Source organism: Anoplopoma fimbria, chromosome 24 (assembly GCF_027596085.1).
Source record: "Anoplopoma fimbria isolate UVic2021 breed Golden Eagle Sablefish chromosome 24, Afim_UVic_2022, whole genome shotgun sequence".
Lineage (NCBI taxonomy): Eukaryota > Metazoa > Chordata > Actinopteri > Perciformes > Anoplopomatidae > Anoplopoma > Anoplopoma fimbria.
In genome coordinates, this window is record NC_072472.1 from 4,948,366 (window position 1) to 5,020,454 (window position 72,089).

The 72,089-nt window shown below is 39.2% G+C and overlaps 2 protein-coding genes across 3 annotated transcripts; one reads left to right on the forward strand and one right to left on the reverse strand.

Annotated features, from left to right (window-relative positions):
• Nucleotides 1-35,298: 35,298 nt before the first annotated feature.
• LOC129113737 (heart- and neural crest derivatives-expressed protein 1-like) lies at nt 35,299-40,515 on the forward strand. Of its 2 annotated transcripts, XR_008532402.1 has the most exons (3): nt 35,299-35,842; nt 37,993-38,227; nt 40,494-40,515. XR_008532402.1 is itself a non-coding variant. In XM_054626199.1 (2 exons), exons 1-2 carry the CDS (start codon nt 35,363-35,365, stop codon nt 38,086-38,088), a joined length of 576 nt encoding a protein of 191 aa, XP_054482174.1. In that variant the 5' UTR covers nt 35,299-35,362; the 3' UTR covers nt 38,089-39,520. The 2 variants fall into 2 exon arrangements, 1 of the variants encoding a protein (XP_054482174.1); XM_054626199.1 differs by lacking the exon at nt 40,494-40,515 and having other exon boundaries at nt 37,993-39,520.
• A 26-nt stretch (nt 40,516-40,541) lies between these two features.
• sap30l (sap30-like) lies at nt 40,542-49,196 on the reverse strand. Its single transcript, XM_054626200.1, has 4 exons — nt 48,784-49,196; nt 46,159-46,281; nt 45,664-45,762; nt 40,542-42,954 (listed from the first exon to the last, which is right to left on the reverse strand). The coding sequence occupies exons 1-4, from the start codon at nt 48,967-48,969 to the stop codon at nt 42,823-42,825; spliced, it is 540 nt and encodes a 179-aa protein (XP_054482175.1). The 5' UTR covers nt 48,970-49,196; the 3' UTR covers nt 40,542-42,822.
• Between the last annotated feature and the right edge of the window lie 22,893 nt (nt 49,197-72,089).

The following is a 72,089-nucleotide window of genomic DNA, read 5'->3' on the forward strand; positions in this document are numbered from 1 at the left end:
GGATGGGAAAGACACCAAAAAATGTCGTTAAAATTAACTGATTTCTTTACAAAAATATGATCATATGGTGTGCAGTACCAGGGGCATGGAAAGAGTCTTGCATAAATCCATAAGTGGCAGCTTATATAGTGACTGGGAGCACTGGACCCAAGTGCTCCCAGTCAGCCCGAGTGGACGGCCACACCCACCAATTACATGTAGAGCAGACAGGAGAAGAGCAAACAAGGCACAAACGCACGTCTATGAATCATTGAATACTAATAAGAGTCTATATCCATGCTAGTGGCTCTGTGAGGCAACTCAATGGTAATATTTGCATGCTAACATGCTAACATGCTGATGTTTAGCAGGTATAATGTGTACTATGTTCACCACTATCTAATCATCAATAAACCAGTGCAGCTGAGGCTGATGGCAATGTCACTAGTTTTCTGGTGATTTGGTCCAAAAACAGCAAATTGATGATGCTTAAGGAAAATAAATATTACAAATATTTTGCGCCTCTACATTCACGTCCAATGCCACCATTTAGTACCAAAGCAGGAAGCAGTGTGCAATCTGAAAGCAAGAGTGTGTAGCATGTCTTCCTTTTTTTATTAACGGTAACCACAATGTTTCTCAGAGTGCCTGAAATTACCAAAACGTACCCATACCTTAACCATTCTAAAGTTGACATTTGCCAAGTATTGTAGAAAGTGTGAATTTTTTAAAAACGTTGTAATTGAATTAGAGATAGAATCTGGGTTTTTTGCAGAATCTTCTGATATCGATGCTCTCGTTTGATGATACGGTTTTAGTTTTTCCAAAGACAATCCTGTGTCTTTAACACCATTGACAACACAAAAACCATGCACTGGGCTTCAAGCTTTAATCTGCAAATTCTTGAATGCTTTTTTTTGAGTCGTCATTAGCAAAATGCTAATTTGTGACCTGCATTTTAAAGTGGCAAGAGATGACTTTTCAACTTTTTCCCCCTTGGTGTTTTCAAATGGTATTTTTTGTCGATGCTGCTGTCACAAAGACAACCGGATCACTTTACTTTTTCCTCACAGCTAACAAACCACAGGGGTGATAACATAAAATCTGTCCATTGATTTTCGTATGGACAAGAAGTTCTATCTACTTGTTCATATGTCGTTAGCAAAATGGCTACTGTCCAAAGCAAGAAACAAGCATCAGAATTTTGAACTAGAAACCCTGTTTTCTCAGTGCTGTGATAAATAATAAAACACTTTTTTATTATTATTATTATTATTATATTCCTTTATTGATCCCCATGGGGGAAATTCGGGTGTTGCAGGAGCTCAACTACATAGAAACAGATAATAAATACACATATTATACAATAAAATAAAAATAGAATAAAAATAAGAATAAAAATATAAATGTACAGTATAGTTGACAGACTGTGGTCTCCGCTGTTGTTATACAGTCTGATGGCAGTTTTTTTTTGTATCATTGATAAGTTCTGTAGGCAGGTTTGGTTACTTACTGATCTAACTTTGCCGGGTAGAGTTTCCACAATTGTCGGCCATTTCCGCTACCTGGGCGTAGCTACTGTAGGCTATTTTGTTGAGTTGCCTCTTAGCAAAATGCTCTTTGGTAAGCAGTGATATAAGCCTATGTTTAGGGCTTTTACTGTGAAAGGTAAGAATGGAAGGAGTGAAACTGTAATGCGACCTGGTGGCAAACAGAATTGTGTAGTAAAAGCGAGGCTTATCGGGAACCAATCTAAATCATTAAATAGCCAAAATTGTGCAGTCAACATTTGCCTCGTTATGAAAACTTTAAGCTTAAACCAGTTATTCATCTGATGTCACACAGGAGCAACGGTATGCAGCTGGAGCAGAAGGTAGGAGGAATTAGATATTGTTGTTGTACTTCCTCGCGGTGACCTGTAGAGGCTCACTGAGGTCACAGATGTACAGATCTTTCATCGCTCTTCTTCTTCTTCTTCCGTCACTGCCTCTCATCCCTTTCCCACGACTCTCTTACCTCATCTTCTCTCTCCACCGTGTCCCCCTTCTCTTCCCCCTCACTCCAGCTCTTGTCATCTCTCCGTCTCAAATCACCTCTTCTAACCCTCGACCCATTCAGCCTCTGCACCGCCTCTGCACCGCCTCTGCTTGCTCATTGTCTTCGCTTTAACTACTTTTCCCATGAACAGGAGGAACTTGTGTTGCAAGCCTCTTTTGGATTATTTTGTTAAGTTTATGAGTTGAAAGTCTTCAGATTCATGAAAACATATATGTATATATATATATAGACTTTATTTTAAAAAGTGGGTCACACTAGCGTCACTCATTGGTTTGTTGACTGCCCTTTAGAAGTCTCAAGTTCGGCAGTTTTGCTGTCTCCATCTTAGTTTTTTTGCAACAATAAGTGACACAAAAAAGCTACAATTAACTTTCACAAAGTTAAAACACACTGAAAGAGTTGAAGTTCACAAGGTAGCCCCGCCCTAAAGCATACCCTGCTCTATAGTCTATTTTATTCTAAATAGGCTGTTTTGCAGAAGACTTGACTTGACCTCGTTTGTCTGTTGCTCTTTCTGATGCTGTAGCCTACAGATTGTAAAACACATGCAGGCACATTTGTGAATTTAGACTATATAAATAAAATTGTCTTGGATGTTTAATTTTAACAAAAAATAAATAAAAAATATGTGGCTGCCACAAGGCGCTAGCTTGAGTACTATCAACAGCCATGTTGGTTATTAATGTTCATTATAATAATTTTGTAGGAATGGCTTTTTTGGAGCTAGTGCTGCTATAGCTACTGTCTTGTTGGCAACACTAGACTGTTTGTTTTTTTAAATTTAGGGTTCTCTTGCTAGTTTCTCAACATTACCAATTCAAGCTATAAGACATTTTCTTGACGCCATGAGTCCACATTCTATCAACAATAAAGAGTTGTGTTGACAGTCAGGAGGAGGAAAGTGTCCGGGTATCGGAAGAGGTGAACTAAAGTTGAGAAACACTGCGGCAAGTGTATTTAAAAGAGACCTCACACCTCTACCTCTCTATCTGTCCCTCTCTCCCCCTCCTCCCCCTCATGGTTCTCTAACGTCACTCCTGCAGTGCAGATAAGACCGAGCCGGGCTGTCAGCTGACGCCATGTCTTTCACTATTGACACACACACACACACACACACACACACACACACACACACACACACACACACACACACACACACACACACACACACACACACACACACACACCTTGCACTGACACACAGAAAACCTTGCTCTGACAGTTAAGGGTTTGGAGTAATATATCAGTTCATCAATTACGGGTCCACTATTGTCCTTTTGATTCAAGAGTAATTCGATATATATATCTTAGCAGTCTGGCTGAATATGCCCTCAAGATGCACTTAGAAAGGACTGTGGTCTGATTGTCTTTATAACTCTTAACCACATCAGCTGCAAACCATAAATGTAATGTGTCTCCAGTACATCCAACTGGGAAGCAGAGTCAGAGTACTGCTTTTCCAGCATATTTAACATGATAGTAGATATATGAAGCTGTATATGTTAGAAATTATGATTTAATATGACTAGTTCGTTTGCCAAAAAACTGAGGAATTTATTGCTTCATTTGTCTGAATTCACCATCAAAAACTGACTGGACATCCACTTAAATGATGCAGAATTCTCCCTTTAATGTTTAGATTAAAGATGTCCATTCTTATGCTTTAAGTTGCTTTTGATGTTGATATGGTGACAGATCGATGAAGCCTGATCTCACTAAAAATTCTTGATTGTTCGTATTCATGTTAACATCCTAACAAACACGTTAGAAGCTGTGATCTTGTTAAATGTAACATCGTCATCTTTCCTCAGGCCAGGCTTTTCTTTTTTTGTTTTTGCCTAGTTATGGTAAATATCTAAGTATAGAAAAGTTTTCTCTCCATTGTAGCTGCACTTACCTGCGAGGCCCTGGGGAGGCAACAACACCCGGTCCCCCATTATGAATGGATTACCATTAAAATGTTTAAGAAAATGTTCTTGTTTTCACCATAACTTATACCAATCAAAAACTAACAACAACTTGTATCCATCTTAAAATGTTGCTGTCTTCGTAATGAGTCTTACGGGATGGATCAACACTGTCTGTTTCTTTTAATAAAACATAAAAGTGAAATAAAATAAATAATGAACATGAACAGAAATTTGTAGGAATGATGTAAAAAAGAGCAATTTATTTTCATCGATCATTCAATGTTTTTAAAGATAGGCCTATGTATGAGTTTGTGGTTAGTAAATTGCACACACACGTTCTTGTCCATGTATGCATTCCCCCAGGACACACACACACACACACACACACACACACACACACACACACACACACACACACACACACACACACACACACACACACACACACACACACGCACACACACTGAAGTAGAGGCGTGATTATGCCATTAAGGCGCTCACCAATCATGCTCAACCTTTTTCCTCCACATGTCTTAATGTGTCTCAGTTAAACCCCCATTAGTGGGTCCCCCAACCCCCAAACAAACACACACACAGACACACACACACACACACATGTCCTCACACTCATAACATGAATTAAAATGTGAAACTTATTTGAGGTTTCTCTGACTGAAAATGTATCAAACTGTACTTTTAACTCCATTAAACCAAACCATCTGAATCTCCAAGTGCTTTAAAAGAATCACTCAGACTTAATTACAGTTTTTGACCCTAATCTGGCTCTACTTAAGACCCCATCCCCTCCAGCGACCCCCATGTCCTCATCCTAAATGGGGTCGGAGTAAGCCGGGTGTCCCCTCAAACCCAGAAACACACCTCTGCACTTAATAACCAGCAGCGTCTCTGGAGTAATTTCTCTGAAACTGCAGCCCCTTTAAAGGGCTCAAGGTGTTGCATATTATCAAGGCTTAACACAGGAGGTGGAGGGGAGCCAAAAGGAGAGAGAGAAAAAGGGGGGAGAGACATGTGAGGGTGAGCAAAAACTATTTTAAATGGAGACGAAAGAAGCAATAAAACATCCAAGGAGTGAAGAATCTCCGAAGAAGAACATAAAAAGGTGAGGGTTCAAGGCGTGCGGAGAAATGTTCATTTATTTACTCTCCGCCCTAAAGCATAAACTGATAATAAGTCACTCAGCGTGGGCCTTTGGATCTCCTTCCAGCCATGTTACAGTAAAGGATTATGGGCCATTAAAAACAGGAACTGGATCAAAACAATGTGTTGCGATGAAAAATGAAGCTGCCTCACAGGCGCGATGTAGCAATCACAAAAAACGAGACGCAAAGAACTTCCGTGACAGAATATACACGCACGCCATCGGACGCTTTGACAGCCGAGCGCTGACACGTATCCCATATTTATTTGGATGCTCGTCTTGTAAATGTCAGCTGTGTGGACGGGTGGACGGGGGGGACGGGGGACGGGGAGAGGGACGGTGTTAAATCCTCCAGAGGTTGAACCCCTCGGAGAGAGAGACATTTTTCTTCTCAGCTTCACCTGCTGAAAAGTAAATGTTTAAGCGAGCGAGGGATAAACAGCCCTAAATCATCATCGCGAGCTGCGAGGAGCGAACACCTTATCGGGGAATGGAGGAATTCTGGGAAATAAAAGTTGTCCCCTGGCTGTATCTCTAGGGGGAATCAGAAGTGTGACAGAGAAATTGAAGTCCCGGGATAAAGACTTCATTTTGTTTAAGGTTGCAGTTGCCAACTTCCTGGCCGCCAACCGCTTCGATGTTTCTGATCGAGCAGAGATATGACAGCAGGTTAACGCATCCTTCAACTTGCAGACATTGCACCCTTAATCCTGGCGGCACAGATAATTGGTTGACAAAAGCACTCTGTGGGAAATATTATCATGTCTGATTCATAATGACACCAAATTCCTTTCTTTGCTTGGGATGTAAACACGGATTAGGCTTTTCATTTAACAGTATATTTGCTCGACTTTCCCCCCCTCCGTCTTTTACAGTAAAACCCAAACAAATCATTAACGTAATCGCAGTTTTCCAGCAGGAAGCCACTGTGTGGACGAGAGGTTACAGTAGGAGATAGAGCGCCGCTGCAGTTTCCGCCCAAATGAGGGGATGTGACCTGATGGTGCTTCTGCAGGTCACAGTCAACAAAACAGCATTGCTTTTTACATAGAAATTTAGGGGAAGACATTTCTGTATCGGACAAAAAAAAGTTAAATTATTTAGTCTATTTGCACACGTTGGAGCTCGATTTAATGATTAATGAGAAGAAGTTGTAGTTAGATTGAAACAAAAATATGTAGATGAATGAAAGCAGCAGAAATGTGTAATTTTGAAACTGCATATTAAAATGTACTCCTCATGTGTCCCACTGTGTGGATTTATGATTTGACTAAAGAAGAAAGAAAGACTTTAAGTTATAAGTCTTAATATTCAATTATTCCTATTAAAACAGGGGAGGGAAGATAAGGGTTTCACCAATGGGCCCCTTAATAACTGAGATTTAAAGTATTTAACTGAAAAAGATAAGCGGATGTGTTTTTTTAAACAGATAAGATAAAAGAAGATAAAAGTACCAGTTAATCAGAAAAGGATTAAAGCTTTACTACTTTATTCGAGTACTTTTTCATTATTTCATCCTAAACTGGCAGGTAAGTAAAACAAAAAGAACTTTTACACAGTAGAATATATTGTGGATTGATGTTAAAGCTTTTGGAATTGACTGTTAAAGTAGAAATTCTTATATTTTTACCATGCAGGTATAAAACATGTTTTAGAGAGGTGATGAGAAAATGTGATTAAAAGTGATACATTTTAATACTTATAAAGTCTGCAGGATTGAGAGGAAGAGTTGGCAGTCAGGAAGTAGGAAGAAGATTGAGGACATCATTGTTTAACAAAACCTCAGAGAAATAAATATAAAATCATAATAAAATCATATTTTTAAAAAATATTTATGCATGTTCAATTTATGTGAAGAGCATTACATTTGTTGTGTGAAACCACTTGGGCTTTTTTTTATTTCTGCTGCTTCTAAAAAAAAGATTCCTCTGTGGGTTTGAGACGAATCCTGCCACCCACTGACTCATAAAAACCAGTGGGTTCAAGAAACTGGAAATTAGGTAACTCCTCCTGGTCGCTTTTTTTTATCTCGCCTTCAGCAATGATGTGGAGCAAGTGGAGCGACACGGCCTGTTTAGTATTATTTTATTTGGCATGGTTTAACGGCAGCACAGGGATAGAAACTCTCCCCTCTCCACCAATACCCCCCAACACACCCCGCCGCCCCCTCAGTATCTCTCAGCTCCCAGGAAGCTGCCGGGCTTCACTGGAGCCAGAGTTCTGCCCCATCCATCATCCTTATCAGGGAGAGTCTGGCTGAACCGCGGAGAGGAGAGTAAGAAAAAGAAGAAGAAAATCAGGAAGAAAAGATCCGCTTTGGAATTAAAAGCAAAAAGGCAGTCATTTGGGATTAAATAACAAAGCTAAATAAGTGCAAACCATAAAGTCACACCCCAACCTTTTACTGCGGTTATGAATCACAATGAGTGTGTGTGTGTGTGTGTGTGGTTGTGGTTAAGAATCAGGATGGGGGTAAGGTGGAGGGGAGAGAGGGGGTCGGCAGTGATAAGGCCTGATACAAACAATAACAACAGGCACCATCCAGCCACATCAAAGACCCCCATTTAGATTTCTTTGGCTGGTTGAGGGGGTGCATGGATGGGGTTGGTGGTGCATGGGTGCTCTGCAGCTACAGTGGCTCATCAAAGCCTCAGCAGCGGTCTGACCCCGCACCAGGACGTGGTTTCTTTTTTTTTTGAGGAACAATCTTTTTACAACTCTGTTTCAAATAAACACACACACACACACACACACACACACACACACACACACACACACACACACACACACACACGAGGGCCAACGACACAGAGACAGAAACGAGGAATGTCCAAAGCGGCTCCTGATAAAGAGTTTATGGCCCGAGCTGCTGCTTACTGCCGCGGATAAAGAGGCCGAATGCCGTAACTGTCGGTGTGTCCTCAGATGTCGGAGGCAGCCGTTACACAGACCGGAAACACTTTCACTATCAAAGCAACAGACCGAAGATGAGGATGTGTTGTCTTTATTAGTTATCTCCTGAAAGTAAATGTGAAGTCTAATTGCAGCATGATCTGGTAGTAACAGCACCTAACAAGCATATTTTGGATCATATATGGGGTTGTATTTGATTTCTTATTAGACTTTATGATCTAAAATGTATTTAATTTCACTCGTTTATTAGGACCTCTTATTTGGCTTCTAATGAGAGTATAAATTGGTATAATAGCGTCTAAATAGCCTGTAGTAGCCTCTATATATTCAGGGTTTAATGCTGCATCATATGCGGTTTTTACTGTCTAATAAAGAACATATCATTTCTAGTTTTGGTCTAATTTGATACAAAGACTTCATAACGCAAAATAAAGTGCAACCGAAGTTTTCCAGAGGTACCAAATATGTCAAGTTAAATTAAAAGACATACATATCTTTCCATTTGATGTAATAGTGCAGTCATAGAAAATATGGGTTAGAGGTTGATGTATCACAATTGAGTTTCAAATTAGTCTAAGAAAGTCATAACTCATAGTTAGGAGCTCGGGGTGGTAAATGGGTCAAAAACTTTCACCCAGGAGACCGCTGATTGTGTCTGTGTGAACCAAACAAATTTGTTGCCTTTTTGTTTTGTTTTAATTCCATTTTATTGAAATAATTTTAAGCCAAACCGTGATATTTTTGGACAAAACCGTTTTTTCTTTAGTTTTATTTCAATTTACAACGTTTACCAATTGTTTCAAACTGTTAAAATCTGCAACCGTAATCCGAGAGAAGAAGCGTTTCCCTCGAAAAGTAATTGAGAATGCAGGTGAGTTGAAGGGGAACGTAATATTGTAGGAGACAGGGTTGGAACCAAAAGCTATATTTACCTGATACAAAGTCAGAAACTGGAGCTGAAGCAGCAGCAAAGAAACTTCAACGTCAGAAATGACAAAAAACAAAAAACAGATACAATCAAGCACCCTTTTGGAAAAGGAGAAAAAGCTTTTTTTTTCCTTTTCTTTTAACAAATAGATCTAATATATTCTGTGTTTTGTGATTCTGCTCAGAGATGCATGCAGGCACAATCTACCCCCCAAATCCACCCAGTCCTCCAATGCCAGAGGGAAACATAAACTCATCCATCTTGATGATCACAAAAAACAAGAGCAATCCATCTCGCTGGAGATGAATGAGCTTCTCCGGGGCTGGAAACGTAATAAAGGTGGCTCTCTAATGGTGTATAGTTGTATTAGGGCCCGTTTATAAAAGCCATAAGGCCATTGTCAGGCAGGGAAGGGAAACACAGCATCATTACAGCTCTGCACAGACGTGGATCAGCCTCTGATAACATTAAAGCAAAGCTTCCTTTGTGTGGCGGTGATCTGCTCTCCACCAGCGTAACTGGTTTTGGCGTGAGCCAGACGAGCAGCAGCTTTGAAGCCGCGGCGTGTGTCGCAGGCCTTAGCCGAGGCTCAGCTGATGTCAGAGCCGTGCAGCTGACAGGACGAGTGTGGGCCGTTTGAACTGGAGGCGCTGCTCGCTGCGTGATGCAATTAAAGATACATCTTAGAAACAAGCTCATTGTGGAGTAAAAGGGGCTCTATGAGAGGTGATTAAAAGGGCCACGCCAGAGGTCATGCATGTTTTTTACTGATTTAGTAACAAGACGTTATCAGCCACCAGAAAACTATTGTTGGATGGATGTTAAATTAGGAACTTTACCCCTAGTTGAGAAAATAAATGAATAAATTAGATAAAAAAGGTTTGCCCTACTAGTTGCCCGGAATAGACAGTTTATATTTTGTTGCATGCTAACTTGCTTGTAGCATGCTCACTATGTAGCCGACCATTAAGCATTTTTAGCTTCACTTACTAGCCAACACAATTTGTGTGCAGTTGGCAGGTTTATTCATTCATTTATTGTTTTATTTTTATTATTAATAATAATATTTTTGGTATTTGGGGGAATTTCATGCCTCTGTTTTAGATTTCTATGGGCAACAACATGCACCAATGGTCCCCTGCTGGACTCGAAACGGGGACATTTAGGTTCAAAGTCAGCACTTCAAATCCCTCGGACACAGGAGCGCCCAAGTTACCATGGAAACAAAGTACAGCTGAGGAATTCATTGATTGGTTTCACATGTATTTCTGTCATGAATTGAAGTTCTGAACAGATGGAAATTCTGATCTGCTGGGGCCCTAGCCAAGTTAGGAGGGATCATAAATAGCAGATCTGTAAATTATACAAATGTGTCCAATATTTGTACACATATTAATCCAGACTTATCAACATTACCAAGCCAAGAGCCACACCGCTTGCATGACAACAAATAATGTTAAAATAGCACTTTAACATTGCAGAGAGTGTTTCTACCTTATTTTGTGCAATTAATGGAAAACAATGTCTGCATGTAAGGTGGCAACAAAAATCAACAATCCCTGTGATCTGCTCTAGAGAATAGTTGGAACAAGCTGAAGCTAAATGGTAATAAAACATCAAGGAACCCAACTCATTTCCCTCTAAATACAGACTATGATCAGAGAGTTTGGATGAGGTAGCTCTTACAATTGGATTTCATTTGAGTGGTGTGTGTTCTATCATTTCAAACAAGTTTATGCAACAAACATATCCCTTCTGGATTTAGTCTGGATTGACTTGCTTTACCTCCGATTACTGAAATGCTTCCAATTTGCAGCAGCCGGACATCCCACCACCACCCAACCGGTTCGGTCCGGATCAATAAACACAAGTGTTCCGGTTCCACTGAACTGGAACCACGTGGTCACAACTCCCCCTTATCTATATCCCTATGTTTCCTGTCATGCTCTTCTGTAACCTAAAAAAGCCAGTTAATATTAAAACCAAAACCCATGTAAACAAAATCATATCCATAAAAAACTGAGCTGATACAGTAACGAGAATGTGTCTTTATAGAACAATGTATTGACAAAAAACACCTGCTTCATAAAATGTGCTTGAAATAAAAACAAATGACTTTGATTGGGTTATAAAATATAATTGTGTTCTGCGTGCATTTAAATGCAGTAAATCAAGCCGAATGTTGAAACTAGATTAAAGGACAATTTGAATCTGCAGAACCAAAAACATCCATTTAGTCTAATTGGGGCCTGTTTTCTGTCTGCAGAGACAACAAAGCTTTTCAGAAACATATCTATTTATTGGATATTTAACTGAGGTTGTTTAGTGGGGTTAATTTAGAGCTGTTGTTTAACTTATTTTTTACATTTTTAAATACAAATAACAGATGTATGTAAAATTGAAATGAGACGTAGTGGCTAGGGTCATTTTCTCATTTTGATGTAATTTTTTTGGGCTGGATCTCAGGTCATTGTGTGATTTTTATTCACTGAAGGTCTCTTGATTGATACCCACTTATTGTAAAATGACCATCAGCTGTGTGACTTAGGTGTGGCCTATTCCACAAACTCACTTTATTTTAATTTAAGTTTATATTTTGGCCCCTAAAATTCCTCCTCGGGTCATTAATAGCCCAAAATACAGAGAGACAATATTGAAGACAAGAACTCTGTGTCCTCAACAGTAGATGTGGTACAAATCTTTTTAACAAATCAACTAAGTGTAGGGTCATGCATTAATTATATGAGCACTATCCTGTGTGAATAAGACTTTTGATAACACAGAGACTAAAGCAAACAATGCCATTGGGAAAATGATAATCCTACTGTCGGACCTAAATCACAAATTTAAATTTCAAACATATCCTGCTTCATAAATAGTTCATATTAGCATGTCATTTAAGAAAGAAGAAGCTGAGACACAATGAGCTCCTTGGACGAGCGTGGAAAGCTGGAAACAGCCGAGTGGATCTGTGGCGTCCCGACCGCAGCGGCCTCGCATGCTCTTGTGCCGCTCGTTGTTTTCATAAAGGGCAAAGCCCCCCCCAACAGATACGGAGATGTAATTGGAAGCGTCTGGCATTCTGTGTCAGCCCACAACCTCAGTGCTTCTGTCTTCACGTACAGAGAGATTCCGACCTGTACACACACTTAAAGTCAAGTCACAGTATATCATGACCCCGACGTCACAGGTTTGCTTTTACACTGATCTATTGGCTGTGAGAGACCGTGGGAGAAGGCCGTGGATGCCTGTCTGCCCAGAAGCCTCATCCACATTTGGTTATGAAGTAGAAAAAGATAGAAAGAGATAAAGAAAGAAGGTAACTGAGGCGATTCAGGAGCCAAACAAAGTCAGAGGAAACACAGTCGCTGTGGTTTGTGTAGATTTAACAAAGTTATCTTATTTGTGTGACAAACAATGTGCCGAGAGGGTTTGACAGAATAAGTATTCACTGAAATGTGATGGTTTAACTGGACTATTTACTACTGTGCCTGATAATGCATCATATACATTGTTTGTAATTGCCCTGCAGAACATCACAAAGAAGTGTTTTCTGATTGAAAGCCTTTTACGGCAGGATGACTTTATTTGTCTGCACTTACAAAATCCTTTAAAATCTATTTTATCATGTCAAAACCATAGACTGAATATAAGAAGTGGACGTCACCCATTGGTTTGTGGACTGCAGTTTTGAAAATAAGCCTCTTGGTTTTCTGGCTGTGTAAAATCAAACGCTGAATAAGACATTTTTAGGTGACCCAAAATGTAACAATTAACTTTCATGAACTAAAAAACACACTGTGAAAGAGGTTAAAGTTGAAAAAGACACAGAATTTAGAGACCTGTCAATCACAAAGTAGCCCCGCCCAAAAGCGAACCCTGCTTTCTGGTATATTTTACTCTAAATGGGACGATAATTTACTAAATTAACATCATGCTGTATTGAAAAGGAGGAGGAGGACTGGGTAGATGGACAGGTTGAACACAGGACTCTCACCCAGGAGACCTGTGTTGGTGTCCTGCATAAAACCATAGATAACATACTTATTTTAACCCAATTCATGATCCATTTACTAAACTTAGCCAAGTAGTTTTTCTTGCCTTAACTTAAACGTTATTGAGAGTGCAGTTTAAAAAACGGCAAAAGTGCCACACATGATTAACACACTGTAACGTTTTGTTTTACATGTATGTTGAAATGTACATTGCACATATTTTATTCTGGCGACTTGGTTTGTTGTTTCCAGATGATGTGTGCAAACCAGAAATTATGACCATAAGAATTCTATTATACAAGAACATAACAAGGAATATAAACATTACAAAACTGGAGTTTTATTATTCGGCAGACAATGTGCACAAAATATTATTTTGCATTTGTCTTACGTATATAATGTTGTCTTTAAAGAGAAGTCAAACTCTGCAGAAGACACCATGAATCTCATTTTCTTTTTCTTTTGAGCATTATTCATCCAGGCTGCTTCCTGGTTAGCTAGAGGACAGAATAATCCAAGACAGCAGCAGTTAACACCTTCACAGTAAGCACATTTCACAAGTGACTCAGACTATCTCGATGCAGAGAGCATTACACTCTGGCTAAAGTCCCAAACATCAGACGGGACGGTACCGGCATGAGATCTCTGATAGTGGAAGCAGGACTAAACAACATGTGACACGAGCAGAATGAGCCATAAATCCCATCCGGGGCTCAGCGAGAATGAGCAGCAGTGAGTGGCTGCAGCAAACGGCCAGATGTGGAGCGGTGCTGCTGAGGAGGGAGACAGATTTATGGCCTCTTCTTTAATGAGGTAACATCCTTTTCTCTCATAAGACTTTTAAGAACTTTTTTTTTTCTCCCACATGCAAGAAAAAAGCAATTTCTCTGGAAGCAAGGCGAGGATTCAGAAAGGAAAGAGCAAGGGGAGGGAGAAATGTAAAAATTTGACTTATTTTTCTTCTTACGTCTTTGAAACAGCGGCTGCAGAAGGGAGTACCGGGAGTGAGTGGGAGGATGAAATAACGGTGTAATACTTTAACAGCAACATAAACAGTGCAGTATGATCTACTATGCCTTATAAACATATGTGAATGATTTGCCGTTTGGATCTTTGCAGTCGGTGGGAAAATGACTAAATGACTACATTTGTATATCTTTCTAGCCAAACTTGCACAATATGGGCTGAAAAAAATAATGACGCAAATTCAGAGGAAAAAATGATTATCAATGTTAACATATAGTTCCCTTCTAGATAAAAACAAAAAGGAAGATAAAAGAAAATCGATGAATAATCACATTTGTCGAATAAAATGAAAAAAATAAAACAGGAGACATCTGTTTGTGCCCCGTGAGAAACGAGACCCAAACCATCTTTTCCTAAACCTAACCAAGTATTTTTGTTGCCTAAACCTAAGAAGTTGTTTCATGTGAAGACGATGGTTCATTCTGAAATGACTGTATGCATGTAACAAGCGTAATTTGACGTGTTGCTGGACTTTCATAGGAAAACGCAAACAATGATGATCATATGAGCCGTTGTTTGAGGACACTGATATATACAAAATAATGAATTTAATAAATATATAGCTATAAATTGTCTTATTCTTTGATAACCTTACGTTGTTGTTCAACTTATTCGTCTGTCTAAAGACAATTTGTTGTTAATTTGTTTCCTAATTTACAAGTTAAGATGTTTTCCTGTGTTGCTAATTGTTGCTAGCTTGACAGAAGTCCTGTTTGAGTAACAAATAATGGGTTTCAAGGCTTATCAGGCACCAAAACGGTTTGTAGGAGGCTACTCCAAAAAGTAATATCAACGGCAACTATTTTATGTTTCGTCCTGACGATCCTGAGGTAAACAGGAATCTGCACTTGCATGTATTTGATTGGCAAACTCAACACATTATGGGACGACGTTATGTTGCAGCAAAGTTGAGCAGGTTGAATTTCCTTGCTGGAGGTCTTTGCTGCTTTCTCCCCATGCTTCGACATTAAATAAATAAATCCATGCCCTCAGTATCACCTCTTATCAAATCAAAGCCTCCTCTATTAAAAAATAAATAAAATCCAGAGGGGTGATTAGGGCCTACAGCAGATTGCATACTATAAAACCGAAGGGGCCTCTGCTTGTTTTTGCCGAGTCGGTGGGCGGCCATTTATGAGCTGCTAACATGAATGAAACAAGGTTTTAAAACAGAGTGGGTAACAGAGGATTTGTGTGGCTGCACTCGAGGGCCTCCGCCTGAAACACTAGCGCAGATTGTGCTCGGGGCTCTGAATGGCAGAGTCATCACCCTCTAACTCCTCTGCTCATTATACAGCCTCTCCACCTTCACTCAGCAGTGTTTGAACAGCACTGAAGGACCCTACGAGAATGAGAAAAACACGCCGCCAAAATTCATGAATGGGCACCGGCCCCCCTCGAAAAAACAAATCGGAGAGCGAAAAAAACAAGGTGGGTAAATACCGCCCGTCCCAGCGGTTGACTGAAAGCGAGTCGAAATTGAATTTCCGTGGAAGTGATGTAATCCGCTGGCCCCGGGTCAGACTGAGATGTTATTATCTTAATTTGAGGTTCATTAATCGCCGGTGAAGCGGGCTGATGACAAGGTTTCCACCTTGTCCCAGCTGCACGGAGCTGCCAGCTGATTTAGGACGGCTCCCTGCCTCGGTATGTAAACCATTTGCAGCAGGAATGTATAAGCAAGCTGTAAAAATAGGATTTGGCCCTGAGACGTACAAGACAGATCGTGCCGTAAAACAACGCGCCCCATCTCCACCGCAGCCTGGCGGGGGCGGTCGAGTTGTTTTGGGGAGGGGTCGGATTGTTGGTTAGTTCTCACAAGCTAAGGGAAGCCCGCAGGTTCAGAGTTCGGGCCTTGGCGACAGGCCATAGATTTGGGGAATAGGAGGAGGGAGGGCGTGTTTAAAACCGAGAATGGATTATAGGCTCCAGAATGCCGTAATCCTCCTCACAAATAAACGATATATAACGTACGACTCTCACGAGGGGGTTTAGGGAGGAGACACTTCCACACGCAGGCAGGTAAACATACTCTCGCTTTCACGTCTGCACACACACGCATGCACATATCTCAGAAAGTGCAGGAGAAGAGGCAGGAGAAGAGGACCCTGTATGAAATCTGAGCCAGTAGAAAAAAAACATACTACCTGTTAGCCGAGAGACCAAAACATAATCCGGAGTGAAACAAGGCGCCTGGGAAAGCACGAGCAGAAATATTGACAGCGCGATGCGAGGAGGCAGAGCAGCTTAACGCTTTAAACATCCATCAGCATTCTGATATCACAGTTAATCGCGTCTAAAAGCTTGAGAAATGAAAAAGGGTTGGTTAAGAAGAGAAGAAGAAGAAGAAGACAGCCAGGAAGAAACTAAACCAATAATGAAAAAAAAATGATATCAAAATCTAGAGATAGTCTATGAGAAATGATTTGAAACAAGGAACAGACAGAGGTTGGACAGATGGAAGTGAAATACACGAGCAGAAGTCGCACACAGATCACAGATATGTCTGCACAAGAATGTTTAAGAAACAGTGACTTAACCTTAATCCTAAACCAAACAACCCAATGCAAACGTTGGGCTTGTTCTACATTTGAGGAGTAGAAAACTCTTTGATAATTTTTTTCAACATGCTAACTGATTAAACGTCAGAGTTGGAACATTTTTTTTAAATAAAAAGATGTCTGGAACGTTGGGATATTTGTTTGAAGCAGATCCAGAGATAGAAGCAGTTATGGAGTCACGGAAGAACAACACCCACAACTTTTTATTCAAATAATGACATTTTCCCACTCAAATATGTCGTGACATCTTCCTCCGACATAATTTAATTTAGAGATTCTATGATTGCTTCTTAAAGTTGAATGTTTGATAGCTCTGCGTGTGATAAACCAACTGTAACTGAGCAGCATGTACTCAGGAGTCCCAAATCACCCCCACCCACCTAAGAAATGAATGCAAAACCATTAACCAAACTATCACAACCTGCTTAAAGCTTACTTAATGCTTGCCTTAGTGACGCCTGTGCCAGATGCGCTCACTATAAAATGACGTCATCATGTTATGCACACCCAGCGTAAAAGCTGCAAAAGTTTGACGCAGGGCTACGTTGTAAACCTCAGAATTTTTTTTTTCCTCCTCGGTACGGTGTAGGTTGGTTTATGTTGTTTTACCAGTAAGTCTCGTTAGCATCTTGCTTCTTCACAGTAGGTTTTGTTTGTACGCCACCTGGCATTATGTAGACTACTGCAACAAACAGTGGGTTGAGCATAAACGCCTTTGTGCATGCTCGTGGCGAGCACGCCATCTGTGGAGGCTCACGCCACGGTGCCTGGCGCCAGTATAAACAAAGCTTTATTGTCTAAATATGGTTTCAAAGTATTCTCCACACTGCCAGGTATGGAGTTCTGATGGAGGATACACATATTATTTTTGTTTTGCCTACAAACAGTCCGATTCTAAGATATTGAGTCGAAAAAGATACATGAGATTGTGCTTTAAAAAAATCAAACACTTGTAATCATGGAATGTAAACTCCACGTCGGGTCATTAAACCCCCGAAATTTCGAGAAATATTACATGACAGGAGGACATGACCTCTGTGTCCTTAGCAGCAGCTTAAGAAAAACAACACATATTTCTCTCTCGTTTTGCAGTGATATTATTCCATAGTACAGCGTTTTAAGGCAAAGCTATTAATACAATTAAACAAACAGGTAATTGTCAGTGTATGTGTGAATGAAGACTATTACAACTTGAAAACAGCAACAGCAAAAAAAATTGTATGATCCTAAATGGGAAAATCTCCCCTAAATCAGCGAAACTGACTGAGACCAGGGATGGTTTTAAAAAAAATTGGTTAAACTAGACAAACTGACAAGGGCAAAGTTGAGTTTGGATTTTAAAGTGCGCACCAGGCACATGCATGTTGGAGGTTCAAAAATGTCAACACTTAAGCATTCATCATATCGCTGCGTTTCGTGTGTGCCCTCTGACAGACGACATTATCCAAGATCCACATCATAATCTGCACACTGACATGGGAGGTTATGCTTTTCTTTTCCTTTTTGAGGCCAAACAACAAAGAATATAAAAGTATTTAAGAGGATTCTTTTTTGGTCCCACGTTTTCAGACTTAAGAAATAAAAAGGATAATAAAAACAATGCTGAAGCAGCCAGATTTGCTTCACTTGTCTCAGCAGTGGCATATATACTGCTTTCACGATGCCACCATGACCGACTCCCAGCTTGACTCAACATTCAGTTAGCGGCAGAAGACGCCCACTACCGCTTTTTCATTTAAAACTCACTGCACTGATTGAGTGCCAAATAAACTACCTGTCATATGTTGTGACATGTCCGGACGGAGGAAGGGTTTCATTTCTAGATGTAATCATGCGTGTAGTCCTCTGTCTTTTTTATGCTCAAGGAGGTCTGGAGAAATTCAAGTGCAAAATTTGGTTAGAAACGAGCCGGAGACACTGCGGGCCGTCGTTATAAAATTTCAAACAATAAAATTTCAAACAATAAAATTACCCCTCAGAAAAGTTGTTTGCATCCGATAAAACGACAACCAGAAGTGCTGTTTCCGTTTCTTTTTAAACAAAACTTCTGCCAGACTTCTGTCTTGACTAGAAAAGAGGTGGAACTTCGTAGAAACACTTCATAAACTTAACATGATCTTACTTTTGGACGACATCTTAAACCTTTTAGTTACATCTACTGCATGTCTGTGGGATCCCTCCTCTGTTGCTCTTTCATTGTAATCCTTTATGACCCGAAATACTCTTTATTATTCTGACATTAAAGATTAAGCAAAGGCAGTTTTGATATTTTCCCAGTTTGTAAGATAAATCAAAAGATCATCTGCGAAAAAAATTACTTTGTATTGATGTATTGACACCTGTAACCTTTGGATCTTGTCAGCAAGTGACTCTATTGCTGATATAAAGAAAAGGCATGGAAAGAGGACACACCTTTCTTAAATCCCTCTCCAAAATACATTTATCAGATATTTCATTTGATAAACTTGATGAACAAGTAAGGTTGTACTAAATCAAATTTGGTACAAAGTGTGCTAATCATTACCTGAATATATCTTATAGGAATTGAAGGTCTAAGGATGGAGAGTCTAATTGTGTTGTACAAAGTGGTAAGCCCTTTAAGGCTAATTCGTGATATTGGGTTATGCTATATGAATACAATTTACTAGAAAATCCTGAAGTGTAATGCATCTCTTAAAGGTTTGAAAAGTTTTAAAGATAAAATCCTTTGTCCTCCAAAGTCCTTTTCACAATAGTGTCATCCAGCAGGCTGTTCTACATTGTATGTGATATACATACAAAAAGTTATTCCTGGTAATTCGTTTATATCCCACAAAATCTATTTTGTATGTAATCCACGTAATCGTGGATCAGTAAGTAGTGACAAACTCTGCGTAGGGAGGAGGTAAGGGTGGATGAGTAAGGGGCCAAAAACACAGAACTCTTACGAAATATTACTCCTCAGTTTTTATGCATTTTCCTATGAAAGTCAGCAACACATGTCAATTTCTGCTCATTACACACATACAGTCTTTTCAAAATAAACTTCTGTCTTCACAGGAATCTACTCAGTTAGGTTTAGGGAACAAAAGTACTTTGTTAGGTTAAGGAAAGGTTAGTTGTTTGGATTAAAGTAATACAGGAAGTGCTGTTACTGAAGCACGAAGTTACGTGACAAATAAATCAACATTGACTTCTAGTTTCCGATGGGGAACGAACAGCGGTCTCCTGGCTGAAAGATCGCTGTTTGTTGGATTTCTGTTGGGTTTTTCTGCAGATGATGTTTGAGTTCAAAGGGTACCATCACTACCTTTCGGGACTTCAATCTTTCTCTCAGTTTGGTGGAACTTTTTCTCGTTCAAAGTGGTAATGATGATGGGACTGTTCGGGAGTCAAATTTTGCAGCATCAACATAACACTGATGTCACTCGTCATCAGCAAGTCATGGGCAGAGACAGCTTAACAAAATATAACTTAACAAAAAGCTGCTCTGTTGTAATGAGTGACTCCCTCATTTCCCAGCATCGCCCATAATTTAGCCTCCGTTATTTAGACTGAGAATAACCACCGGTGTAATTCGTTCAGCCCGGTGGCGGGTAGCACAAATGCTTCTCATGCAAATGAAGTAAATGTGTACACCAAATTACAGCTTGTCATCCTTCATAACGCCGCAACGTGGCGGACAATTCGCAGAAGCCATCGGACAGACAAGGCAGCACGAGCGGAATAAGAAAAGAGCTGAATGAAAATCTCCATGAGGCAGAGATGATTTCTTACTCTCAGAGGCTGCTGTATGATTGGATTACAGTACAAATGTGTTTTGCAGGGGATAAATCAAAATGCTGTTATCGCTGCTGAAAACCCGGCAGAGACTGGGATTTGGGGAGCTGGACTCTCCCCATAGAGAGATTTAAGTAACCATATGGATGTTCATATGAAACTCATTCTCATACTAGTCCACATTGTATTTTGTTGTCTATGGATGTGTACATGCCATCTAATGCATGGCAGAGGTCATGTGTTAGAAGCCCCGCCATAAAAAAAAAAAAAAGCCCAAGGGGCAAAGGGGGGGGGAAGAAAGACGGCTAGGCGGAGGAAGGGGGGGGGAGGAGGGGGAGGGCGGCAGCAGAGAGGGCGTCTGTTTTTTCTCAGGAGCGAAGCTGCAGAGCGAAGTAGACGTGGAAAAGCCGGGGAATGGGAAAATGGTGCAGACGGCGGCGTGATCGGGCCTGAGCCGAGCTCCCAAACCCTGCACTCAGTTTTACCAAACTCAGCTCTGTTAAGTTAAGTTATATTCCTATCAGTTGTGTTTGGGTCGCCTTCATCAACTCTAGCTTTGTAAAAAAAAAAAAAAAGAAATGGGGGAAATATCACGAATAGAGTATGAGCTCTCAGTTTTCTCTCAAAACTCTGTCAAGCGGTCGTCACATGAAGTGGATAATGATCCAAAAGAAAGTAAACACACGACTGATTTAAAGTAAATTAAGCTTTATTTAGATAAAGTGATGTAATGTGACTTAATGTAATGTAACTTTGTTCAATTGTCTACCGAAGCAAACTGAAGGATTGAACAGATCAAAGGTCCTTCTGGGAAATGCAGGAAATCACACACTGAAGTAAAAAACTCCCCAAAGAAGACAATGGATTCTGGTCTATTTCTATTTCCTGTGGGTGCACATACTGGTGCAGGGCTACTATTATTTCCTTTATTTATTAATCTCCAAATCCTGATGAATCTTCAAAAACTAGTGGAAAATATACATCACAGTGCCTTCATATTGCTTTTTTAGGTACGATAACAAAATATTTAGTGAGCTGTCACATAAAACAAATATTCTCAAAACTGAGATGCTTTAACCAATGACTGTTTGGCATTTTTGCTGGTAAAAATGTATTTAAATGATTGATCGATTAAAATAGTTATTTTCTGATGATCAGTTAATTAATGGCTTAGAAAATGGCAGCTTTGAAACAACGACGTCCCTCTTTCTGAGTAAACTTGGAGTCTTCGTTTGAGGTTTAAGATCTCTGAAATAATAGTAAGTTCGTTTAAGTTACATCAAACATTTGGCACATTCCACGTGAGATTGAAACGACTCTACTGCTATATATCAAACTTCAAAAATCATTGGTCAATTTGTTTAAAAAGATTAACCAGCTGATATTTTTGAGTGAGGCCCAACAGACCACACTGCCTGTGTATTAGGCATTTTCATTAAGGAAAAAAAATATTTTTTTACTATATTTCTTCTTTTTTCTGACAATAAAATAGGTTGTTTCAGCCCTCTGTGGAGCTCTTGGGTTTTCTTTGCCTCTCAAAAGTTTCACGAATTACTTGAAAGATAATTGAAGAGCTTGCATGATTTGACAACTTACCTGACGTCATTGTCTCTTGTGTCACTCCGAGCAGGCTGAGACAAACAACTTACTTCAAGTGTATTTGACCCGGGTCTGATGTCAACACTGTCTCAGGGTCAGTCAGAGGAACCAGGGGGTCCACTGGCACCAGCAGGGCTTAAACCAGATTGACCCCAAGCCTCTCATCTCTCTTTTCCCACAGGAGGACTGACCTGGGTAGCCACAGAGCACTCATGGTCAGATTTATGTCCCGGCTTCAGAATTAAACCCCACAATTCTCCAGTCATATCTGTCTGAGGTGTAATTTAAAGTAGTAGGTAATATCTTTCAACATTTAGATCAATGGCAATAACATTATAGGAGTAAAACATTCAGTTTAGATGTTGTGGCCAGATTTTGGAAAACTCCTTTTGTTAGAAATAAACTGAAAAGTAGTTGGCAAGAGCAGCTAGAGTTACGCACCATGGCTGAGAGAGAAAAGAGCGCCACACACAAAGGCATAACCATATGTAATTGGTTCATGGAAAACAGGTTCTCTTATATCTGATTATAAAAGCTAGTGTTCATGTGTCTGTAGCTGTAGTTTGTCTAATGGTCACTAGGAAACTCATCAAAGCTTTCATTTTTTTTCAAGTTGAGTTGTCAATTCACAGGTTTTGTCCATTCGTATACAGCCCACATTAAACATTTTTACGTAATCCGCAAAAATGATGAGGCAACTTTCACCCAGGAGACCACTGTGAAAGTGAACTTTGATTTATTTGTCACCTAACTACCGTACTTAAGTAACGTCCCTTCCGTAGTTAATTTATCTCAAACAATGACTATTTCCTAAACCTAACCAAATAGTGTTGTTGCCTTAACACTGCAGGAGCTGGCCATTAGTAGGACAACTCACAAAAAATAACCAAATACGTAAAGATATCATATGAACCTTTGTGTAACGATACGTTGCACACATACACACCGTTTTTTTTCAAATGAAGGCCTTTAAAAGTACTTAAAAGTTATTTGCTTAAGTTACCATAATAACCAAAAATAACTTCATTCTGTTGCAGTTTGACATTTTGTTATTTTACTGTTTGATTTAGAAAAATCATGTCATAGATTAATGCTGCGTTCCAGTTGCAAGATGCCAAAACGAAAATGAAAACATAGCTGACCGCGATCAACTGAGGTTTCTTTGGCATGTGTACACACAATTGCTCCATTTTTTTCAGGCATTTTTAAAGTTTTCCCGAATAACTTTTGTGCAGAAAACAAAATAATTTGACATTGATTTACCTGCAGAACAGGCTTTACTATATGATAATATTGTTTATTTTAATTAGTTACAGGCAACTATACTTAAGGTTACCTCTTAGTGGCTGGTTTACCATTTACAACTTGTTGTGTGACATCAGACATCTGCATCTTAGTGACGTCGGGGTAGCCCCAAGTACTTTTTGTAATTGGAGGTCAGAATCTTTTTCAGAGTTTGAGGGTGTCTGGAACAGAGCATTAGATAATAAGCAGCTTAAATAACCCCTCTGGCATTCACATAGATGCTGAAGTGTGCCACCCATTTGGGGGTCAAAACCAACTTTCAGAAATTACAAATTTGCTGTGACCATGGACATAAAATCTGTGCAGCTCCTGTAGGTGGTTTCTCAAAAAGAAGGCCTTTTTAAACACCCCTAAATCCCTGATATGCCCATGCATTGGTAATCTGGAGATTTAATACTAAAGACCCTAACACCTTAAAACTGAACTGCAACTGATCATTTAATTGCTAATCCACGATCGTATAAAATAACACCCCCATTTTTTATTTTGCCCATTTTTGGCTAAATTTCATGACGTTCCGCTGTCAGCCTCCATGATACGGTGCAGCTGTAAAGCCCTTGTAACTCACTATTAATATCATTTTGGCACGGAGGTTTGAAGTAGGAGCCAAGAGGTGTGAAAAAAGAATCAGGGGAAAGTCCAGCCGCTGCCGCCTCGCCCTGCGATGGCATCCCACGCTGATACTGTAAAGGTCACTCCATCAGCCAGCTACAGGATATGGTTATGATAAGCATCCAATCAGAGCTCACGCTGCTGTGATAAGCATCCAATCTGAGTCTGAGAGCTTGTCGCTGCATTCCTCGAGCTGATCTGACACTATCATGAGGCCTGATGCCGGCTGGGACACGGAGCTGCGAGGCTATTTTAAGGTCTTTGCAGATAGGAGGGAGTTTCAACAAGGCTGAGACAAACTGCTGCAGCACTCGAAACGTGTTACCTTAACTCTCCTTGATTTTCTGCTCAAAACTGACTGTTTAAGACTTTTAAACTTGTTGAAAGTGATGATATTTCTCCACTGTTGGGGAATAATGTGACAATGGTAAGAACTTGAGATGATGCAAACAAAAAAAATATTTTTATTGCATGTTAAGCCTCAAGTTCACATAACTAAACATAAAAAAAAATATCATAAAATATCTTTGACTGCAAATGTAAACTTGAGACATGCTTGGAAATATGTTGTTGCTTCCTCCACTACCCAATTAAGCTCCACTGCACTATTTCAGTGTCTCTTTCAATTTGTTTATTTTCCACAATTGCTTTCTTATAGGACAATAAGTTGCAAAATTAGAGCTTTATGGATGCACTCCTTGATAGTCATTGTTCAATAATCAATAGTTTCCTCCCTGCTCACTGTTGATGCTTTGAAATACAACATTCTTACTTGATCTTACACCATTTTCATACCAGCTGTACGAAGATGAACATGCTTTTACCCAATGATGTGCACTTTGGAGAATGTGGACATAACCATGAGGATTTTTTCACATAAAACTAAATGCAAGTGTGTGATACTTCTTATGTTTTCTGAACGATAAAGCTACATTTATTTACACTGAAACAGGATGCAGAGTGACCACCACATCACAGAGCAACATTAGCATTCATTTTAAGTCATGTTTGTGTCTACCTGATGATTCTAAGTCTAATATTCACGCTCCTTTGCACTCTGGTTTGGTCACCACCCACCACTGAGAAAAATATCTGGCCAAGCAGGACAAAAACAGAACTGTCATCCAGGGTACCAATTTTCGTGTGAGTTAGTTGTTTGTTAGTATCATTAGTCACATGACTAATTGGCTTTGTCGCCTAAACCTCACTTCCTGTAAAGACGAAGTGGAAACGTGTTGGAACCTTACCGCCACATGTGATTGACATAACATGGACATCAATCCATTGCTGTAACAGCCTCCTCTCTTCTGGTTTCATGCTCTCCATCAGATTTGGAGAGTCCAGCTGCAGGGATTGGCTCCCATCCAGCCACAAAATGACTTGATGTCCGAAACTGGGTTGGGTCTTAGGCCTGGCTCGCAGTCTGCGTTTCAGTTCCTCCCAAAGGTGTTGGATGGTGTTTGAGGCCGGAGATCTGTGCGGCCCGGTGAAACTTTCCTTTATGTACCTGTATGTGCACGAGGGCATTGTTATGTTGAAACAGGAAATGTCCAAACACCAGCACACAATTGTCTACAATAAAATTTCATGATGCAGCATGAACTAAGGGGCTCAAACCATAAAACAGCGACCCAGACCAAAGAAGGCATGTGGGCGCAGGACCACCTACCTCCGCCCATATAGTGTAGAAACCTTTAGGACAAAATTACTTTACCATCATTCAACAATTACCATCTCTAAAGATCTGTGGTTCTTCCTGCTAAAACACTGAATACCCTCTGCTGGAGATTAGGAGTGGAGACGATGCTCTACATATTGATCCCGTAAGCAGAACCAGGTGTAGAGGATCTGCTTGTCGGCCAAAGATTGATGCAGGACTTTGGGAACAGAACGAGCAGATCCTCCAGATTATCTCGGCGTGTCGTAAAATACCCCCAAAAGCCTGTCTTTGAGGACGTCTCGAGCTCGCCGTTTCTGAAACCTGCGGCAGGTAACATCTGTCGGTGGACCGGACGCGTCTCCTCACAGCACCGTGGGGTGAACACATTTTTAACCTGGGTGGCCTCCAGTGGGGGGGGGAAACGAAGCCCCTCACTCTGGTGTTTGACTTCGCTTCCTAACTTCACCTCTCCTGAAAGGCTCCTTCCAGGTAAAACTAATGGCTGATCTGCACATCTGTGGCCCATTCACCGTTTTTTAATGAGCGGGAGAGAGAGGTGGAGAGAGCTGAGTATGAATGGACAAGCAGGGACTTTAACTAGCTGCCTCCGCCATTAAGAGCATGTGGGGCAATTATGTTACAGAGCACAATGACCTCAACACCGTTTCAAAGTGTTACTATACAGAACAGCTTCCACACAGCTCCATCTGATGCACTTCTTTATATATGATATATAATTAAAGATAAAACAGGTTTCCAATATACATACTTTATAGAATTAATATCTGCCAAATGTTGACCTCTTGAATTTCCTTTTTGAATTGATTCCATTTAATTCTCTTTATTTCAAATAAGCCAGAAGAGACAATAACAAAAACAACAACAAAAAAGATTAGAAGTTACAGTACCAGTCAAAAGTTTGGACACACCTTCTCATTCAACTACTTTGAAGAATCTAAAATATAAAACATATTCTGCTTTGTTGAGCATTTGTTTGTTTACCACATAATTCCATATGTGTTCCTTCATAGTTTGGATGTCTTCAATATTAATCTACAATGTAGAAAAAAGAAAGAAAGAAAAACCATTGAATGAGAAGGTGTGTCCAAACTTTTTACTGGTACTGTATAAAAAAGAGATTCGAAATGACATGCTTACACGTACCAAAACACCCTAAAATATATTTGCCATGGCATGATAATGAAATTGATTCTTTCTTACCACTTTATATTTTATTCTTTCTTAGATTTTTCAAGTAATTTCTCCACACTGTATGAAAAGGTCACTATATAGCGTGCATGCTATACTGCAATACTGCAATATCTCAAGTCAGGACACCATGTTCATGCACCAATTACATTAAATTATTTTCTAACAGGCTACACATTTCCCGTCTGACATAATCTGGCATTTTAGCAAGCTGTGGGATCTCCACTAGAATCCAAAATAATGCTTTTTAAAATGTAACAGTGTTTGGATGCATTGCAGGAGTTTGAATAAGTGGACCGTCACAGTTGACAAGATGAAAACAGTTGTAAGTTAAACACTATTTCCCCTACAGTTGTATTGTTGTTTTTTGGTAGGAGCGACCAAACAAATTAAAGTTAAAACAACAACAAACAAACCAAAAGTTGTCTTAAAACACAAAGTATTACATGTTGTTAGCGGTTCATTTTTAAACCTTTTCTACAGCAATCACTGCTCCTCTCTGTCTGCTCAGTTTATAGTTTAATGTTGATACAATACATCAACCAGTCAACATTCATAACAGTAAACCACAACTAAACTAGAGCACTGCTATAGTATATTAACATGTAGCTGTAGCTATAAATTAGCAATGCTTATCAAACATGTCACAACACATTTTCATATGATTAATTAAAAACATGTCACTTGAATGACATGTTTATCCAGAAAACCTTACAATACACATAAACATGAAAGATAATAAGATAAGATGAAGTAAGATAAGATAAGATGTTAGAAGTTAACCCTGTCATGTTTTCTGGGATTATCCCTCTGGGTCTCCATTTTGATAAGGTTTCCACTTTGTGTCCTTGATGCAGTTTTTAGGAAGAAAATGTATTTTGATTTTAAAACTTCTACCTTTGGTTATCCAGAAGAGCTTCACTGTGCAATAAGAGCGAAACACTAGTTTGAGGGTGTTAGTGGCATGTAAAAAGACTTTGACCTGACAATGACTTTCAGAAAAGAAAGAACAACCATCAATTAGTGAATTGACTTCAGTTCGCAATATAAACCCAATGGAATAACATTTAAACTAAGAGCAGTAATTGATACCGTTGATGAAAATCGGTCAAAATAATTAACCCATGTGTCAACTTTAAGGCCGTTATGGGCAAATCTTCCAATTTGATAAGTGCAGAATCATTGTATGGTTTGATATAAATATGTGGTTTCTAGTTATGCAAGTGTAAATATTTATGTAGATTGTTTAGTTTATTTAAGAGATGGATACTCCCTGTGTGTCCCTAATTTCTTTCCTTTTTCCATTTATTTTTGCCAAAAAGTGTGTTTTTTGTGTACGGTTGGTTCATTCCACTTTTTTTCTGTGTTTAAAAGAAAAACTAGATAAAAAACAACAAAAGCAAAGATAAGGTAACATAATTTAAGATAAGGTAATAAAAATTAAATGCTCTGGGGAAATTGAAAAACAGAGGTTCGTTAAGGAAGAACTTAAGTGAAAATAGAAAATGAGAACCTGAAATACAAAAATGTAACAAGTCAAATACACCAATAAGATTAAGAAAATGAAATCTGAAGGGAGAACCAGTGTTCATGTGTAACATTAAACATGTGCAATAAGCTGTATTCCTCCCTATGTGGAGGGCAACATCAGGCTTGAATTAAATATTGCTTTCCTAACTCTGTACAACAAAATGTGATGAATGTATTGATAGAAATAAAAATATAAAAAAACATATTGTTATTATTTATCAAAATAACAATATCCGATATTCTAATTTATATATGTATATATTTGAAAAATGAAATCTGAAGGGAGAACCAGTGTTAATTTGTAACATTAAACATGTGCATAAAAGCCTGTATGAGCTCATCAGAACTACTTTACTCACTGACTCATGAATGTTGGCCGGCGTCGTTCCCCCGTAGGTTATAACACTTATTACTCACTCTGTAAAATATTCGGTGGAGTGTTGTGGCCTCTGTGGTGTTAAAATGCTTTTAGAGAAGTCGGTCCCTGAACCGTCTCCACCTCTAGATTTCTCAGGGTCAAACCTTTATGTCCATGTTTTGACTGTCAGCCTCTCCAAACCCTCTGGGGTCGTCTGACACAGAGCAGCCACCCTCTGTTAAAGCTGCTGCTGTGAAATCATTAGAGCCCCGACCTGCCGGTGGTCCACGAGTCCAGAACACAGGACCTGGCTGTGTGTGTGTGTGTGTGTGTGTGTGTGTGTGTGTGTGTGTGTGTGTGTGTGTGTGTGTGTGTGTGTGTGTGTGTGTGTGTGTGTGTGTGTGTGTGTGTGTGTGTGTGTGTGTGGAGGGGGGAGGATGGTTTGATGCTTCTGACCAGTGTAAGTATAAAGAGAGGATCAACGTGGATAAGTGAGGCTTGTGATGCCGAATTACATGCTCTTCTGGTATAACTCTAAACTAATTCATGGTTCTTGGATCTATAACTTACTTTCTCAACTTAAAAAAACATCATTATGTCTGTAAGATGTCTATAAAACACTTTTGTCCAAATGAAACAAAAAATAAATCAAATAAAAACACTCCAAGGATTTGAAACATAAAAACTAGCAAGAAAATCCTCACTTTTGAGACAGAATATCTGGAAAATGTTTGGTGTTTTAACATGAGAAATATCTTAAATTATCAATTGATTGTGTAAAAAAGCATTTAGGAATATTCTTATGATGCCTTGTCTCAGCATTTATGACTTATGTTGACCTAAAAGAAAAGAGGGCGAACTCTGCTTCACAAACAGAAAACAGCCTCATTTCTAGAGATGCAGTGATCTGACTTTTTCAATCTCGATACCAAAACCTAGGTCTATCGGTAACTGACAATACTGAGTATCAATCAAATACCAGTGTTTAATTAATAAGCTGTATTCCTCTCTATGTGGAAGTGACTGGGATCATTTTTCATGTGGATGGCAACATCGGGCTTGAATTAAACATTGCTTTCCTAACTCTGTACAACAAAATGTGATGAATGTATTGATAGAAATAAAAATATAAAAAAAACATATTGTTATTATTTATGAAAATAACAATATCCGATATTCTAATTTATGTATGTATATATTTCCGTACTTATTATAGTTTCATGTGTATTATCTTGACATTGGAACAATCTTTGTATTAATGAAACCAATCAGAAAAATAATTGAATCACATTTTTGGAATTCAATTATTAATTTTATGTCCTTTTATGAAGCAAAAACCTCAAACATTTCTGGTTCCAGTTTCTCAAATTTGCTGACTTGCATCCTTTACTCTGCTGTGAAAACTTTATATCAAACTATCAATACATATATGGACAATTTAAATATTCATTAATTGTAGTTGTCTATGTGATTAGGTTTTTTTTTAAATTATCTGCTGATGACATTTAGGTGTCTAATTATTTTGTTCAGTCCAAACAAATAACTGATGCATGGCAAAGGATATTTGCTTCCTATGAGCTGCAACAAGTGTTAAAAAAACCATCATGATCTGCTTACAGGTTGAGTTAACAAAACTAACATTCATTTATATTAAAAAATCCCCTCTCATCACTGTTGAATATTGTGTCCAAATGACTAAACAAAAAAAGTTAAAAGGCTTTGTGACAGAAAGTGTCTGAGTTTATGTCCGTTTACGTCCCTTCACCCCGTCACTGTCACCTCTCCGCTCCACATTCCAGCCGTCCCGCTCTTATCTTTATTGGCTGAGGACGAGCAGAATTACTGCAGTTAGAGGACAGTTTCTGGAGCTTTCGAGACGCAGATGTCCACGGAGACCAGAGACGGCGACCACTTATCAACGGGCCGCATGACAGCACGGAATGAAATATATATGAGGACAGAAGAAAGCAGCCCCTGATAGGGTGGAGAACTTTACAGATAATGAGACTGGAAAGTGAGAGAATAACTGGGGGGAAAATAGCCGTAGTAAAAGTAAACGGTCTGGTAAAGCTCCCAAACGACAAACAATAAACGGTCTCGTCTTTAGTCTCTACTTGAGCTTTGAGGAGTCGGCTCAGAGCTTTTTAGATTTGTATATTTACACAAAGATAACCTGTCTTTTGATATTCTGTGCATGGGACATTAAACATTAATCCAGCTCCTCCACAGAGTAATTGACATCCCCCTTAATCTATTTATCAAAAATAATGACAAAAGGTTTTGTTCAGTCTTGTTGTTTTGACAAACAGATAAATAGATATGACTGATAACTGGCATCATAGTATGTGTGATACATATGGTCAGGCATACAATACAGTCAATTAAGATGATAATTGGATGTGAGATCATATTTCATCAAAACACAACTGTGAAAAGCAGACAAAGATCAAAGATATAGTTTGATATTCGCTCAGAGACAACGTTGGTGGATTGATTGACGGAATTTGAAAAAACACATTGCTGCAAAACACATTGACATTTTAGAAATTAAGAAAAATACAATAACTAGAAGATTGCATATAAATGATGATGAATGAGAAAGATGTGAATTAAAACTGTCACATTCAGCCGGCAAACTGTGAGTAAAATAATATTCTGAATCTTATTTAATTGTAAGGTACACTTTTACAAAAACTGATTTCCCTATTGAGTCATCTTAAATGGTCTGTTCAACAAAATTACACATTTCTCAATCATTTCTATTGGCATCTTTACCCGGGTTTTGAAATATCTAAATGTACTCAGAGCATTGAGAAAAAAACTGTTTATCTAAAAAACCCACAGAGACCAATTAACCATTTATTTGGTAGAGAAATAGTTCCTAAAGAAAGAGACAGATATCTCAAATCATAAAAGAAAAAATCTATGTTTGCATGCCTAGAAACATCTCGAGGCAAATGTCTGTTTTTGCTTTTATTTGTATGAACAGAGCCTTTAATCCTAAATGTATTACAAAAGGAATACTGCACCGAACATGTGGGAGGTGTACCTCAAAACTCTGAAATCAGAATCTGATGAGAATAAACAGCAGTCGCTTTTTGGAGGATTTGATCTTGTTATCCCAATGTTTGATTCGATTTTCTCACAAACCATGTTCTGTTAGCTTGATGAGATGAGATCTGACCTCAGTGTGACCTTGACCAGAATAGAGCAGGATGTGTATAAATCACATATAAATGCTCATTTTTTTAGCACCTTGTGTACTTTGTCTTACTCTGCTCGAGTTAGCGCCACGGAGGACAATGAGTTTCTTCTCCCAGCAGGCACTGGGGCCTCCGATGGACTCCCAGACCGCCATGGCATGACCCAGTTTGCCCACATTTCCCAGAATGAGGAGGAGCCGCCACGTCTAATTGTACCCACTGGGTTTAATTGTCTTTGCGTGTATACCAGAGGTGGATATATATACTGTACGAGCCCCCATGTGATAAACACTCGCAGGGCCGAGCGTGCTCCGCAGCGTTTTCCGTGCTCGGCTTTGAATCAGGGGAGAATATTTGTTTGGACATGTAGAGTTGAGGGTAAGCACTCTGAAGAGGAGGGAAGCAGTGTCTATTGAAAAATCTACATGATGACACAAACAATTATGAGGAGAATTCATAACACGGCCAAGATGGCTCCCTGTGACCTATTTTGGATGTTTCCCCTGGCAAAGCAGCAAGAGGGGAGAGAGAGTGAGAAAGAGGGGGGAGAGAGAGAGAGAGAGGGATGGCTGGAGTCTATTGGGGTTGAAAGCAAAATATGAAGAGACTATTACCGCTGCCCAGGTCTTTCAGCACCTCCAGCGATAGCAAGGAAAAGGGAGAAAGGAGGAGAAGGAGGAGATCAAAAAAGAGGAAAGGTTCTGGTTAAAGGTTCGGTGGAGAGAGAGAGGCACGAGAGGCAGAAGTGGAGGAGAAAGTGATACAGAGAAAAGAGTAGAGAGGGGGATGGGAGTATGACCAGTGTTGTATTTCATCTCTGCGTAGTGGACGTCTTAATCAACACTGTCAGGTTTTCTTTCAGGAGGCTGCATGGTGTTTTTCATGCTGACAGCAGAGTGGCGAACAGGACGGAGAGGAGGATGTGCCTTCATTCTGCCCATAAGCAACACCAGCTTGCATGGAATATAATAATAATAATAATAATAATGCAATGTCCTCCTTCACGTAAAATAAAAAATGTCAAAAGTCGCAATCATGTTCAAAAGCTTTTGGATTATTTTATGATTTTTGCACACCTGATTTCTGCATATTAAAATGCATTTGAATGCAGCTGTGGGTTTGCAGAGGTTTCAGGTACCAGGCCAGATATTGACATACTATAAAGCTTGATAAACTCAAAAGGTATAAAAGCACCTCCAGGACACTGCACGTCCATTTATGGATGTTTTAGAAATATTGTATTTTGGCCAACACCCTGTCAGATTCTTTGTTATTTATTATTTAGGATTTAGAATTTCAATAATTCAAGGAATAGTTTAAATAAACCTCCGCCATAAACCTGTTTCCTTGACCGAGCATCTCTGTGCCCCGTCTCTTTGTAACTCTTGATTAGTTTGGGTCATCTTTATCGGCCTTTCTTTGTATTTTCCCAATCATTTCTGTCGTGTCACTGTTTAGTTTGTTCCTTTGGTGAAGCACTTTATGTTGAAACTTGCTACACGAATAAAGGTAATTTATTAAAAGGTTAGAATATAAGAAAATACTCTGCTTTAAAAAGATGTTACTGAAGTAGAAGTGAAGCAGTGTACATATGCATATGCTTACTTCAGAGTGTTAAATTAATGATGCATTAAAGTGAGAGCAGCATTTTACTACATCAATGCATTTTATGAGTTAATCACATGTTTTGGCTGCTAATAAAGCTCATAACTCCAAGTGTAAAGTTGAACAACAAATAAATAAATAAAAAACCATTGAGCAAACTTATAGTAAAGTTATATTTATAATATAACGATCATATCAGAGACAGTGTGTTATAGGGATAATGATAGTGATTGCAGGGGATTAAATATATAACATAACTAAAAAGTGGTGAGTGCAACTAATTTCAATGCTTTACAATTAAAAGGGAACATTGATTTAAACGAACTTTAGCATCATATGAAGTCTTATTTGCACCAATCGGAATATTACAGACATATGTTTACGAATATAGAATAATTCGTTAGGAAACAAGGTGTTCGAGGCTATACCTGCGCATTTATGCATATTATCTGCATGTTTCCGTGCAAAATAGGCGACATAACCTTGTGACTGATGGCTCTTTATTATAACACGGGTTATTATATGTTGTATGTAAACAGTGAGCAGGCCAGGAGAGCTTTTATGGAAGACATGTAACCCTGCAGGACGGTGACACCTCCTGATTTATGGCTGTATTTAGATAAGACTCGACCGTAAATGGTTTCCAAATAGAGTCAAGGTCATGCAATGTAATGGGATAATGTTTTTTAGGCGATGGAGACAGGATGATGTGTTTAGTGTGTGAAGGAGCTGTGGGGAATTAATGCCGAGATAAAGCCGCTATTGCTGTCCAAAAACAAAAAAAGTACCAAATAATTCATCAAACTGTTTCATTAACACTTCCCAGAATGATCTGACATACACATGGTGTTATTGATGGGAAAGGAGTGAATGATGCTGACGAGATTCAGCCAATTTACGCACAAAACCTCCATTATTATAAGAAAGATATGTATATTTTAAAAAAAGGAGCTGGAACGGAAAGAGAGAAATAATTTAACATTTTCAGAGTCGTGTTATGACGTGAAGCAGCACTTTGACGTTGCATGTGAGGAAGATTTAATTAGATACATTGTTGTTGTTTTTAATATAAAGAAAATGTTGCCATTATTTTCGAAAAAAGAATTCGTGTTATCAAATAAAAAAAATGTATCCATCGAAAATCTTTTTTATTTAAGGCGTTATTAAGCCTTTATGTCAAGTGTTGTGAGTTAAAAACGAGTTGAATTGCCAGATTAAGCAGGAGATAGTTGAAGGCCTCTTTTTTCTTTCTTTCTTTTAATTGTGCCCAACTTCAAAATCAAATAAAATTCCAAAAAAATTCCCTTTCTGTGTTCAACTCACTGCACAAGTTGACAAATAAAACAACACAAATTAATGATTCCCACCACTGAATGAGCAAAATCACACCCAATAAACATGCCCAGCCAAACACAGTGTGCGTAAATTATTAAACCTCTCCAACCACTCGACCTGACAACAAACTCCTTTTTTTCTCCTTTCCAAAACTTGAAGACAGTTAAACAACTTAGTTTCCTCCTCCTCCTCCTCATATGTGCACGTCTTTGTTCCCAGAAACCGACTCCAACAACACACAGATATTCCTCTGCTGTGTGTATTGCTGTGAGATGATGTTATTGCGTCTCCAGACTCTCCTCCCATCCTGGACGCTTTCTTCCATTGGCTGCCTCCTTTCCACGCTGACATCCAAATCATATAAACCTGGGGGCCTCACACCTTCATCGGGGTCAAATTTCTTGGGCAAATCGAGAGCAACAACCATCACCAGAGAGGAGAAAAGACAAAGTGGAGACCTGCAACATCTGTCCTCCAAGATCTGGAATTATACACTTTTCTTCTCCTCCTCGGCTTTCATAATGCTCTTCTCGGCTTTACTTATTGATGCATTTAAGGGAATACATATCTAAGAATTGAATGAGTTCTGACACCGTTTTGGGGCAGCACCAAAGACACGGATACCCCCACACCGAGCACATTTTTCATCCCTCTCGACATGAACCTCATCGGGGGATACCAGCATCACCACCACCTGATGCATGAACCTTTCCCCTTCGTGCAGAGGTGCCACCAGGATGCTCCTTACTTCCAGAGCTGGGTGGTGAACCATGGAGAGGTTCCTCCAGACTTCCAGATCCAGGCGCCTTACCCGGCCACGGAGCTCGGAGCGGCCGGGGAGACGCACGACGCCCGGATGGAGGGGCTCCAGGCTGGGATGGGGAAGAGGAGGACGTCGGGGCCGAAGAAGGAGCGCAGGAGGACGGAGAGCATCAACACGGCCTTCGCAGAGCTCCGGGAGTGTATCCCCAATGTGCCTGCAGACACCAAGCTGTCCAAAATCAAGACTTTACGCCTCGCGACCAGTTACATCGCATACCTGATGGACGTGCTGGCCAAGGACACCGGGGAGACGGAGGGCTTTAAGGCCGAAATCAAGAAGTTTGAAAACAGGGATATGAAGAGGAAACGGGAGCCGGTAGGTAGAAACCTCCAGAGATTTATTGTTGGTGATGGAAATAAGTTTAGTTATCATTATGGGAAGTATTATATTCCTTTATTGGTCTACATGTAGCTCAACTACACAGAGACAGAGAATAAATACACATATTATACAACTACACAATAAATACACATATTATACAACTACACAATAAATACACATACTATACAACTACACAATAAATACACATATTATACAACTACACATACTATACAACTACACATACTATACAACTACACAGAGAATAAATACACATACTATACAACTACACAGACAATAAATACACATACTATACAACTACACAGACAATAAATACACATACTATACAACTACACAATAAATACACATACTATACAACTACACAGACAATAAATACACATACTATACAACTACACAATAAATACACATACTATACAACTACACAGACAATAAATACACATACTATACAACTACACAGACAATAAATACACATACTATACAACTACACAGACAATAAATACACATACTATACAACTACACAGACAATAAATACACATACTATACAACTACACATAATAAATACACATAATACAATACACAATAAATAACATACTATACAACTACAACTAGACAATAAATACACATACTATACAACTACACAATAAATACACATACTATACAACTACACAGACAATAAATACACATACTATACAACTACACAGACAATAAATACACATACTATACAACAAAATAAAAAATAGCTGGAAAGATAGTTTTTTTTAAGGTGGAATTTAACAAATATTACATTACATTACAGTCATTTAGCAGACGCTTTTATCCAAAGCGACTTACAATAAGTGTATTCAACATAGGTATTCAAGAGAACTACTAGTCACCAGAAGTCATAAGTGCATCTCTTTTCTTAAACAAGCATCTTAAAGCATAAACCAGAGCAAAAGTATAGTGCAGAGGCAAATTACTACGAAATATGTTTGAAGCAACCCGAAAGTTTAACAACAACTTAAATATAAAAGCTGATGTTAAGGTTTACAGTTTTACTTTTCTCAGTCTGATTATTATTATCTCGATTATAAAACCGTTTCCAACTGAAATATTATTTTATTAATATTATATTTCCTTAGCCATCAGATCCTTAATATGAATTTTATATGTAATGTTTTTTCTTTTACATTTATAATGCATTATAGCTAAGCTTGTCTACTGGAGGCTGCTCACAATGGAGTTTTGCCTTAAACAGTCAACACTTAACCTCATTAAAATAAGTTTAGACCCTTTTATCTTCATACAAACTGTAATGTAGCAGTAAAAATATTACCCATACAGTAAATGTATTACTGCTTACGAAATATTTGCAGCTGTTGATTACCATAATGATATTGCCCAACACTTATATCCTCTTAAATATATTTTACACTCCAAACTAACATTTATATCCTCTTAAATATATTTTACACTCCAAACTAACATTTATATCCTCTTAAATATATTTTACACTCCAAACTAACACTTATATCCTCTTAAATATATTTTACACTCCAAACTAACACTTATATCCTCTTAAATATATTTTACACTCCAAACTAACATTTATATCCTCTTAAATATATTTTACACTCCAAACTAACATTTATTCTCAATGTGTGTAGATTAATAACGTTTGTGTTTACTTATATATTTTTTTACAACACTAATATTACCACAAGCCTTATTCAGTTTAAAATATGCATCATTATTTAATATTTGATATAATTAGAAATATAGAGGTTGTTTTTAAAAAAATATTTGTTCTATCATTTGGATTGCAGTCTCGTGGTTTCATGAAGGTTTGACTGACTTTCATTAAACGAAAGCCTGCATGTGATGTCATTACCCTGGTTGCGTCAGGAAAGGCCACACATCATCTTGTGGGTCACATTGTGACGAGAAACAGCATGAAGCATAGTTTATAAGAACTCCAGATGAAACTCTCAGAGGAGAGGAAACTTATGACATGAATAGGTCGTGTAGAAACACAGCAGGACATGCAATATTATATGAATTATATAAATATGTATTATTATATAAAGTGGGGTGCCTGTATCTGAGCCTCTGCTGATGATAGTGTGCTTTGTTTCTCGGTGTCACAGACTGACGGCCTGCAGGAGTCATTAGGAGCCGAGAAGAAGGTGAAGGGCCGGACCGGGTGGCCACAGCAGGTCTGGGCTCTGGAGCTCAACCAGTGACCCTTGACCCAAGAAAAGGAAAAACTCCTCAGACTCTGGATTCAAATACTATAGAAGAAAGAAAACCACTGACTGACTGTGCACGTCCAATGGTCTGCGTAAAGAGAGAGAATGAATGGACACCATGCAGGACAACAAGGTGAAACAGCACGATGGACACGGTGTTGGTCTTTTTCTCTCCTGGTGTGGTTTCTAACTCGACACACACACACACACACACACACACACACACACACACACACACACACACACACACACACACACACACACACACACACACACACACACACTCACACACACACTTGACTGTATGATATTTGTGGTATTTCTGCTTTTTGATGTTTCCACCCTTCCAGTACTGTAGACCAGATGTGGCCACGGTGTCAAAAAAAAAAAAAAAAGAAAAAGAAAAAGAAACATCTGTCTCCCCCTTAAAATGTGTTTCTATCTGAAGAGAAAATAAATACATCATTACAAATGTCATGTGGTGTAAATGCACAATATGTGTCCGTTGCAGAAGTGCAAACATGATTTTAAAATAAATAAATAATAATATTAATATTTAAATATAGATTTCTTAGAGTGAGTTACCAAAGAATGATAGGTGATTTTTGTCCAATCAGAAAAAGCAGTTATGAGATTCAAATATCTACCAAATACTACTTTGATTGTAATTATAACTTTATTTAAAATGTTCTGGCACACTTTACCAGCATGTTGTGAGTTGGCTTAGTGCAACTTCGAAATGAAATTATCATTAAGTTTTTTGTTTTTATTGCATAAATCCTGATATATTTATAGTTTTTAGTATGGCCTGAAAATTGAAAAGGTTTCTAAATCTTTAGCTGCAAATAAAGTACAAACCAGCCGTCACACAGGATTAACCACCTCACATGGCATGAAATCAAAATGGCTATTTAAATGTTAAAATATATTTGAATTAAATCAATCAATCAATACCCAGACAGGCTTCTTTGTAATGTGATGTCATGAATGAAATCAAATAGAAACAACAATAATAGATATATTTCCGAGCTCAGAGGAAACACATTTTTTGGGGGTATAAACTTTTTTTTTGTGTCACTGTTTCATCCCGTTGAATTTGGAGCAGTCAAGAATATTTAAACTATTATTAATCCAGTATTCCCGGTCAGATATGTAACAAAAAAAAAAAGAAAAAAAAATCAAATGGAGTCCTGACTGTTAACTATAGCGGCTGTTGTTGAAGTTTCTTTGTAGAAAATTATTGAATTTACTGAATCTACCTCAAAATTAAATGTCACTGTCCGTTCTGACTGAGACTCAGCTTTCACTCCGACATGTTAGACACAAACTTCAGAGGATTAAAGGTTGATTTCTGTGCGAAATGTTGATGGAAATGTACATTGGATGTGAAGTTATATATAGTTCCGTAAATAAATGAATTATTTTAAGTCACTCCAGCTGTAGTGAAAGTGTTGTTTATTACTCATTTATAACGATATGTTTTATCAAAAATACATTATTCACCTTATTGTCTTGATTTTTCTTTTACCTGTTTTTTGGGGCAAGTAAAAGTTATAATCAAAAGGAAAAAATAAAATAACCTGAAAATATATTCCGAATTAATCAAGAATCCCCACTGTTTTAAAAAGAATTAAACAAATGATAAATAATTTAATTTCGGAGTTCATTATCATTTAATTCTAAGCTCTTCCTCTTTTCCTGAATTTTGAACTTTTATTTACAATTACTCACTGAAAAATGCGGAGTAATTGTGAAAAAACGACCAGTCATAATTCTGATTACTTTCTAGGGATTCCACTTTACATTTCTAACTTTCTTTACACATTTCTGATACTAAAGTAAAACATCAAATGGATGTCAGGACTGTTACAAGTGCCATTTCCCAATGCCACAGCTCTACTGGATAGACCTACAATATCGGAAAATGTATAACTATATATATATATATATATATATATATATATATATATATACACACTTCTAAATAATAAACGTATAGAAGTCAGAATAAAACATCATAATGTTCCACATCTGAAATAAATAAATCTTAATTAATAAAATACCTGATCCTCTAGTAAGTCAATTGTGTAAAATAATCTTCAATGGATGATTGACTAAAACTTTATATAGCTATTTAATTGGCCTAAAGGCAGTGTTTTGCTAGTCTGATAGACTCCTGCACACTTTAGTTACTTAGGTCTTTATCAAGAGTTAGTAATGATGTTTTCTTTTTAAAAGAGGAAAATAAAATAAATTTGGCTCTAAAAAACACAGTTTCCCCTGCTGGGAAAAAGTGACATCTTATTCCTGCACAATGTTTGAACGATGCTGCTGTTTTGTTGTTGACTTACTTTCCTCTAAAAGTCTCCAGGTGTTTTAAAGCCCGCCTCCCTGTACAGCTGCCAATCAATTAATGAGAGGAACTACAGTGACACCTAGTGGCCGATGGCTGTTCCTGAAACTACACAGCATGATGAAACAACATCCAACCTGGAAACATTTTCCTTTGACATTTTCTTGTTTTTTTTATCCTTAATTTCAGAGATTATTTTCATGGCATCTGTGTATGTGTTTATATATAAAGTGTAAAAAAACAGCTGAAAACCATATGTGACAAATTGAGCAATCTGTGAAAGAACAGAGACGAGACTGTTGCTTCTGTCTGTACAATACATTTATTATTAATATCATCATCAGGAGCAATAAGCAGCCATATTTAAATATGTTTTTTCTTCTTCTAATACAACAATTACGTTAATGTGGCGTGGCCTATGAGTTAATAAAGTTGGGTGTTATCTACATGACACTAATAAACCTAGAAAGCAAAACTGAAAATATAACAGACACTTGAAAGAAAAAAAAATGAAGTAAACCCTGTTTAAAGTAGACGACTCTGATTGGTGGACAAACTTAAATACGATGTGTGACAGAGGATGCCGAGAGAAAACCAGAACTTAATGCAGGCACCACAATGAAAAGAAAAGAAAAGAAGGGAATTGGAGTTAAAGAGTTGTAACATGACCATTTCCTGGAGGTTCCAGCAGTGTGTAAAGAATTTAAATAAATGTTCAGGATATCAGCGGTGTTGGTTTCTTAATCTCAAATGTTTCTTGTGAACAAAAGGCTACTTTTCCATCGTGGCTTAAAATCATTGAAACATAAAGACCCAATCCAACAAATAAAGACATTCTTCAGTGCTGTTTTTCTCATTCATTTCACAAACTAATTCAATCCTTTACTTGGATACTTAATCGTTAAGACAATAATCACAGTCACCCGTGCTGCAATGTTAACATGGAAGAAGTCAAGATGGTCACGAACTCCTTTACGACTGGATTATTTCAAAAGGGCATAAAAATTGAAAGCACTTTTTTTTTTAAAGAACTCATCAGCCAACTTCCTCGTGATGACATTGTGACTTTTTGCAGGCTGGTGTGGAAGAAAGGCATCCGTGACTGTTTAAATTTGAATTACCCAAAAGATAAAGAAAAAAAAACATCGACTTCCTTTTCAGCTTTACAGCGTCTTGAAACACATCCAGGTATGAAGAGAATTAAATCAAGACTGGAGACGTTGTCCTCTATAAACACAGCTCTTAAATATTAAAATGATGCTAATAATTACTCTCACACCCCAATCGCTCTCTCTTTCTCTCTCTCTCTCACACACTCACACACATAAGTTCCCCTTCAGGAGAAAATCTAAATCATATTTTCACACAGACACATCTTTAAACAACTTAAGGCTGAACTAAAGTGGAGGGCAGAAAAACTGGCTTACAAAGAAATAAATGAGTTTAGCGACAAAATGTTGCAGTGCAGAGAGAAAATGAACGAGTATGTGTGTGTGTGTTTAAAGTTTAAACATATATTAAACAGCTGGCAAAGAAGGAGAAGAGTGGGTCATAGCTGAATGCTACATCATTCACCATCGGTCTTTGAACGCAACACGTCCAGTAAGGAAAAGGGGCGATTTAAAGATTAAATATCAGGACTGAGATCAGCTCGCATTTCATTCGTTTTAAACATTATTGAGAATGAAACGTTTTTTGTTTTTTTTCCATGTGAACTCTGTGCCACTTTAAAACTGACCTGGGGTCCTGATTGTGCTGAACGTAATGTCAGCGAAGGCAGCGCCCCTTTTCCAACAACTCATTCATTCACAACAACAAAAACTAAATCTCACTCTTCATCATTCAATTCCAAGTTTTTCCTGTTTGGCACAAGCACTCCTCTCTGTGAACGTGTCGACAAAAAACAACAAAAAACAAACTCCAAATTACCGATCTTTTCACTCTTAAGGCCGCTATATCGCACATTGCTTTTAACCAACTATACGTTAGATCCACGCTGTTCTTTTTGTACATATTGACAGTTTACATTACAGCATGGCGACGTGAAACCCTGCGGAGTGAGTCCTGGTCCTCAACAGTCTTTAGAGACCTGGTTTTCAGCAGAGGAGAGGAGGAGGAAATGATCATTGTGACAACATGCGAGGAGGGCAAAATGAGCAAAAAAAGAGAACTCATCCCGACTTGAATTCTCCTCCGTTTGCGGTAAATGTCCTCTAAGGACAACAAGAGTTTGTGTTCTGGTCTTACAGAGGAGTGGGACGGCGGCAGGGCTGCAGGAGGAGCTGGTTTTGGGTCGTTGTTGCTACTGCTAGTGGTGTCCAGGAAGGAAAGATGTGGATTATTCTGGATTTTCCGTTTTTAAGCTGCTGTGGAGTTCAGTCCAGCGGTTTGCCGCCGCCGTCGCCTTTCTGGTCCAAGCGGCTCTTGCTGCTCTTCACCATGTAGATAAAGTAGGTCAGCGTCTCCTTCTCGTTCACCGGGATGTTCCTGAAGTGACGACTCACGGTCTGCAGGAGGAGGAGGAGGAAGAAAAGAGGTTAAAATGTTCATCTAGGTAGAATTTATTCTCTTTAATTGTGTGGTCTTTAGGTTCATGCCTTTACGACGGTTTCTCAAAGCAGTACATTAGAGCACAGATGCATAACATTAAGAACTTCAATGTAGCCACGTACATTTTTTTCACGATATCTTACAAAAAGGTATTCCTCCATTTTTTGGTGCGTTTTCAAGTCCAGCAACAGGGGTCAACTTCCGCTTGTTTCAAAATCAACTTCACAGGAAACAATTTGAGGTTTTGGAAACAAAACTACTTAGTTGGAGTTTGGATTCTGGTTGTGGTTTGGGTTGAAATAACTTTCGGAAGTGACTTTACTGAAGTACGGAAGTTACGTGACAAAGAAATCAACGTTGACTTCGCATTTCCGTTTGCTGGAAAAAAAAGACTTCAATTTATTTGCTTTCCTGGGATATTTACGAATGACAGAGCATTCACTTTTTTTGGATGTATAGCTACAATCGCTGTGTATGATAAAGCCTAACTATTTGGGTATCAGTGCTCAATAGCTTTACAAAAGGTTTTAAGTGAAAACAATCCAGTAACAACTAGTATCGAAAAGTCTCCAGTCACACTATACGTGCATGCGATCCTTTTTGTACCCAGATCATGAAAAGATAATTTGCATGGTTTTGCTCGCAGCCGTTCACTGCGAGTGTTCTATGATTTCATTTGACGTGTGACTGACCTCCTGCCTCAGCAGCAACAACCCGTACAGTCTGTGTTGTGGTGAAGTCAAGGACAGAGTTTGCAGTTCAATGTGACGAAGAGGCCACCGAAGTGTATAAAAGCACGGCTAAACTAGACATTGTGGCGTCTGATGAAATGAATGTATCGATGTTGGCGTTGCTTCCGTTCACATGCTGAGTATCAGGGTTAGCTATCACTTTAAGGTTACCGGTATCAGCATATTTTAATACATTTTATGTGACCAAGTTGCATTTCCTCTGTTGAGTATTGCTGAAAACTATGAATCTTCCTGTAAACGCATTGAAAGTATCCCTCTATCTCATCTCCCGGCCAGTTATCACACGTTTATACCACTGAGGGAACGTCCCATTCATAATACCAGTTTACTGCAACCTCAAAACCATTTTTTTTAATATAATTTGCTGGATTTTGTTTCACTTTGACCACTTTTTTAAACAACTGCTAACCAAAATGATGCACAACTGAGAACTGCTAAAATATTTTAAGACGCTAATGAATATGCTCCAGAGGGAAACATTTAATGAAAACTAACTTCTGGTTGTTTGGATTCATAAAGCAGCCTCAAAGAGAAGAAAACAAACAAGCTCTCTCTCTGCAGCCACTGGTTCCTCTGAACTGGGAACAGCTGTTACTGGTTGTGGGCTGTTGACTGCTGCTTTATTAATGACGTGGGGAGGCTCTGTAATAGGAGGGCCTGAACCCGAGTAAAAGCCTGGGGAAACATTCAACTTACAGCCCACCGAGCCCCGCTTCATTCATTCATTCATTCCCACTGTTAGCGCCGCGGTCGACTCACATCCGACCCCGCCTCCCCCGCCGCCGGCCGACCCGAGAGCGCTACACACAGGAAGTTCTTGTAAAGAGGAGGGCCGAGCCAGCTGCACCAAGTCCACCTGTCCATTTGGCAAAGTGGTCTAACAATCGCCCCGTGACCAATTACTGCGGGATAGGACCCGCAACACCACGTATGTCACAGTGAATGAGTAACATGGAGCCGCGGGCTCCAGAATAAAGAGGCCGTGGCGCCTAACGATGGCGGCTCAATGGCCTTCAGTGCTTCACAACACGAGCTACGTGAGCCGGATTACTCCAAATGACCCTTAAAAAGAGGAGCTTACTACCTGGATACTACTTAAAGTTGTGAAATTTATTTTATTTTAAAAACTGATGCTGACAAGAAGCATTTTTTTGTGCCAAGAAAAGTGTCTATTAGGGCCGTCCTGGACCAAAGAAAGTATTATTGGACTAACATTCATACAATTTTGTTGACTAATCGATTAGTTGATTTAATCGACAGATCAGTAAAACAGATTTTCTCCACAAAACATTGTGCAACGGAACCATTTTAAAATGAATTTAAGTTTGCCAGATATTCTTGAAAAAAAAGCATAAAGAACGACTAACGAGAACTTAGTTGACTAAGACCAATCGGCACCTGCTGATTATGATTTTCCTTCTATGAACTGATTGACAGAAAGGCTCCAGACTAGCTTTGTTCACCACCATCACAGAAAAAATAAATCCTCCCAACCTGACGTCAGCGTAAACTGTCAAAAAAATGTTTAAAACCAGCTGTCCGCCTTTTTAAGAAGAACTTTTCCTCGGGAGTCCTGTGCTACGCGTCTGATTAAGTTGTTTTGGACTTTGGACAAATTACAAGCTTTGTCTTTTTCCATTCACACTTCAGAACGTCCACACTGATGACGTGTATGTGCGTGTGCTGCTGCCTCCGGTGTTAAACTACTGTGTGGCACATGTGTGTAAATGTGACCAGCAAAAAAAGGTCATGGCGGATTAGCTGCAAATGTCCGGTTTGATCGGCAGCCGACCGATCGGTGCATCTCTAATCAACATCAATACAGACAAACAAGTTGTAGCACACGGAGGTTTGTGTTTGACAAATAGGTCCGACAACTTCTCCACATCCACTCAGTTCTTGTTGTGCTGTTACCTCTGCCAGCTGGGCCTTGTTGAGTCCGGGTCTGGTCTGCAGCTTGTAGTGTCGCTTGTAGCGTCTCAACGTGTTCACCTGCAGCTGGAAAAGGTCGACCTGAAAACACAACAGAGACGGGGAGGCAGAGAAGTCAGCGAATTATGAAATATGATAATGTTTCATGCCGCCTTCATCTTGGGACACTTTTTTCCCCCCCGATGATTTCATTAAAACTCCCAGAGGCTTCTGGCTCTTTTTCTGCTTTTAAAGGAGATGAAACTTTAATGGTCTTCATGGAGAAACTGGGTCATTGCGGCAATAAAACACAAAAAAGCCCAACTGAGTGCTGGATGAAAATAAAATGTCTTGAAAAGAGTAATGGTGGTTAAGCAAGCACAAAACAATCTGCCATGACTCGTGTGTTTGTAAGGTTTCCTAGGCTGTGTCGTTGTGTTCTCGCTCTACTGAACTTCAGCTGATGGGTGTTGTGAGTAACATTTCCGTCCACATTACCTCAGGCACTTCCACGTCATGATCCGGGGACTCCCCTCCGTCGTCACTGGTCTTCCTCTTCCTCTTGTTGCGGACGCTCTGGATGAAGTTCTTATGGAAGTCGCAGATATAGAGATGTCTCACCTATGACGACATTGATGAGTATTAAAATGAGTAGTCTGCCACCAACAAAACCTCTTTCATTTGTTTAAGCCCCTATACCAAGACAATACTAAATAAATACCTCTAGAATATATAAAGACTTTAGATCATTCACATGTTCTTTCCTTTTAACAAAACGAAACTGAAATTCAAACACAGCAGTGTTTCAAGTTGTCTCTTCACAAGCAGAAGTGCAAAATCTTTGCCAGGATTAACAAATACAAAACCGGCAAATCTGTGGCTTAAAACAGGAAGTCTCTAATCAAAGACGAACACAAGACCTCTGTCCTCCACCGGATTTGGTAATTGACGCTACGGACACATTCTGGATTCGATCGTCCAGCCCTACCTACACGTTTGGGGGTAAAGTCAATAGCTGAACAACAGAAGGTTGCTCTGATGTGTTATGTGCCGCCTCAGCTGAAAATGCAACATTTTCAGCTGAGGCGCCCCCCCCTGTTAATGAGCATTGATTCAATGTTTCTGTTGTGGTGTGTGGATTTGTCCAAGGACTTGGAAGTCACTTTGGGCTCTAAGAAACTGACAAAATGAGACATCAACCAGCAGACTGATCATCAGTTTGGTGGTGGATCATATTCCCAAACAGCTTTTGCTTTAGCTCAAATGACCACACAGAGAAGCTCAGGACTTGGAGGCCTCTGGAGGGTGTTGGGCCTTTGGACAGCTGCCAGGCGGCTGTGGCGTAGTGGAGAGCAAGGTAGTTCTCCAATCAGAGGGTCGGTGGTTCATTACCCGGCTTCGGCAGTCGATGTGTCCTTGGGCAAGACACTTAACCCCAAGTTGCTCCCTCCTCGTAGCACTTACTGCACTTATCCTATTCGTAGTAGTTTGTAGCACTTATTATATTCGTATTAGTCTGTTGCAATTATTGTTTTCGTAGTAATTTGCCTCTGCACTGTACTTTTGCTCTGGTTTATGCTTTTAGATGCTTGTTTAAGAAAGGAGATGCACTTATGACTTCTGGTGACTAGTAGTTCTCTTGAATACCTATGTTGAATACACTTCCTGTAAGTCGCTTTGGATAAAAGCGTCTGCTAAATGACTGTAATGTAATGTAATGTAATGTAATGAAGGCTTGCCATCGGTGTGGACTGGATGTTGCATGAATGTTAGTTAGAGTCTGATGGTGGCACCTTGCATGGTAGCCTGTCATCAGTGTGTGAATGGGTGAATGATATGTAATATACTACTGATTGTAAGTCGCTTTGGATAAAAGCGTCTGCTAAATGACTGTGTAATGTAATGTAATGTTGATGATGACCCAGCCTTGGTTATGAGTCTTTCCCAATTTGCTTTAAACAAGTTTCCCTCATTGTGTTCCTGCCAAAAAGAACATTTGTTGACACACACAGTCTGCTGTGAAAAAAACAAAAAAACACGTGATAGAAAAGCATGCAAAACACAAACACAACTAGGGGTGGCTGTGGCGTAGTGGAGAGCAAGGTAGTTCTCCAATCAGAGGGTCGGTGGTTCGATGCCCAGTCGATGTGTCCTTGGGCAAGACACTTAACCCCAAGTTGCTCCCGAAGCACCTTGCACCTTCCACCTTGCATGGTAGCCTGTCATCAGTGTGTGAATGGGTGAATGATATGTAATATACTACTGATTGCTAAATGAATGTAATGTAATGTAATGCTTCTCCTGTCCTGTCCACCCCTTCTTAATCAGCATCCAAACAAGGATAAAGGGTCAAGGGAAAGGCTTTCAATGGACTACTGATTGTAAGTCGCTACAGTCTAAATGACTGTAATGTAATGTAATGTGACCCAGCCTTGTTGATGTCTTTAAACAATTTGCTTTAAACAAGTTTGTCATTGTGTTCCTGCCAAAAAGAACATTTGTTGACACACACAGTCTGCTGTGAAAAAAACCACAAAAAAAACCCCACACACAACATGTGACAGAAAAGCCTGCAAAACACAAACACAACTCAGGGGTGGTTGTGCCAAAAAGAACAATTTGTGGTTTGATACAGTCTGATTAAAAAAGCACCTTGCATGGTAGCCTGTCATCAGTGTGTGAACATGATATGTAATATACAAAACACATTGTAAACTAGAAGCACATGGACAAAGCGTGTCACTGTAATGTAATGTAATGTAATGTTGCGATGACCCAGCCTTGGTTGTCTTTCCCAATTTGCTTTAAACAAGTTTCCCCATTGTTTCCTGCCAAAAAGAACATTTGTTGACACACACAGTCTGCTGTGAAAAAACCACACAAAAAACCCCACACACAACATGTGACAGAAAAGCCTGCAAAACACAAAACACAAAAACAACTAGAAGCACATAGACAGAGCGTGTGTCACATCTAAATGCGTCCGTGTTGCTTTCCCTGTCCACAGCCATTTTACGCAGAGGAGGAAGGAGGAAGGGGGGGGGTGGTTGTTGTTGGCGGACGTGTTTGAGGACACACCACTGTCATAAAACAAAAGCACAATAACATGATGATCTCACTCACGCTCTTGTCGATGTCTAGTTTGAGCTTCTTCTGGGAGATGCTCTTCTGGATCCTCTTGCTGAAGGAGGCGTTCCCGGCGGAACGTCCGCAGCGCTCCCCGTCCTCGATCAGACAGCAGCTCTGCCCGTAAAAAGGAGGCGCCGGCGGGCCGTCGTGGCTGTCCTCCTCGGTGCTGAACCCGTTCATTTTACGCACTAAAAAAAACCTGCAAAAAAGCTGAAAAAACCTGCAAAAAAGCTGGAAAAACGTGCAAAAAACTGCAAAATTTGACGTTTTTTTTGTGGTAAAAAACGTCAAAGATGTTTATCTATCCCAGCACAGTTGCGTGGAAATCTGGGGGAGAAACGACGGCTTTAAAGGGCAGAAAACAAGAGATTTAACGCGACAATCGCGGCATGTCTGTCGGATCAGGCTCGTACAATGGGTGAGGGGAGGGGAGAGGAGGGGGCACACACACACACACACACCGTGGCGGAAGTGGGCCAATCCCGAGCGGTGATTGGTCGGTTTTGGAGAGAAGGCGGGGCTTAGCGGGAGGTGTCTGGCGTTCCATTGGCTGCGCGGAACGTCCGTGTTTTTTTCAGCGCTGCTTCCTGTAAGCGTCATGTTTTTGTTAGGAGGTGGTGACGTCACCCGTCGGTTCAAATAAGGGGGCTTTAAAAACCACAATGGACGCAGTTTTTTTTTAAATGTGTGAATTTTTGCGTGATAAACTCATTTGTGTTGTTATTTATAACTTTAAATGCTCGTTTGTAACTTAAATAAACTGGTTTGTGTTGTTGTTTATCAGGACTCTATGTGCGTGTAATTCCACATTCAACCACACGGGGGAGACAAATATCCACAAATGAGGAAGGCTGGCACTGGAATTCCTTCACATGCTGCTGAATAGTGTATAAATACTGTCAGTGTGCTCAGTATTGTAGCTGTGATTTTTAAAGGAGCATTCCTATGATTTTAGAATTGGACTTCCATGAAGTTAGGAGCCTTGCAAGAAACACACAGTTCCTATAATATACTTAAATATAGTCGCTCATTAAACGCCCGCTGACTGGACTTCTTTCAAACTTCACATCCACAGTTTAAAATGCATGTTTTCTGTCAAATATTTCAACCTGTGCAATACAATACACTGTGCAATAATAGTTATAATAGTTTTTCTGTCTGTAAATATAATATTTCAGTTATTGTTGTTTTTCTACTGTTTCTTATTGCTTATTTATAATACTTGTTTTTGTTTCATTTTATTTTTATCTTGTCTTTCTTTTACTATGTCTCTTGTGTGCACTTTACTCTATGCTGCTGTAATCCTGCAAATTTCCCCGCTGCGGGACTAATAAAGGATTATCTTATCTTATCTTATCTTATCTTTTATGTTTAAACCAGTTGAGAACCCCTAATTGTACGTATATCCTGAAATAGCAGTTGGTGCATGTGAACAAAGTTATATTTATACATTTGTTACATAAAAAAACAAACAAACATAAAGGAACACTTAATCCTTCAGTTCATCAGAATCATTCAAAATCAGCACTTCTGGAGATACAGGGTTTTCACTAGAAGACAAGGCAATGAAAAACTAATTAAAAAAGGTAGCTTAAGCTGTCAAAGTGGAGTTTAAAGTACAACATTTACCTCTAAGATGTTGTGGAGTAGAAGTACAAAGTGGCTTGAAATGGAAATACTCAATTACTTTAAATTAGTACTTAAGCAGGCCATAGTACTTGAGTAAATGCACTAAGTTACACTCCACTGGTTCTATTAAAGGTAGCTGTGATTTAAAGGAGCATTCCTATGATTTAGAATTGCACTTCCATGAAGTTAGGAGCCTTGCAAGAAACACACAGTTCCTATAATGTACTTAAATATAGTCGCTCATTAAACGCCCGCTGACTGGTAAATGCCCTCAGCTTTCAAACTTCACACCCCCAGTTTAACATGCACATCTTCTGTCAAATATATTTTAAGTCTCCAGCCTAATTTAAGATAACCACGACAACATCAGGGTTACTGTGTTATACTTTATAGAACTTATACAACTGTTTACACATGCTGAAAAGTACTTTCCATGAGGAGTATTGAGGACATGTATGTGTAAAACCACTTGAGAGCCCCTAATTGTAATTGGAGGAAGAGTTTCAGAGCCTTTACCAAAGTAAAACAATAGCAATAGCATCAGAATTAACTTGAGCACTCAAGTAAAAGTACATAGGTATAAGCAATGAAATGTACTATGAAAAGTAAAATTGCTCATTATGCAGCAGAAGGGACTCTTTCAATGTCATATTGTTATACAATACATAACATTATCGGATTATTATTTATATTTCATCAAATCATGAAACATTGTAATGTTGTAGCTGGTAGGGGAGATAATATGTCTTTCTATACTGTTGGGCAGTTTGACCTATAACATTGTGTTGTGTTTTTTTTAAACACATAGATGTTTTATATAAAACAATCTGCAAAGTAGTAGTTTAGTCATTTAGTTCTAAAATGACTTATGCATTAATGTGTATTGTTCATCTCACTGCTGTAGATGTTTATGATTGTGCTAATTTTAACTATTTTATAAACTCTTGGCTAGTTTAATCCACAGCATTGCATCATATTCTTTAAAATCATCATATGTTTGTAGCGTTGCTGTCCTCTGATAACCATGTATCTCTAAAAAGTCAACAGCCCCATTTTCAGCAACGTGGCGATGCATTTTCCTGCTGATCTAAGAGGCTCTTAAATAGTTTAACAAGTAGTGTTCTGAACACAAAGGAACACTTAATCCTTCAGTTCATTAGCATCATTCAAAATCAGCACAACTGGAGGGTTTTCACTGGAAGACAAGGCAATGAAAAACTGTGATTAAAAAAAGTTGCTTAAGCTGTCAAAGTGGAGTTTAAAGTACAACATTTACCTCTAAGATGTTGTGGAGTAGAAGTACAAAGTGGCTTGAAATGGAAATACTCAATTACTTTAAATTAGTACTTAAGCAGGCCACAGAACTTGAGTAAATGTGCAAAATTACACTCCATCACTGGTTTTATTAAAGGTCAGAGCTCTATCTCGTCACTACATGTTATTTGATATGTTGAGTAAACCCCAGTAAGCTGTAAACTTTCTTTGTTTTCATTCTTTGCATTATGGAAAAACAGTTGACATTAGCTTACATTAGATTACAGTGCAATCGAATGTAATCTTTTAATGAATAACTTTTGTGATGCATATAATGTTTAGTTTTGTTGCAGACTGTGTCACCATGTCAGCGAAGCACAAAAATAAAACAAAATCCATACACTATAACATGATTCTGGATGTGAATAGTGACTTTAGAGCTTGTGTTTTCAAAATAAAGTTGAGTTTATCAATGAGTTGCAAAGCTGTAGCACAGGAATGAGGCCTAATCTGAATTGTAATGCTGCAGCATATAATGGTATTTTAGACATTATGGTGAAGGTCTGTTCTTAATTCAACATGGCGACAATACCCCTGTGCACAAAACCAGGTCCATAAAGAAACAGATTGACCCCCCCATCTGACCCCTTTGGGATGAACCCCAGACCTTTATAATCCAACGCCAGTGTCCAACCTCACTTATGCAAATCCCTGCAGTCTGGTCCCAAAATCTTGTGGAAAGCCTGAAACCAGAAGAGTGGAGGCCGTTACAGCAGAGTGGACGAGCCACATTATGAGTTCATTTGGGGAAGCAGCCAGTCAGCAAATCCAGCGAGCGAGAGAAAAAGCTTTAAAAGCCCACTTAAATGTGAAGCCGTCCGTATTACGCGCTTTTACTAATGATGCTCTTTGTTTGTTGTCATTCGTCTAATGTGATATTTGCTCTCGTGTGCAAACTCTCTGCCTCATCGTGCTCTCCTAATAGCTCAGAGAGGATGAGAAGCGAGGGAGAGAGAGAGAGAGATGGAGAGAGAGGACACCATAAAAAGAAAAAAATAATAAAAGTAGAGTAGAGACAATTAGATTACCTTTTCCGTTGGTAATGGTCCTAGGCTCAATAAAGACTCTTTAATGGGTCTCTTTGACAGGAAACTGTGGAAACGTGAGAGCCGGGTGTCTCTCCTCACCCATGTATGGCTCATGAATGGAGGGGAATACTGATTGTGTGCTGACTGATTGACTTTAAAAGTGGTACAGGATGAAGCGCAGAAACATTAACAGGTTTTTCACTTTGCAATTTAGAGTTTTATATCATCAGGGAAATACCTTTAAGAGGCAATAACATGTAAAGTGGTCTCTCAATGTATTCAAAGTTGTCTCGCACCCCTCTCTTTCTCTCGTTCTCTCTCTCTCTCTGAGCTGGTGTGATAAGTTGAGCGTTATATGACATCCCATGAGACTCAAGGAAATGGGCCACGCTGAAAAGCAATATTACTCCAGCCATGAATAAATCACCGCTGGCTAAAAGCTATCACAGCTTGTGTGTTGTCAGATGAAATGATTATGAGATTAACATTTAGTAAAAGTGTGTTTTAGCACCATCCGTCAGAGGGATGATTAAAGTCATAAAAAAAAGAAAGACAGAAGAAAAAAAACAAAACACAGGAGGTGACAAGAGAGGAAAATCAGAGCGCTGTGGGCCGGGAAAGTTCCCAAATGTCCCTATAATATAGCGTGGGGCCAAACAAAAGGATTGGATAACAGACCTGCAACAGCCACACATTTTTATGCAGTGGGAAGTCTTTTAAAAGCAAAAGTGCACTGTAGATTGTTGCTGCTTCCTCCATAAATGGTCAAGTCATGGATTATTTGAGCCGTTTTGGAAGGTAATAATTGAGCCCACCTTTATGCCGGTTTAATGACACCAGACTATATGAGAGGACGTGGCCAACGGCATCATAGACTGTATGGAAAAAGTGGATGTAGTCACCGTGATGTCCCTTATTGGTTTGTGAACTACGGTTTTGAAGCTGTCTTGGTTCTTAGGCCGTGACCATCTTGTTTTTCTTTTTGCAACCAGAAGTGACATGAGAAAATGGAAGTACAACCAAATGCTGATAAAGACATTTTTAGGCGACCAAAATTGTTACAATCAAGTTTCAAAAAACTGAAAACATACTTTGATAGTGTTAAAGTTGTTGGACGAAAACACAGACAACGCCGTGACAACCATCTGTCAATCACAAGGTAGCCCCGCCCTGAAGCATAACCTGCTTTATGGTCTATTTTACTCTAAATGGGACCATAATTTAGACTTGAAACTAGAGATTGAGACCATAAACTCATGTTCACAATGTTTACTGAGGGAATAAATCAAGAGAGAAGTAGAGTCATTTTCTCATAGACTTCTACACAACCAGAGGAGTCGCCCAGAGGAAATGCAAGTTAAGGCACTTTTGCATCGACTTTACCCTTCAGACACGGAGGTTGTCCTTCCAGTGTAGGATGCCTGGCTTCACCAATCAGATATTTAATATCTGTGACCTTTAAAGATAATTAATTAAAGGTGCTTTCCTGCATGAAATGATCTATTGAAGAAATGACCGTCTTATCTTACTGCCATGGTCGCAGTTTGATCATTTATTCTAATGCAAGGAAGAGTGAAAGGCAAGTGTTGTAATAAAGTTATCTCAGGGAACCAGTTTGTCTACCTGTGTGAACCAGGTGATCTACTTTACACACCAGTCGACACGATGGCCACCAGTTTATTGACTAAAGAAGCCCTCAGTCTTCCACACACATTTTAGCGTCGTCTTCAGCTGATGTGTCCCAGCGCTTTATGAAAACCTCGGCCCCTAAAAAAAACAAAACACCTGCTTCTCCGGCGGAGTAAATGTGACTGAAACCCAATTATCCTGCCTGTCACAGAGGGGAATGGAAAATTTCCACCACTGTCTCATTTTCTGACACTCTGTGGAACGTGAAAGGACAAACAGGTCCGCTTTGTGTGGGGGGGACTATTTCTAGATGGGGATCTGATAAGCTGTCTCAACACCATGACACGGTGTACGGGAAAAAAAAAAAGAAGACTGCAATACAATCTGAATGTGCTTTACCTCTGAGCACAGGGCTGCTAAATCTGACAGATTGCATTCAGACTTGGAAGAGCCACGTTGGCGGAGCTTTTTGATTCATCAAACAACAGACACGGAAAATCTGTTTGATCATCACAAACACATTCACTTTTACATTATTGAAAAGAATAATTCGACAGGATTTTGTCAGAGTCTCTAAGCAGCCTGTTAGTTGATTAGTTAAAGTTAGATTGCAATAATTCTAAAATATTTAGTGACTGATTAAAGACACCATACCGGTCATAAAAAAGGAAAACACAGAGAGAGAGAGGGAGGGAGAGAGAAGGACACCTAGCGAAGACCTTTGGATAATAATATTAATAATAACCATCCTTTGTGCTCTTACTCTGTTGTGAATGTTGCAAAGGTTTTGTAAAAGTACACACACACTAATGCAAGAAGCATGCAGCCAAATATCAGCAGATGGATGAAAGGCGGGGAGAAAAACTGCCTACGGAACAGAAAGTAACAATTTCTTGGCTCTCCAGGTCTAATCCATTACCTCAGCTATTCAACCAACGATAAAGACATCTGCTCTGACGGAGACAGACAGAGACGGAGAGACTGAGAAACAATAAATGTACTCTGAGGTAAGACTGCTCGCAGTGAGGACAGACATTAAGCTGTCAAAAGTCATTTGGAAAACTACACATTTGTAGTTCAAAAGACAGCGCTTCTATTTTCCCAATAGATATAGTAGAACTATATCTCATACTTCTTCAGGTATATCTTCAGTTATATTGCAGATGGATGGAACCAAGCTGGATAGGATTCTGTCAATCGCCATGACAACATCATTAATGAGACAAGCAAACATACTTACTGCACTGTTATCATACAAAACATGCTGCAACTGCTTAAATTGAGAGCAATCTACCAAAACTCATTCATGTCTGATGCAATTCACAGGTATTGCAGCACATTTATAATTCGTTTTAACAATTTCAAGATGTTCAGGAGCAACTATTCATTGGATTTTAACATCTTCCAATATTTGTTTCCTGCAGGCAGGCCTTCAGTTTGAGTTGTAGTGCCTCAACAGGAAGCGATCATGCCTTGCCCTCCGGCTCCATCGCTCACACAGAAAAACACTGGCCCCGGTATTGATTGGAATATAAAAAAATAAAACAGAGAGCATCAATATTTGTCTGAAACCTGCCTGAGCTCCTCCAACCTTTTTTTTTTTTTTTTTGCAGCTCAGAGTGCTGTACATTAAAATCAATCAAACCGGCGACAAGGAAACACCAAATGACTTAATGATTAAAACCCAGATTGATTTCTGTGTTGTGTTTACTGTTTTTCTGCTAAACGCGCCAATGATGCATAAGAAAGTGTGCAAAAATCAGGCACTCTCGCCAAGAACGACGACACTTTGACCTTTCGTGGCATTTTGGAAAAGGGCAGCTGTGCATGCAGACAGATGCCGCATCCACATATGCAAATTGATAATGTTATTGGATGGCAGCGGCGGGCTATATCACTGATTTAAATTGTTTATTGTGCCTCTCCATGACACAAGTGCCACCGATATTTGAGTTATGGGGTCGTTTTCATGCCACTAAAACAAACACTTCACCGTTTTTTTACTGTCAAGTCGATTCAATTTTATTTACATAGACCAATATCACAAATTTGCCTCAAGAAGCTTAACGTTCAAAACTCTATCAGCATGATCTGACTGAAAACAATACACAAACGTCAGACTGAATGTGCCCTTTAAAAAGGAAGACATTTTCTGTGTGACTGAAATCTGAATGGACTTGACCTTGCTGTCATTAGGTATTCATTTCCTGTCAAAGTCAATTTCAGATTCTAAAGCACTGACATTGAACAATTGCTCGTTTCGTCCAGAATGACCCTTGACCTCTATTAACATTAAATTCTTTGGACAAGCAGACATAAGCGCAGTCTGTGCAGGTTTAACCGTATTTAAACCTGATGAATAACCAGATTACAAAAAGGTACTCAAGGTCGGTTTAAGTGTTTACATGCACAACGGCCTATTTCCCCAATGACATTGGGTTATGGTAAACCTTTTGTGTAGAAGGTTAGTGTCTATGAACAGGTGTATGGTGAACATCCTATTAGAACCACAAGAGAAGGAGCATGCTCAAACACTGCCTTTGTCAAAATAAGTTATTCAAGTAATTCAAATGTACAATTTAATGGTTTTTTCCACCACCACTGTTAGCCATGCTGTGTTTAGACACTGTTCTTTGCATGCTTTTCACATTACCTTACTAATAAAAGGTAAACAAGAAGGACACTGGACAGAAACAACCTGTAACATTTACAGTATGATTGAGGAGTCTTCCAGGTTTGATTTTCAATGTGAGAAATGACCAAGACAATCTTGTAAAGGCTGATATTTGGTCATTTATGCATTTATTCATTTAGGTGTCGCTTTTGTCCAAACAAAAAACTGGTTCTTGAAAATATACATCAAGGAGACGAGGTTGCATATCAACAAACTCAGGGGAAAGTAACGATAGGTGCGAAGTAGTTTAACCAAATGCACATTGGTAATAGGTGTGCAAGAGTTTTTTCTGGAAAATGTTGAAATGCCCTCTCATCTGCATTCCAAATGAACTCTTTGGCAGTTTTGATTTATTTTCCCTACCAGCATTTGGAGACTGATGATGGGCTAGTTTATTGCTGATGAAGAAGATTGGTGGAAAGTTGGAAGGGTTAAGGGTTTCTCTGATGAGAGTGCTCTCATATATTAATCCTTTATTTCTATGATGACAATCAGGAAAAAGATGCTGCTTATATGAATGGAATACAAATTCCAGATGAGATTTAAATTTTTAATGTGGTGTCATAGTTAAATGGGCGGCTGTGGCGTAGTGGAGAGCAAGGTAGTTCTCTAATCAGAGGGTCGGTGGTTCGATACCCGGCTTCGGCAGTCGATGTGTCCTTGGGCAAGACACTTAACCCCAAGTTGCTCCTGAAGGCTTGCCATCGGTGTGGACTGGATGTTGCATGAATGTTAGTTAGAGTCTGATGGTGGCACCTTGCATGGTAGCCTGTCATCAGTGTGTGAATGGGTGAATGATATGTAATATACTACTGATTGTAAGTCGCTTTGGATAAAAGCGTCTGCTAAATGACTGTAATGTAATGTAATAATGTAATCATGTTAACCTTAAAGTTAATATGTCACACTGATTAACAAGAAACTTGATAAACTTTGTCTCCTCATAACATAACATAATGAAAGCTGTGTTTGCATAATTGCATTTGCACTGACTGTAAATCACAAGAAACATGGTTGGAATTATTTACATGCAAGTAAGCGTTCACTGTTAAATTTAGTGAATAAAAATGACCAGAACTGGCACTGTAAATATCCATTAAGGCTCAATCTCATTTCATTCGTCCCTCTTCCACGGGGAGGAACACTGGCCTGCAAGCATAAGCAGGCTGAATATTGGCTGACACTGAGACTTGAGGATCTCCGCTGCACCAAACATGATCCGAACACGTATCAGCATCGTTCCCCCTCATTTCTCTGCACAGTCTATTCCTGATCTGGACGCTCCGCCAGAGAGAGAGAACCGCTCATCCCTCTCTCGTTCTGCTCGTCTGTATCAGCCTGAGTTGTGACAATTCAATCTGTTCGCCGTCTTCTCGCATGAATTATGGATGAACCCTGCAACCCCTGAATGTGGAGGGGATTTACGTTGATCAAGCAGACCTGCTCTTCGTAACTCCTCCTGTCACATTCTTAGTGTGGATTTGAAAGCGGCCAAAAAGAAGAAAAAAAAAACCTAGGTAATTTGCAGAGCATCAAAGCAGAGGATATCAGCATCAGCACGTCCTTGGTCCTGTTATTCAGAAAGGAATTTGAAATTGAATATGAATTTCCTTTTTAAATTTTATTCAAGCATCATCTTGTTGATTTTATTTAGTCACAAAGTGATTTTTTCCCTCTGGATACAAGATTAAAGAACAGAATTCAGTTTTGCCCTCTTCACAATTTCAAATTCAACTTTATTTAAAAAAAAAAAAATTACATATTGAATTATTTAAAGTATGTGCCATTCTTATTTGGTTTTACCTGCAGGTATGCAATGCATGCATATATATTGAAAAACATCAAATGAGTTATTTCTCATTCAATTAAATATTTTCACCTTTCTAATTCAAGTATGAAGAAAGCGAACAGTTTTCCAAAGCACGTACACGTTTTTATTTAAAAGTTATTACATTTATATTATAACAATAATGATAATGGATTTTATTTATAAAGCACACTTTAAAATACAATGAAATCTCAAGGTGCTGAATTATGCATTATGGTCAAAAGTATTAACATTATGAAGTACGTTTAGATCGGGGATTTCTGTCATTTTTGGGTTTTCATATTTGTTCAGGTGTCCACAAACTCTTAGCTGTTCTGGTTAAAATACTTCATGAGCAAAATACCTGATTTGCCCAGTTAAAAACCTTTCCAGCTGCAGTCAGAGCCGTGTGACTGTCCTGTCTTAAATAAACATTACTTCAGCTGCTACATGGAAGCCTTTGGCATCGAGAGATCTGCTGTTAAAACAGAGCCTAAATATTCTGGGCAGAAACCTTGCTGAGCTTTGCAGGCTTCCGTGTTTTAACAACTTTAAATCGTTCAGGGAACCACAAAATCAATTATCTTAATCCGGTTCTTTACGAAGACAGAGTTTTTTTTATCCGACATCCGACATGACTTTCAGGGTAGTTATCAGCCATGAAAACAAGTTCTGATTCCTAAATGTCACTCAAATGTCACTCTGAAATTCACCACAAAGTTAGTCTGAGTCTTTCTCAGCACCTCCACTCTCTCTTCTCTCTCTCTCTACTCTCTGTCTTGTTGATATTCATTCATTCTCCAGTCTGAGAAAATCTCATTCCGCCTGGCTAACGCTTATGTGAAAGAGAAGGACTGATGCCTAGGAGGTTTGTGACTTTCAGGGGAGTAAATATTTAGGGAGCTAGAATTGATTGAGCCGTCAAGTCAGTAACTCAACATTGGGGCTCCCTGCTCTGACTTTTCTCCTGACATTCCTGTCGGATGTGGAGACAACTTTGGTATCACATATTCTATGTGAATGAATATCTCTATTTTTTTTATTAAATCTACCTGTTTTTGGATGCACTTTTCTTAACCCCTCTCATGAGAAAGGAGAGTTTCCTCCTTATATTCTATAGGCAACTGCCATACACACACACAGTTTCTTGCCTTCTTAGTTGGTACCAACACAGTAATGTCAATGCTAATGAACCAACTGGCCTCAGTCTGAATAGTGACGCAAATACTAAAGTGTCTTAAACTTGTATTCTCGCTACTGACCAGCAGGGGGCGACTCCTCTGGTTCAAGAAGAAGTCTGATTGTATAGAAGTCTATGAGAAAAAAGGACCCTACTTCTCATTTGATTAATTCCCTCAGTAAACATTGTAAACATGAGTTTATGGTCTCTATCTCTAGTTTCAAGTCTTCTTCAACACAGCATGATGTTCATTTAGTAAAGTATGGTCCATTTAGAGTCAGATAGACCATAAAGCAGGGTATGCTTTAGAGGGGTGCTACATTGGGATTGACAGGTTATTAAACCAACGTTGTCCGGTCTGGGAGTTGTTCTAGTTTTCATCTTACGACTGTGATCCTTTCAAAGTGTGTTTTCAGTTCATGAAAGTTAATAATAACCATTTTGAGAAGAATAGTATCATTGGCATAGCAGGTATAAGAAGCCATGCAAGTGTGTGCCAGCACTTTGCATATAAGGTTTTGAGATATCTGTCTCCATCCCAATACAATGGAGTCGTTTGGTGTGAATTTGTGGCACATAAAAACTTTTTCCGCCCACATGTTTTGTTTCTTTTCTCTAGGTGAAGCACAAATGTCCTAAATGATACCAATTTGGCCCACAAATACAGAACAGAAGAGACTTCTGACAGACTGTTTTTTTCTCTCAGTGGAGCTCCTGGATGAATAAAAAAAGTTAAAGGAAGCCTGTGTGTGTGTGTGTGTGTGTGTGTGTGTGTGTGTGTGTGTGTGTGTGTGTGTGTGTGTGTGTGTGTGTGTGTGTGTGTGTGTGTGTGTGTGTTTGTACACAGCTCTGCCACGTCTGCAGAATAGAAAATTAGATTACCTTTCTTGAGGTTTACTGAGAAAAGTGTGAAAGTCAGTTAGAATAAGAAGCTCAGTCAGTCATTTATAAAAGCCAAATATTGAATTCCATCACCGGAGGGGAAAGCGAGCCTGGGAGAAAATACCTCGGTAGAAAAACAGAAGAGGAACTTATACTTTATTGGAGATGGTTTCCTGCCTGGGTTCCTGACTCAGGCTGTGATGAAGTGTTTGCCTGTTGGGGTCACAAGGGGGACAGACAATGCATGCATGGAACTGTCTGGTCACAAAAAAAATATATTTTTATGTCAGTGTAAATTCAATTTAAATAAATATGTTTTTTAAACAATTGCAAATGAATATACATAAATATGTTTGCATGTAATCCTAAATTAAATTCGAATAAATATCTTCTCTGTATCACTTTAAATTAAAGTAAATCATTTTTTTTATTAAAGTGAAAATACAAAATCTGTTATAAGCCAATGTAATCATAAATGTTTTGTTTTAATTGATAAAATCATTAGATTATTATTATTTACCTTAACATATAATGCCACTGAAAACCTGACAAATCTCAATTGTTTTTCTATAACATTAAATATTCTTAGTTATATAAGCAAAATAAAACTTTAGGGCATTCTTTTATTGAGCGTTTAACACAAAATAAGTCAATAATCTGCTTTGACAGGACTGTTTGGGTGTGATTTGATCACATTTGATGGACAGTGACCAAACAACCCCCATCAACAGATTTAAATGTTTGTTTCAGTGTCTTAAAAGCAAGCCATTGTCATGACGACAACATAGTACACTGAATTTAGACCCCCACCAACCTAAACTCACTGAGTTTAGGTTGGCTGGCTGATCAAATCTCATGAAATGCAGTTGTGCAAACATCAGCCAATCACATGAAAGGACCATTAACAGGCATACGTAAAAGTTAATTAAGAATCAGTCAGTCAAGTAAAAATTCCTCCACATGTCTCCGACTTCCTGTATTGTTTCATTAAAGCTGAATTTCCATCTTCACTTTTGAGATGTTATGAAGCTGGCAGTGATTGCTGCTCTGATGGAAACAAACCCTGGACTCGCTGTGCGATGCCTCTGATGTCCCATCAGTGTGTTTTCGCTGCAACGTGAATATTAACAGAGCAGAAAAGTGCCAGGAGTGGAATGACTTTGCTTCAGCATGGAGTCTTATGATGGCGGTGATTAGGAAAGTAGATGCAGGCGATACAATGCAAAGAAATAAATAAATGGAGACAACCGCAGATGGTCATGTTTGCTGATTAGAGAGAAAGCCTCCCCAATGAGAGTGTAATGTGGTTGATTATACAGCAAAAAAGCCCGTTCTCGAAGTGATGCACGCGGTTATGATGATTGCTAATGTTTGTGAGCAAGTTAAAGTCTGACAACACAATCTCAGTCCCAAAGACATTATTTCTGTTTCACTTTGCCTACAGCAGCAGAAGTAAAGGTAAACCTGGGAGATCTTTTCTGCAATTCAGCCTCCACTTCCTCATAATGCATATCCAAAAGACATGGATTTGAACTTTCTACTGTATATCTATATGTGTACAGAGAGCACTTAAAGTGGCCCTATTATGCTTTTCTACTTTTTCCCTCTTCTCTAGTGTGTTATGTATATTTTTGTACATGTAAAAGGTCTCTAGAGTGTAAAACCTGAAGTCCACGCCTAAAAGGAGTTACCCTCCCCCTCAGAAGCTTCTGAGCTGCCTGAAACGGCTCAATTGAATTCTCTCCTTCACTTCCGTACCTTTATGAGGTCACAATGTTACAGAAGTTACGTAAAACTCCTTCATGCTAGTTTGGCCGTCAAGCAAAAAAGAGAGAGAGACAGAGCTGGAGGAGTTTTTTGAAATGTGAAACGTTGACCAATCACAACAGAGCGGGCTAGCTGACCAATCAGGGCAGACTTTGCTTTCTGGAGGGAGGAGCAAGAGCTACAACGGAGCATTTCAGAGAGAGGGTGAGAAGAGGTGCTGCAGGACAGCCAGGATGAGAAAAACAAGGAGGATTATGAGCATTAACGCATGTAAACAAGTTGTAACTGTAACTTGAGATGAAATAGGGCCTGTTTAAGACATGTTCCTTGTATGTGTACACACGCTTTGCCCATGAAGCCGATTCTGAATCTGATGAATCTAAATCCAAGATTTTACAAACAGAAACCCGAGGGATGACATCTACTTCCATGTTTGTCTTCAGTCTGGGCGACTGCCTGCTGGCACACGTCCTCTGTTTACTAAATGCCAACTTCTGTCTTTTTTGCTGTTGTCTTCATTTGTAATCCCAGTTGACATTCTGACAATGTCACAAGGAATTGAAAATGGCACCAGCCAATCTGTCATGCAAAAGCTTCTAATACTTCTCCTCTTTTGTTGGCAATGCTCTCAACTGCCGGGAAGTTCACAGACTTTTAAAAGTTTTGAAATAAAAAAAGCATAATAGTTGTTTGTTGCAATATTAGGGCTCTACATTTTTGAATTTAGCACCTTTTAATGTTTATCATTTACACTGAACAGTGTTGCCAGTTAATGAGCACAGTGGGAAATCGAAATGCGCCAAAGCCCTAAAATAAATACAAGAATCAACATTTAACAGTGTGCTACACATCTTAAAAGAATATCCAGTTTCCATCCGTTTTATTATTAAAAATAAACACAGACAAAATCCACATTCTAAAAAGTAAAAACAGGATTTTATCAGACCAGACAGGTGTTGATTTGTGATATCGACTCCGCCTCCTGTAGTCGGACAGTTTGAGGGCGGAGCCCGAGCAGAAGCCTCCACAACCATTAGGACTAATGTGGCAATTTGACAGAGAGCAACCGAACGTTCCACTGCAGCGCTGGGTTAATGTGGTGTCCAGTTTCATTTCCTGGTTATTAGCGTTGAGTGATTACGACAGCTTTTCTGGGAGTTAAATTCCCACTGCTGTTTGTTCTCTGCTGCTGTGTGCAAAACTATCCACACACACAGAGAGCAAGAGAGAGAGTTCTTCCTTTTTCCCCTTTATGTTATAGAGCTTTATCCTCATTTCTAAATTTCTATTTTCGAATCTTTCATTTCTAACCCTAAAGTAAATGCACAGGAGAAGAAAGAGAAGAGTAATGACGGGGCAAGTCAGGTGCTCTGAACAATTATGGTAACCATTAGTAAAAGTGTAAAACATATTTCAGCTTTTATGTGAAATATAACCAGTAAACCATGCTAATGGAATAGCTCTATGGATGGCAGACTGTACCGACTTTGGTGATGCAGACTTCCTCTTGCACCACCTTGACAACTTTTATTTTGAATAAAATGTCTCGACAACTACAACTTGAGTGTAGCATTTGCTCCAGATATTCAAAGTCCCAAGAGGATTAATTTAAAAACCTAGCATGCATATAGTTTACTCTTTGTACATTTCAGCTTAGCATCTCAACATCATATTTTGTGGATTCAGGCTGCAGTCTGATAAAGAAATTATTTTGTGCAATCAGTATTGTCATCAAAAAGTATTGCACTAATTGGCTCCTCCTGTTGAGCTAATTCTTTCATTGTGCTGTGATCCTTCAATTCACAACGCTGAGTCACTCAAGCTAAGAGAATGACCAAGTGGAAAGAAATAAAAGCCTCAGCTTTGTGACGCTAACAATGTGTCTACAGAGGAGGCGTAGCTTAAGCATTAAGCATGCTCCATCTGAGTTCACCCTTCGTGAACTGCGTTCAGGCACAATTATTAGCTGTGGGTAGTCTATGATTTGGCAGAGCTCAGAAGCCAAACCACCAGCACTGTAGTTACACATAAAAGGAAGCAAATAGACTGGGAAATGTAATTCTGAGTAAAATGCGAGTGAATATTATGTGGCCTGTTTGTTTAGGTTCAGGTAAAGGAGAACCTCAAGCGACCTTGCCAATTGGGAGCAGAGGAGGATGTTACATTAGCAGAGTACGTTAGCACACTGCTAAATCATCTTGACATCCTGGATGATACTTCAAACCCATATGGAAGACCCTCGTGTCTGCTTCTCTCTGAAATAAATAGATACTATTTATTCAGGGAGTGCAGTTAGTGACAGTGTGGGCACCAGGGTAGCTCTGACAGCTTGTAGAGCAGCACTGGGCTTAGGGAAAGGGCTATTGCCTGAAAAAAATGCTGTATTACAAGCACCAGACAAGAACGGGCATTGAGCTACATGACTGCAGTGAAAGCATGGGTAGTGATAGAGGTAAATGACATTGAAAATTAGAATTTACAACTGTGGAGAGCTGCAGTCAGCCATTTAGCCCAACTAGCTCCCACAATGTCTGCTCTCAAATCCTACTCTACTTATTTCCTGTAATGCCCATTTTTCACTACACCACACGAGTAAATTTTGTTAGGAGAAATCCAGTCTGATTGCATCTCTCCTCCCTCTACAGAATCAGTGGCAAGCCATTTAGAGAGAGATCCACTAGGCTGCAGATTTTCTTTCCTAACAAAAAACTCAACCCACTGATTAGCACTCCTCCAGATAGACGGGAAGCACTCAGAGAAACCACCTGTTGAGGTGATTGGTTTGATTGGAAACCTGGACAGTGGAGACTCCATGACATATGGCTACCCCTACGCCACCTCTGAACATTATCTTTCGTAGTCTTTTTTACAGGGGCCTACGTTGTTTTGATTACTTGGATCACGGCTCCAGGGACACCAGGCTTGTGGGAATATTTCGTGATTTGAGTGAGAGTAGACGTCTAAAAAAAGGACATTTAAAGATAAAGAAAATAGTTGTCATAAACTTGCAGCTCTCTGCAGCAGATTGAATCTTAAACCCATTTTATTTTGCCAACATATGGAGCTTTGAGTGGGGTTCATATCTGCAGGTGGTCCATTCATTTTGTGTATCTCGCAGCAGACATTCCATTTATGCAGTTTACTGCTCGGCTCATATTGCTCTTAAAAGTTAGAGCGAGGGACTAGATTTGAAGCTACTTTTGTAAAGTTCAGCAGATTATACTTACTTGCTCTGAAAAACACTTTTGAAAGGAATACAAATTTAATTTAATGCTGAAAGGTCGACTGTCTGCATAAACGATGTAGTAATGGTGTAGATATCTTTATGTACTTTATTTACCCATTAAAGGTTTCAGAATAAACACTGTATTCTCAGATTTATTTTTGGTATCAAATGTAATTTATATTTTCTTATAAAATCATATAGTTGATAGTCATACCATACTGTATTGAAATAAACCAGAAAACAATCTGATAGTGAAGGCAAGACGGGCCAACAAGTTTAAAGATAAAGTGTGGTTAAATTGGAGAGGATGTGTGCGACTTAATGGATGGATACTTAATGTTCTGCATAAAGTCATCTTGTGTGTTTGTGTGTTTGTGTTTGTGCTTGTGTGTGTTTGTGTTTGTGTGTTGTGTGTGTGTGTGTGTGTGTGTGTGTGTGTGTGTGTGTGTGTGTGTGAGATCCAGTGAGTTGCTCTTTTTTATGTGGAGCTTTGTGAACACAGCTCAGCTCATTTTAATTGATTGCAGTCTGCTGGTGGGCAGAGCAGGTCGTTAGGCATCATGTGTTTGTTAGTCTATATAAAACCTTTCTGTGCTTTTGAGCTGGTTGGTCATTCTGGGGTGTGAAGGGAGACTGTCTCTAATTTCTGTTCTCTCTTGATATTAACATTTGAACATTTTAGTTTTTGGTTGGTTCAACTTTGAAGTAGACGTGAATCCTGAGGGGAGGGCTGTATGTGTGTGTGCGCCACTGCCATCTAGTTTTATATTTTTGTGGTTTAAACAAATGCAGTTTCACAATTAATTGATCCTTTCCAAAAAAAAAAGTCCCATTTTGTTAATTTTGGCCACTTTGTGTCCAGCAACGTTGAAAACATTAGAGCAATATTCCCGTTAAGACGAAGACGAACACATGGGCATGTTGGCTCGTACAATGCCATCCCTTAAAAACAGTTACAATATTCAAAGTTGGATCTAAAAAAACTATATTATTACAAATACACTTATAGTTGGGGTTGGTGTAACCCTAAACCTAACCCTCAGCCCTGTTACTATACCCTTAAAACCAGAACATCCTCCAAAGACTGTGGGATTTGGGGTGTTTGTACTCACAACTATAGCTAAATGAGCCTCCACACACTTTCTTGTAATTTACTTTCCCCTGCTCTCCAACAGTAGTATAAATCAATGCTCTGATTACAGCTGTGTGGTCATAAATAAACACAGCTAATCTGCTGCAATACACATTTATTCAGCTTCTTTTCTCTATTCAGGGAAAATTTGCTTCCTCACAAATCTTTTAAATTAAGGGTTTATCTCTAAAATGAGCCATTAAAGGCAGCTATTTTCCAGAGAAAAGGGAGATCATTTTCCGACTAATGGATCAACACCTTTTATACCGTGTGTGTGTATGGAAACATTAGAGTAGGACCAATATATCAGCCTGCCACATTAGTTTTACTGACCTCTAAAGCCCTTTATGAACGTTATGTCCCATGGTTATACTGGTCCTGTGTGAAAAGGCCTTTTATTTCTTTAAGCACAGTTCATTATAATGTAGCTGTTTTAAAGCAATGCCTTTTAATTTTATGACAAGTAACAGCCAATCCCGGCAGTGAAGGCTGTCATCCTTTCGCCATAGCAGGATTTGTAATAAAGGTACCAGGAGCCAAGCAATCGTCCCATTCCAGACGGCCAAAAGACCACATCAAGAACAGACAATGCAGTAGCATTAAAGCAAAGAGGGAAAGTGCTGTTAATTCAGAGAACTATACAGATTTATTTAGGTGAAAAAATTCTTCCACCTGCTCTTCGTTCTCTCAACAAACACACAAAAATAATGCATTCATAAACTGCCAACAACAAAATAAACCAGTGACTACAAAGAAATCTCTGATGTTTTATATGCAAACAACAACTGGGACATGCTTAGATTAGAGCAACCCTGGAGTATAAATAAATAAAAACACAGATAACAAATCTACCAAACACACAGAAATGATAAAATGAAAATCTGTATGCCCCCCGAAAAAACAAAAAAGCTGTGGTTGCTGGTATTTGAATACCAGATCCTGAGAAATATATCTAGATCCGTCGGCCTTGCAACCTGTTTGTCCCTTCATTGGACAAATATGTTTACTTTGACTCTCCACCATTTGGCGCTGTGTTAAACCCCATTCAGCTCTGAGCTTGTGTGCTGGAAGAAGCTGCCCATGTTTATACTGTATGTCGGCCTCTGAGAGCTGGAATGACTCACTCATGAGGTCTGAACCAAAACAATGATTCACTCTTTCGTGTGCAATGCAAACTACAGTTTCTGCACACAATCAAACGGGCCAATTTCTTCAAATTATTATGAACTGCAGGCGTCTTTGTGTTCTGGGCTGCTTTGTTGGTTGCCACAGTTTGGCATTGACACAGGCTGGATATCGGAACAAACTCAATAAGGGTCGACAGTGGTTGTGTCCGTAAACTGCTGGGCAGTCATGGGGTGCACTTGTTTCATCTCAACACGTTGTTTCTACAAAGCGATGAAGCAATATCACGTAAAACTTTGTGGTAAATCTATTTATTTATAATAATGACAGATCTACTTTAAAGCTGTGAGGATATTTATGTCTGGTCGTGTCCATTATTTCCTTTCATATGCCTGCTGACAGAAGAATCAGTGTGTGGTGGAGCAGACAGAGTTTTTGTGTAAAGCAGTGCTCTGTCTTTTATCCACCTTATTGTTTCTGTGCTGAAATTCGTTCTCAAGAATCTTTGTAAAAACTTTCTTTTTAGTTTATCTTCTGGAGGCTTTTTATGTGCAACAACAACCCTGTCTCCTACAACATTATGTTCCCATACAACTAAAGTGCATTTTCAATTACGTTTTGAGGCTAACCTATTTTCTCCCGGATAACGGTCGCAGTTTTAACCACGTGGTAACCGTTTTTTGAATTTAAACTGAACAAAACAAAATTGCAACAAAACTACTTGGTTGGGTTAAGTTAAAAATTGTCCTAAAGTAAAGTATAAGTACGTCTGTTTTGTCATTTAGGTTAAAGATGTAAATTAAAATAAGTCAACATTGACTTTTTGGTTTCACAAGAGACACAAACAACTCCTGGTGGAAGTTCTAATGGTCATCAGGGGGCGACTCCTCTGGTTGCAAAAAGAAGTCAGTTTGTGTAGAAGTCTATGAGAGAATGACCCTACTTCTCTCTTGGTTTATTACCTCAGTAAACATTGTAAACATGAGTTTATGGTCTCAATCTCTAGTTTCAAGTCTTCTTCAATACAGCATGATGTTCATTTAGTAAAGTATAGTCCCATTTAGAGTAAAATACGCCATAAAGTAGGGTATGCTTTAGGGCGGGGCTACATTGTGATTGAAAGGTTGCTCTTGTGTCACTTCTGATTGCAAAAAACAAGATGGCGATGGTCCAAATGCCAAACTCCAAGCTTTAAAACCTTAGTCTCTATGAGAGAACCAGTATCTGTCTGTTCACATCAAACTGCCAAAGCTAACCCTTAAAATAGGAACAATTACTGCCCATAGATATTAATTATAATAAGTAGTTGGTGTCAAACTTGATAACAATCAAACAAGACGCATAAAAACAATAACAAACATATCTGGTATGCCACAGACACACGTCACACTTGTGCAGCGCCGGAAACTGAATTTTAACCATAGTGGTGTCAGATTAAAATGATATATATATTTTTTCATCCTGTCGATAGGGGCGTCAGATCAGAAACCGCTCACGTGCCATTCTGCCATTTCACCCCGTCTCACCTTCCCACAAACGAACAGCATTAGCAGCTGTCAGTCCTCCTCTCTCTCCTGACCGAAGCCATCCACCTCCTCCTTTGTTTCCTGGCATTAGCTATCAGATTCTCGTACGCCCTCTCTCCTCGTTGCCTTTGATGCCTCTTCCTCTTCGTCTCCTGCCACCTGCGAGCGGCCCATTTAAATTTAAAAGGGCCCAGAGGACTCTCAGCTGGGCCATGAGGAGCTCTCTGCTGCCCTGACCTGGATAATATGTGGCTCTTTTAATAACGGGTAATGAAACTTACCACCTCGGCACTTAACACTGATGTCTCTCTCCCTGCCCTTCTCGGTTATTCATCTCCACTTCATTCATTTTGAATTCTTTTATCTATTTCAATTTATTCATGTCTCTTTCTCTTAATCTCCATCTTTCTCTCTGAGCAGTCTTAAGGGAATCTATAGATGGTAATTATCTCCCTCTCAGACCTGTCTGTCTGCCTGAGACACCACATACACACCCATATCATTTTATTTCATCACTGAGAAACAGAGGGTGAGTCAGCGTTGGACTGATGTTACACAGTTAACACCAAGCTGCCCGAACCGCCCCACTCTCCCTTCACTTTCACAAATCAGGGGGATGATTTGATCGCAAAACTCATCCTTTACTTAAAGCGGCTGAATTTGAGAAACGTACAATCTAATCGGAGCTCGGCTTCTATTTCTGTAGAAGCAGAATGAAGGTGTTGGTACCTCCAAAAGAGACGATCAATTAGCATGCTCGCTTTTCACGTGCAAATTGAATAACACCTTTTGAGGAGAGATTTTCCAAAAGTGCATCCCATTATCTCTATTTGTGTGAGTCATCTCTTCCAAAGAGAGCGAGACAGAATTCATACTAACATTGGATACTATGTTTGGATGATACCAGCTGGAAACTGCATTTTGTCCTCCATGTCTTACATTGTAGTGTTGTCATGGCCACCATGAACAGGAAAAATGATAACAGGGACCAATAACTCTTTCTTTGTAAATGTGAGTGTCCAGCCCACTCTCACCATTTGGAGTATGAATGTCACAACAATTTGTAGGCAATTTTGCAATTTTTACATGTCATTTGTGCGCCTTGTCTGTTCTGACTGCAATTTTACATATCCTCAGTGAATATACTGCAATATGAACAAGTTAGGTTGTATAAAATGTGAAATAAGAACACGTGGGGTGGTGGAAAGGGCAAACAAAGGACTTGCAACCAGCAGACCAGTGTTCGAGTACAGTGTCCCCAAGTGTTGTTGATGTTTTTGTAGTTCGGTTTCCGACTGTTTTGTGTTTTGTTTGCATATATATTTTACTGTCATGCTTATTATAAGCCAAACCTTGATGTTTTTCCTAGACCTAACAAAGTTGTTTTGTTGCTTAAACATTATCAGGGACATTTGACTGTACCAATTTGGCATTAATAAAGCCTTAAAGGCTTAACAATGGCACGGTAATGTTGGAAATGTTGTACTATTAATACGCCTTCCCATGAGATTGGGTTGAAGAATCATATTAATATTCTCAAAATTAGATCCAAGCCAGTCTTGGAGATGTCGTCTTGCTCTGTAACACAGAGTGAATCTACATGCTTCTCATGCCTGGACACAGCCTCATGCAACATTAAGTAGAACTACACGCATTTACATAAAGTATGTGCCATGAAACTGGTCACATTAACCATCCACAGACCACTGACTGTGGATCATCATAACATATGGATTAACGCCATGTCTCAAGGACCTTTACATTCCTCCAAGTATCATCATTTTACACAATCCTATCAGCCACTTGTGCGTTGGTGAGGCAACTTGTTCCAATTCCCATCTTGTGCAAGACTCCTCTGCATTTCATTACCTGTCGATGTTGAGAGGGCTGTTCCATGTAATAAGCGCTGTCAATGCAAACATTCTGTAGGTGTGTGTATTTCTGTGTGTGTGGCCTGCATGCTAACAGATGGGGAGACACATCAAAGACCAATGGTTGATCATATATAAATTCTTGCAGGGATCAGATGAACAAAGCTCCTTAATCTGACTTCCCAGCATCGGTTTCGATCACTGCTAGGACTCAATATTTTCACATTGCCGTCTCTGCACTACTGCACTTCTCTGTTAGGGCTACTACTGATATGGAAAACCTTCCTAGAAATGATATATAGAACTATTCAGTGTTAAATACAACTAATAGGCAACAGGGTTTCAAAAGAAAAGCACCCAAATGGAAAGATGAGTTTACTGGGATGCACAAGATGGTTGGATTTTCAAAATATAAGCCCCAAAAGGTGACAGGAGTTTATGGCAGTCCTTCATATTCTCTAGTTTTATTGGTAACTTAATAGTTTTACTCCAGTGTGCACCTGCCTGCTG

Coding starts and splice junctions, on each gene's coding strand:
- LOC129113737 (XM_054626199.1), top strand. CDS start 35,363: ATGAACCTCATCGGGGGATACCAGCATCACCACCACCTGATGCATGAA. Junction 35,843..37,992: donor TGAAGAGGAAACGGGAGCCG/GTAGGTAGAAAC, acceptor TCGGTGTCACAG/ACTGACGGCCTGCAGGAGTC.
- sap30l (XM_054626200.1), bottom strand. CDS start 48,969: ATGAACGGGTTCAGCACCGAGGAGGACAGCCACGACGGCCCGCCGGCG. Junction 46,282..48,783: donor AACTAGACATCGACAAGAGC/GTGAGTGAGATC, acceptor ATGTCGTCATAG/GTGAGACATCTCTATATCTG. Junction 45,763..46,158: donor ATGACGTGGAAGTGCCTGAG/GTAATGTGGACG, acceptor TTGTGTTTTCAG/GTCGACCTTTTCCAGCTGCA.